We start from the raw sequence: 72,089 nt of genomic DNA, 5'->3' as shown, positions 1-72,089 counted from the left end.
AAATTTCATCGTCTCTGTAACTACAGGAAAGTCTTCCGAACAATCAAGCCTAGTTATAAGTGCATACTTCATTTTTGAAAATCTCAAAGGTCGTTGATTCACAATCATCCACAACTCATCACTAGTAGAAATACATGAATGTCTAGCCATTAAGAACCATATGATCTGACTGGATAAATTGTAATCTCTCGCATACTTGATTAAATTACCAAATTGAGTTCCATCAGCCATATTCATCATCTCCGCATCATTCAGACATTCAATGATCGTCTCTGATATATTTTTGAAATGAGAGTTTAAACTTAACTTGCATTCAAAGTGTTTTTTTCTCGATAACTGAGGCTTCGATTTTACCTATGCTCAAAATAAATAAAAAATATAAATGACATAAAAACATAATATTTTACAAATATAATGAAAAAATAAATTTTTGAACACGATTTCTCCACAAAACCACAAATAGTTTATTCATTTATTACTTACAGACATGTAAGCGAGTTTAGAAATAAAACAATTCCACAAAAATAAATTATAATTAAAATTAAAAAGTCTATAAAAATAATATAAAAATATAGACTTACAAACTTCTTCATCTGCCATTTTGTTATAAACTTTAAATGTATGGTTTGTCGTTCGATGTTTAAATGGTCCTTGATCAATGAACTAGACCATTGATTGATGGATAATTTCAATGGAACTAAGAGAATAACGGTCGGTCACCTAAAGAGGAGAAAAAATTATATTAGTTCAACATCACTCATAAAATATCCATAGTAAAGATAATCATATCTAAGAATTGAACTCACGCATAAACAATTTTATAAATGACTTGCAAAAGAGAACTAAATTAACATATTAATCAATGTTAATGTTGATTCTTGAACACCGAAGAAGAAGAAATCTCCAACAATTTGGGGCGAGGAATAGTCCCGGACTCCCTTTCTTCCTCTTTCGCAAGACTAGCAGACTACTTTTCCAAAGTAGAACATAAGGAAACCAAAAGGCAAAAATCAAGAATACCAACCTGGTGAATCCTTCACCGACTATGTAAAGTAAGAGAATAAACAACAAATAAATCCTATTCAAAATAGCTCGAAAAAAATACTGGAGAATGAGAAGAAAACATATTAATCATTGGTTTGCATCTACCAAGTTCCAACTAACACTCTCGAATAAAACGAACTGAAATACCAGTGATACAATTTACTAAACCAAGGCTACAATGTTCAAAACACCGAAATTGAGACAAAACTACCAAAAAAAAAAAGCAATCAACTCTGAGAGAAAGGGTGAAATAAACGAAATACCCCCTCAAGCTCGTTGAAACCGATGAAGCTGAGAGAAAATGAAACAAAACAAAACCTGGATCGAATTGCAGTCAATTTCAATAGCTAGCATGGTGGCCTGAAGCTGAGACATCAGCGGCCCTGTAGCTTTGATGCATAATTCCACAAACTGGGTCACTGGAGTAATTCGGAGGCTAGAGAACTTATGGCACTAGTGTGTAGTGAACTATGCCTTGTCTTTGCGGAAGTGGCATCAGGCTAGCAGAGATTTTGTAGTCGTTCCGAGTGGACTCGATCGGCTATGGTGAACTGATGGGTTTCGATGGAGTAATTATTCAGCATTCCCAGGAAGCGAATAACTCCACTAAAGTGAGTTCAAACGTTCCAATTTATGTCAGAATTCGGATCCCTTAGGCGTCTCTTCTTCGAGCTCTACTTGGCTTTCTTTCTATCGGGAGAGTCGGATGGATGATGCTCTTCTAATCTGTTTCAGAGACGTTAGATTGAATTGGAAAGACTTTGAAAGAAGTTAGGGTAAAAAGTAGAAAAAAGAAATTAAATAAAAAAGATTTAAAATGGGGATAAAAGGGACATTTCAAAACCGAGTGTTATTTTTTAAAAGAGTTATTTGCATCAAACACCCCTGTGAAATATTGAAAATACACACTTCTTTCATGTGAAATTTTAATAGGCATCTTCAACCCCGACCTTTTAAAAAATTAGCACACCCGCCCCTTCAGATGGGTGATTGTTGCGCACGCGCCCCTCATGCGACTGGGCAAAGATTTTGATATTTTTTTGGCACCAAATACCCCTTTGAAATATTAAAAATGCATATTTGACCCCTGTGAAAATAATCTTTAAATCTATTCAACTCATAATACACAATTGTTATTAAAATATAATTATAAAATATTTAGCAAACACTTTTCGTTTTATTAATTTTATTTTTAATTTTTAATTTATTATGATAATATAATTATTTTTTAAAAAATATTATTATTTTATCTTGTTATCATTACTTTATTAAACTTTCTTCTTGTTCCCAACTTTTCCATTAAAAATGCATTCATAAACAAGATTTAAATACCTAAAAGTACCAAAATATTAAATCAAAATGATAATTTCATGCATATTACTTTTCAATTTAGGATTATAGATTTTTGAACCAAAAATCTAAATTTTTTAAAATGCATTGCAGAATTTGCATTAAATAATAATACACAATATTTATTAAGATCTAATTATAAAATATTTTTCAAACATTTTTAATTATAATTTTATTTATTTTTATTTTTTATTTTTATTTATAATTTATAATTAATTTATTTTTTAAAAAAATTATTACTTTATATCGTTATCATGATTTTATCAAATCACTTTGTGTTTTCAACTTCTCCATTAAACATGATTCATAAAAAAAAATTTAAATATCTAAAAATACCAAAATATTGAACCAAATGATAAGTTCATGAATGTTACTTTTTCGATTTAGAATTATATAAGCATGCTATTTTTTTATTATTTATTACAAATTGTGCAATGCATATTCTCGAAAAATTTAAATTTTGATTCAATAATATATAGTCCTAAATCGAAAAAACAATATGTTTGAACTTATCGGTTTAGTTCAATATTTTGGTATTTGAAATTATTTAAATACTTGTTTATGAATGCATGTTTAATGGAAAATTTGGAAATACGAAGTGAGTTTAATAAAATAATGATAAATGATAAATTAATAATATTTTTAGAAAACAATTAATTAATGATAATACATTTAAAATAAAAAATAAAAAATTAATAAAACAAAAAATATTTTCTAAATATTTATAATTGGATTTTATTAAAAACTATATATTATGGGTTGAATAGATTTAAAAATTATTTTCACAGGGGTCAAAAATGTATTTTTAATATTTTATAGGTGTATTTGGTGCAAAAAAATATCAAAATCTTTGTCCAATCACATGAGGGCGCGTGCACAATAATCACTCATATGAAGGGACGAGTGTGCTAATTTTTTTAAAAATCAAAATTAAAGATGTGTATTAAAATTTTAAAGGAGATAATAACTCTTTTTTAAAATACAAATTTGCGATGTGCCTTTTCCCTAATTTCCCCGGTACAATTTTGTAGATTATACTTCCCATTCCCATGTACCGATCGGTATCTTGAGTCAAATCTGCGTCAACACCACCGAGGCCCTGCTCCGAGACACCACTCGGTTTCTTTATGTTTCAATTGCCGCCGCCGCTCCGCCGCCGTGTTTCCACCCAAACTAGTACCATCGCGAAACAACTTCTGCAAGCAATAATCCAAAACAAGCCCTTCAACACCGCTCTTCCTCACCAACACCTCATTTGGACCCCAGAAAGCGTTATTCAGGTCCTCAGGTTGATCCCATTACACCTGTTTCAATCCTTCAGATCCATCGGCCGGCAAAAGCCCTCCCGCCACCGCTCCACACTCAAACAAAGGAACCTCAAGCAAGAATCAGTTAAATACAAAAAGGGTTCTCTGATTCTTGGCCCTGCAGCTCATAGAGACCCCAAGAAAGTGAATCATGGACTGGAAAAGGCACTGGAGTTTTACTATTGGGTTGAAACCCATTTCAGGTTTCAACACAATGAGCAAACGTGCAAGGAGATGGCTCTTGTTCTAGTCAAAGGGAATAGATTGAATTTAATGTGGGATTTCTTGAAAAACATGTCGAGGAGGTCAGAAAAATGCAATCTTGTAACAACTGCAACCATGACGTGCTTGATCAAAGCTTTAGGGGATGAAGGTTTAGTGAATGAGGCTTTGTCAGCATTTTATAGGATGAAGCAATTTCATTGCAAGCCTGACGTGTATGCTTACAATACTGTAATTTACGCCCTCTGTCAAGTTGGTTTTTTCAAAAAAGCAAGATTCTTGCTGGAACAAATGGAGTTGCCTGGGTTTCGATGCCCCCCTGATGCCTTCACATACACAGTTTTGATTAGTTCTTATTGTAGGTATGCCATGGAAACTGGGTGTCGAAAAGCTACACGTAGACGTATGTGGGAAGCCAATCATTTGTTCCGATTAATGTTGTTTAAAGGGTTTGTTCCAGATGTCGTGACTTACAATTCTCTGATCAATGGTTGTTGTAAGACTAATAGGATTGGGAGGGCACTGGAATTGTTGGATGAAATGTCTAGAAGAGAATGTGTACCTAATACAATTACTTATAATTCCGTCATTAGATACTACAGCGTAGTGAATGAGATTGAAAAGGCTATTGAGATGTTGAGAATTATGCAAAAAAGGAATCATGGGGTACCAAATTCAAGTTCATATACACCTATAATTCATGCCTTATGTGAAGTGGGGAGGGTGGTCGAGGCAAGGGATTTCTTGGTTGAGCTTGTCGAGGGAGGTTCAATTCCTAGGGAGTATACGTATAAGTTAGTATGTGATGCCCTAGAGTCAAACGGGAAGATGGATTTGCTAGAAAAGGGCTTTTGTGTGCTTGTTGAAAGTGGTATCGAGAATCGTGTGAAAGAGATGATCAAGGTAAAACCATCCTTGAGCCAAGAAAGAGCCCCATATAAGACCTGCACATCGAGTATATAATATAGTTTCAAGCTACACTTATCGTCCTATCAAAAAAAAAAAAGGTTTCAAGCTACAAACTCAGTGTATCGCGGGAAAACTCTAGTGTCCAACAGTTCCATAGGCTCAGGACGTGAGATACATGTGACAGCCCAGGGGTTTCTGACTGCAGTTAGCCAAATAACATGAGGTCCGATTAAAGTTTTTCTTTTTAGTTTAATTGCTAGTGTATGATGCCCTAAAGTTGGATGGAGAATGAGTTTCTACAATAGCTTCTGCGGCCTCATTGAAAGTGGTTTGGAGAATCAGGTAAAAGATCTAATCAAGGTGAAACCATCCTTGAGCCAAGAAAGGGCTATTAATGAGATCCCATTCATTGAGGACAAAGAAGATGATGACAACCCTGATCTGGACCCAGCCCACTAGAAACTGAATGTGATCCTCGCAGTCGGAGGTCATATAGGACTGCTCAGATACCACACAAGAGATTCAATATTTGGATGACAATGGCTTGAAAATTTGTGATTTCTCAATTGGGATTAAAGAGTGTTTAATTGGCCAAATTCAGCGGTGCTTGGAATTGTGGAAGTAGAGAGGGTTGCACGGAATGGCGAGAGCAGACATACCCTGAAATAGTTCAGCTTTATCAGGGGTTCTGTTGGAGGATGCTGCAAGTGGCATGAGTAGATTTTGTTATTGACAAGGTAGCACTTATCACTTATCGCATTAAGCCTTTAGACATACTTCTATATGACATCTTCACTTAGCTTTTCCCATCATGGTGGAAGTTCTATGTTTGAGATATCTTAATTTTACTCCGGTCAACATGATATCAAAAATGGGTGTCTCACATATATCCAATTGTAGAGTGAGTGATCGGCTGGCATTTCTTCATCCTATAAGTTAGTTTATAATGTAATGTCTAAATTTAGATAAAAATCGCAAGCTACCATATCTCAAAAATTGTGTATTATGATGTATACGATGATTATATCTGTACACTTATTTCATAGTGATAAAAGTGGATAAATCAATACTTATAATGGTCAGTTCTTTTTATTTTTTAAAATTACGGAATTCTCACTTCAGGTCATTTTTATGTTTTCATTTCTTTTTATGTGGACCATTGAGGCATTTAGTTAACAATTTGTCACTACTGGTTTTCCTAAAATGAAGGCCAGTTTTATGATATATTACAGGGATGTGGATGGGAATTGTTGGAGTGAACAGGAAACCTTACTGCTGCTGGAGGGAATGCAGTTATACCAGTCATTCTGGTTCATCAAATATGTGGAGTATTGATGGTTGTGGAAAATCACTACCAAATTCAAATGGTATGTATTGTTATCCAATCGGTTTTCTTTTATCGACATTGAGGAGGTTTAGTAAACTACACTTGTCATTCCATCTATGGTATAGGATTCAACTTGCGGTTCTCTACACGGACAAAATGGCAATTTCATTTTTCATTTATCAAAATATATATTATTATGAATTATTGTTAAGTATTTATATAATTTAATTATTTTATAATCAACCATATAAATCTGTATGTATTTTTTTTTTTTTTCAAGAAAACGTCATCGTCTAATCCAAACGAGATAAACGTTTCAAATAAGACTGATAGTTTTTGTTAAACATTTACATATTTTGTGGTATGTGATGTGATCTGATCGTAAGATGTGGATGTATAACAGAGTGATAGAAAAATGATAGATATGGGTAATTTATGTAATGTGATTATATTGTGTTTGGTGTAGTGTGCGTTCAATGATAATCTTATCAACCACATCAAACAATACTTTATAGAATTTAATCATCATGTACATAACCTAATAAATTTATATATAGCTTTTAATTCAACATGATATGTTAAAGTTGGAGCTGGTATTCCACTTGGAATTTAGTGAGGATGGGAAGTAGCACTTCTAAACAGATATGTTTCATACTTGGAATATATTGTGTTGAATAGGACAATTCTATGTTCCATACTAGTTCTTAATAAAAACTAAACTAGATGATGGCAGATACAGTTTTTAGCTAAAGGGTCAAACACCAGCAAACTCCTGCCTATCCGACCTACAAATTTCTACAGTATTTATACATTAGGAAAATTTTGCGAAGGCAATCATGGATAGATGGAATAAAAAACAAATTCACAAATTAAGAGACGATGTTTTCCATTCCCAAGACTGCACTTGTCAATGACACCAATTCTTCCGCCTCTTTTGCGTGGATGAATTATGATGATTCTATTGCCAGTGGACTTTTCTTTCTACATGCAGTGGTGTTGGTAGGAGTAAGATTTCCTCCCACAGTAACAGCTGGTCTTGCACTTCTAAGAGGTGATGACAAGGCACTTCTAGGAGACAAGCATACCTCTTCTAGCACACGGAACTGGAGCTCTGAAGGATAATCCCTGACACATCCAATTCGCGGTCCAGCTCCTGTGGTCCATCTGCATGACAATTGATAAGCCAGCTGATAGGACTTCATCCCTTTGTGTGAGTTTATCCTCTTTATTATCTTTTCTTGTGGGACGTGTTTTTCATAGTCCTCTTCATCTGTATCTTGATCGAATAAGTTTTGCTTGGAGAATGAGAACTCTGAGTCTGAAAGGTATTCGTCTGCTGTCTCATATCCATCATCCAGTGGACTCTCCAGAGCATAAGGAGACCCTGGTTTTGGCGTCCTGAACAACTCTACCCCCTCCTCCCTCTTTGGGATTTGAAGGAGAGCGATTTTTGACTGTAGTTTCCTGGACCATCTTGATATTCGGGGTAGCATTTTTTCATCATCCTTTGTATGTTTTTGCTTTGAGTACTTCTCTATGTTTTCGTTTTTAATCTCGAGGTCTCCAGCAAACCTGAAATCTGGTGCTGATACGCCACTACGCAGGCCAACACAAACTTCAAGTTCATCACTCGGTGCTTTCTGCAACATACTCGAAATTAGTTTGTTTTTGTTTTTGTTTTTGTTTTTTCCCCACGTTTGATAAGAGAACCACCAAAGAGCATAATGGATCTTACTTGAACAACACTGAGATCAACATTGTTCTGCAAAAGAAAGGCCATGAATTCCTCAAAGTTTTCTTCTGTTGGAAGGTAATGTCCACTGTGTGGCCAAACTGCCTGTGTCCAAAACAACAGATCATACATTTCATGTCACCTAAACCTTTGCAATTAGTCAACATTACCAATTAAAGAAAAAAAAAGGGATTGGCTTGCGAGGCTTTGTTTTGGGAACACTGAACTGTTACTGAAATTAATTATTGGATGATTTTATTTGAAGGTTTAAATATCTATTTTTCAGTCAACTAAATGTAATGATTATATTGAATATGTAAGAAGGGAAAATGTGTTTTTGGGCTAAGAAAATTAAAATACACGAGAATGTGTGCGTCTATATTTATGGGAGATGAATACATTCACAGGAAAGAGGAAACAAAAGGAAAAAAAAAAAAGAGATGACGATGTGTTAACATTCTTTACCTTCAGAACACCGTCTTCTACAACTAGTCGTCCAGCAGATAATGTTGCACCTCCTGCTAAAAAACTGGAATGTTGAAAAGTGCCCTTATTCTTCTGTCCCACGTACAAGATTTTGGACACACTGAGCACAAAGATCCATTTCACATCTTCTGGCCCCTCCCTTGTGTCCAAAATTTTGCCACATTCTTTGTACATTAGCTTCCCAGTACTTATGATAACTTCATATGCACGTCTCTCCATCTGTAAAGTTGAAAAGGTAGTAATTTGCTCGATTCAATCTAGTCAAGAGAAAAGGCAATTCTATGCTATTTTACATTAGCCATGTTGAGGTTCCAGGGATGCGTCGAATCTAAGAGATTGTGCAACATGAATATATGTTCAGCAAAAATGCAAAATCAAAAACTTCTACACGAGGTTGTGCAGCTTACCGGGCCAAGGTACTTGATACACTGTTGTTGAAGTTTTGATCTATGGCATCTCTCTATATTTACTTCTTTACCGTCTCCAATGTCCAGCCTGAAGTTCAAAATAAACTGTCTGTCATAGATAGATGTAGATAGTGTTCGTAAGATCTTATTTTAAGTGCTTCGAAGTTCTTAGCTAATGAAATGTTTGGAAATTGCACTTCGAAGTTCTTACTTCTTAGCTAATGAAATGTTTGGAAATTGCACGTAGAAGTTCTTAGCTAATGAAATGTTTGGAAACTGCTCGTAGAAGTTGAGAATTTATAAACACTACCCTAGACAAATGAAACTTCACTTTGTAGTACGTGAAATTTACCAGTAGAAGAAGGGTTGCTGTCACAATGGAGCCAATTGATGTAGTAGAATTGTAGGTTGTGGCCATAGCGGTGTCTAGGATCAATCTAAAAGCACAAAATAGAAATACTATGATTTCATAAATGAACATCATCCATTGAAAATAACCCGAAACACAGACGCTTACCGCCTCAAGCCAATGCTGCAAAGCCAGTTTCCGGGCATTATCAGCTATTGACAAACCTTTCCCCACCTAACATGAATGGAGCAAGAGCCTTTAAGATATCTGAAAAACAACGAAGTGCAGAGAGTAAGCGTACACACAACACCTTGGCAGCTTTTGTTCTTGCTCTCGACCAACGTGAAATAGCCGTTTCAGGTCTCTCGATGTCGAAAAACGACACAGAACTACGTTTGAGCTCAGCAAAATCCAAAAGCTTCCACCTAAATGACAGACATTCCAAATGATCAGGAGCATACTAGAATGCCATGTTATATTAGCTAAAGCATAAAGGGCAGGTACCATCTTTGCTCCACCAGAACTGCACAATCTGCAAGTTGCCTTCGGGTCCGAAAACTCTTGTATGTTTTCTGCAGCCTCACAGCAGCCAGATGTCTGTCATTGTCGGAATACGGCAGTGGCTTCTTGAGTATGGGCAACTTGTAGCTGCTTGTCAAGCTGATCGACGCTCGCTCTTCCGGAGCCTGGACGGAGATTTTGGGCTCCAATCCCCTCCTCTTAAAGCTAAGTGATCCTTCAAGGATCATACTGCCAGAACCGAAAGCTTTCAATTTCGAATCTCCAACGTTAAAACCAACAGATGAAGCAATCCTCGTGTTGTTTCCTCCAAAACTGACTGATCTTACCAGCCGGCCATCCAGATCCTCCAATGAACAGGCGAATGCCATTCCCATTCCTCCCAAAACCAAAACCAGAACCAGAATGCTCTGGTAGATCGATCTCTTGCTGTATTCACAAATTTAATCAACAAATCAATGAAGCAAAAAAGGGCGAAAACTGGAATCCTGATTCTTAACATAAGCTAGAAAAGGCCCATATTCTCCACGGATAATCATGCAAGAAAAAGACTAACCTTTTTTTTATGCATGAACGTGAATGTATAGAATTTAATATTTTTCAAGTACAAACAACAACCCATAATTTGTACTTAAATATTACCTCAAATCTGTGATGAAATCCAATGAGAAAGATTGAGAGAAAATGAGGTGAAGAAAGCTGTGTTGGGACAGAGGGGTCCCCTTCAATGAGACGTACGTAAACACAAAGCTCTCCCTGTCCCTGTGTGCGTATCCAATGTTTGTTTGTGTGTTTTCTTGGAAAACAACTGTATTACTATATATAGGAAGGTCAGGGAGCGATGGATAAGAGGAGAGATACAACACACACAAGAGTAGATTGTTTTCAGCCAGGGTATTGAATTAGATTCATTGGTGGACATGTTAACAAACTTACTATTTTGGGACGTAGACCTGATTGGAATCGGGTCCGAGTTTTTTCTAGTTATTTTTCGAGTCACTCGTTGTGTAATACAATGAAAACTTTATAAACCCTTGTGATTTTGTTTTAGATTTCACCCAAAAGGTCGGATACCACCAACATGGCTCTGTTTCCTAAAAACGAAGCCATTTGTGACATAATGGAATTCAGATATCTTCACAATGATATGATATAATCTACTTTTGGGCACGTGGAGCTTCATACCAATCAATATATCATTTCATATATTGACCAATGATCTTGTGAAACTTTGGTTATATTCTTAACATGTGAAAATCAAAATTGATCATAAACGAAAATTATGATGTGACCGAAAATTGACGTGTTTTTGCACAAAATACTGTTTTGAATTCTGGATAATAAGGAGTGACTCACGTAGGTGACATGTCAAATGCGATGGCCTGAAATATAGGAACGATCAAGTGAGAGCCAGGATAGTTTTTTGTTTTCCGACAAGACCACTTGGACTCAAAACAGGGGACAATATGCTTACTTCTGTATATCAAAGGTTGATAATGATTTAAATTTATGGAAACCAATAACTTATCTTTTTTGTCTTTGGTATGGTAGTTTTTTCATGTTTAATCTTGGTACAATTACTTTTGAAAAACGGCTAATTCGGTCATCAATCATCGGAATATTCAACTTTCGACGAAGAAACTGATTAGAAGGTGGCTGAAATTGACGTGACTAAAATATCGATCTATTTGGAAATAACTTATAATCCGTTGCAAATCTTTTTTTAAAAAAATATGTCATATTATATTAAAAATATTTTTAATAACATAAAATTCAAGTCACAAAAGACATGAGAGATCTTTTTCATCTCACGTGACAAGAAAAAGGAAACCTCAGTTTAAGAAAAGTTGAAGTCATAGAACACTTCAAGCGACTGAGATGAGAAAAAAGATCTAGGGCTAATTGCATCCACATTCCATGTGAAAAGTTTAAAAGGCATAAAACACCATGTGTAAAATTAATAGCATGTTAGACCCTATGTTTTAAAAAAATTAGCATAAAAACTCCTATGAGAGGGTATGAATGTGCCCGAGTTTGTATAACATAGAGATGAAATGTGCTAAATTTTAAAAAACTGAAGGATGCATTAGCCTATTAATATTTTTTAGGAATTTTATGATTTTTAGACTTTTTACAGGGGAGATTAATGCAATTAGCCCAAAAGATCTACATAGTCGAACCTTTCATAAGGTCGAGGCCCAACAAATGCAGCCTCTTTATTGTGCATTTTATCACATAGGAGTTCAATTTTTAGGAATCGATTAAAACATGTCAATTTTTTAATGAATGAAATTCCATCTTGTTTCGGCCTCATTTGCATTTTCCCTGAGGCCAGTTAAAGGCGCAGAATTGACCGCATTCAGCACGGGAATGGACTTTTGTTTGAGATATGTTTTGCAAACATTTGTATTTTTTGGGTCTATTGAAGATTAGAGCAATAATCCAATCATTAGAGGATCTTGTTTCAGAAAGAGTGATTACAGCCCTTTGGATTCTTATACATCATGCATACAAAACGTTCACAAATGTTGTGGCTCATTTTTTAGCTCATTATGCTTTATCCGTGGTTTCGAGGCTAGAATTGGTTAACCGTCTTATGCCTTATTCGATTCTTAATGTTGTAAACAAAGACTTCTGTATTTAATCTATCTAGTGTTTTACCTTAAAAAAATCGGCATTTTGATAAGAAAACATAAAAAAATAAAAAATAAATTCCCCACATAAAATGTAGTAAAATTAGACCGTATAGAACATGCAATATGAAATGCTGAAAACTGGGGAAAAACAACAAGGGTTGTGAATATGAAATACCAATTAACTTGGGAGTCACTGAGATATGAATCCCTCGTTGTTGTAAAACTTTTGCGCATTTGCTAAGGGATAAGCACCGAAAAGAGAAAATGTTAGCAAAGAGAGTGGTTTTCTTCTTTTCATATTTGGAAAGAACTGGTAGGTAATCCGGTAGGTGGTTGGTTACCTATAGGTCAGCGTGAAACAGACGACTTTATAACATAAGTACGTAACACCGTTATTGTTTATTGGTTACTATAATAATCTTCGTCCTAAAGGAGACTAAAAGATTAATAGTATATGCATATTCCAGGAAGACATCTTGCTCATGTTTTATAACCTACTAGTACTCGGATGCACGCGTTACGTACTTGTATAATTTATTTTTTAATGAAAAATAAAAAAAATAAAAGGTTTATAAATAATATAAAAATAAAGTTTTCGTATATAAATATCCACCAAATGTTAAAAAAAAAAACAAATGTGACATATTAATAATTAAATAGCTATCAAAAGACAAAAAATACAGAAATATATCAATGTATCAAAGTCTCGTTAATGCACAATATGATACGTTAATGTTAAATTAAATTATGATAATTTTGATATTGCTATGATTTCGAATTTAATAATATAGTACATATATAATAGATATATCTAATACAAATTTATAAATTTGGAACGAGACATTACGAGGATCATATCATTGGTACATAGTACTACATAGTACATACTAGAAATTCCACCATGTTTAATTTTTTTTTTTTGGGACCTTTTATGGTTCCAGTCTCTTCAGTCAATGGACAGTTCCGGTTCCACGGCCCAAGCAACATCATCCCCCATTTCCCTCTCTCTCTGTAGTCACTTGGAATCTGCAAAAACCAATGATTTGATTCCGTAATTTCATTTTTCTCCCAATCAATCAAAATTCAAAACCCGAAACGAGAAGAAATGGCGGTTTCGGAACACGAATCTTCCTCTTCGTCTGCATCAGCGAGGCAAAACACCAACCGTAACTCGCGATCAGCCTTCGGAAACAACGCCGGCGCTTGTTATTTGGCGAAGACAGTCCTCAGAGGCAGCGTCGTTCTTCAAGCTGTCCGCGGCCACTTCCGCTCCCCCGCTTGCTACGACGTCGTCTTCGGCAAGGTTTTTCCTTTTTATGTTCCTGCACTAAATTTTATTTGCTTGGGGGGTGTTTTCTTGATTTGCCTGTCAGAAATTCGACGCAAGCATTTCAGCCGCAGTTACGTTTGTGTTCGTGTGCGTGACTAGGTTCAGTCCTTTCTTTTGCAATTTGTTATCCATTTTCACGAAATAAATTCTTTTCTGAACAAATTTGAGTGATGTTTTGAGCGGTTTTTCTTAGACAAACAATGTATATTGTATATTTAATCGGTGACTGGATTCTATTTCTTGCTGACTATAAAAGATGTGCGTGTCAAGCATCTACCAAATTCAGCTTGCCATGGCGGAATCACAAAATTGCCTTACGGGATGTTGAAATACGTCCCACGTCGGTACGTCGGTTGGACAGAGTTCGTGGGAGTTTCTTATATTGACAAGGACAATCCTCGCGACTTGAGTTAGCTTTTGGGATGTGTTAGGTCCAAGTCCAAATTTTAACGTGTCATGTGTTGGACTGCTCATAGTTGGCCACCCGTTAATATTTTCACGCTTCAGATGTACATTCCTGTGCGTGTGTGGATGTGTTTAAATATATCCCACGTCGGTTTGAATCGAGTTCCTGGGAGTTCCTTATTTAGACGAGGACAACCCACTCCCTTGAGCTAGTTTTTGGGGAGTCCAGATTTTAACAAAGGACTTCAAGTCGTTTATGAATATGAATTAATATAGCTTATATTGATTTGGACTAAGTCGTTCAGAGATGCAGTCATAAAAATCTCACTTTCTGCCAAATCTTGTTTCAGGAGACATCAATAGAGCTTGTTACAATCGGTGAAGACGGAGTTGTGCAATCTGTTACTGAACAACCTGTGTTTGGCACAGTAAAAGATATTGCAGTACTTCCTTGGAATGAGAGTTTCCGAGCACAGAGTTCAAAGGTTTTTTATGCTAATTCTTTTATTTTTTACTTACTTTTTCTTGGAAACTCTAAATTGTTGAGGATTAATTGCTTGATTGTTTGGTAGTTACCAGGGAAGGATATATTGCTTGTCATTTCTGATTCAGGGAAGCTGTCGTTTCTTTCCTTTTGCAATGAAATGCACAGGTTCTATTCGATGATATTTTATTGCTATCTTTTCTTGAAATAATTTTTTCTACTTTAATGCTTATGGCTTATTTCCCAAAATAGTCTTTTGAGAGTGGTTGCTTACTTATTTATTTATTTATTAATTATTAATAATAATTAAATAAATCTTGCAGGTTTTTCCCATTGACTCATTTACAACTTTCTGCTCCTGGAAACTCGAGACATGAAGTTGGAAGGATGTTGACTGTTGATTCCAGGTGATTTAGTTCCTGACTACTATTGCCCACACTCGAGTTTTTCCGACGATAAACAGCTGCATCAGTTTCCACTCAGATCTTTTAGAACTGCTATTCATGTAGGTTGTTTAATGCTTTGCCCTATACAGTGGTTGCTTTGTTGCTGCCAGTGCGTATGAGGACCAGTTGGTTATTTTCTCGCTTTCATTTTCCTCCAATGGTGAAATCATTGATAAGGTTGGGATTTAGCATATACTTTACCACCATTGATGTTGTATTGGTGCTGTCCTCTTAATATTCAGTTAAATGCTATAAAAATTTTCTAACCTTTTCTTTTCTCTGTTTTCACTGATTTTAGAGAATCTCTTGTCCTCCTGAAAAAGATGGACTTTTGCAAACTGATAGAGGTGCTACTAATATCTCTGGAACTATATGGAGCATGTGCTTCATCTCAAAGGAAAACTCTCAGCCTGGGAAGGAGTATAAGCCAGTTTTGGCTATTCTTTTAAATAGGTACGTTATACGTAATATGTCTTAGCTTTGAGATTGAGAACTACTTTCCTGCCATTTAGTTTTATCTTTGCACCAAATGACTTCTTTTTTAGTGCTTTGGTTGTATTGGAGAAATAATACATATTCATTTACCATTCGTAGAAGTTTTCTTCTTGTTCTACAGGAGAGGATCTTTTTATCGGAATGAACTTCTTTTGTTGGAATGGAACGTTGAGGAACAAGCAATTCACGTATTATATAAGTTTGCTGAAGCTGGACCCTTGGCGCATCATATTGTTGAAGTCCCTCATGTTCATGGATATGCCTTCCTGTTTAGGGCTGGTGATGTTGTCCTGATGGATTTTAGGAATGCTCATAACCCTACATGTGTTTATAGAACAAGTTTAAATTTCACTCCTTTTGAGGAAAAAAAATATGAACATGTTGTTAGAATACCAGATATTATGGATGAAGAAGGTATGTATAGTGTTGCTGCATCCGCGTTGTTGGAGCTTAGTGACATAAATAAAAATGATGATCCAATGAACATTGATGATTACAGCAACGTGAAACCTGGTTGCAACTATGTCTGCTCGTGGAGCTGGGAACCAGGTGACTCATATAATCCTAGGATAATTTTTAGTGCAGATTCTGGGGATATATATGCGATGGAAGTTATCTTCGAGTCTGATGGCATCAGAGTAAATCTATCTGCTTGTCTTTACAAAGGTCTACCATCTAAGGCTCTTTTATGGCTTGATGGTGGATTCGTGGCAACCATTGTTGACATGGCTGATGGAATGGTATTAAAATTTGAAGAGGGATTCTTGTGCCACAGAAGTCCGATTCAGAATATTGCTCCAATCTTGGATATGGCATTTGTTGATTATCCTGAAGAGAAATCTGATCAAATGTTTGCCTGCTCTGGGATGGCTCCTGAAGGATCTTTACGAATCATTCGAAGTGGTATCAGCGTGGACAAATTGTTAAAAACTGCTCCTATTTATCAGGGTATTACTGGTACTTGGACATTAAAAATGGAAGCGTCTGATACCTATCATTCTTTTCTTGTGCTGTCATTCGTTGAAGAAACCAGGGTGCTCTCTGTTGGGATTCGTTTTTCTGATGTGACTGATTCTGTTGGTTTTCAGCCTGATGTCTGTACTTTGGCTTGTGGCCTTGTGGCCGATGGGGTGTTGGTCCAGATCCACCAATATGGAGTCAGACTCTGTTTGCCTAGTGGAGCTGTGCATACAAAAGGTGTTCCTCTTGCATCCCCTATTTGCACTTCATGGTTCCCTGATAATATGTCCATAAGTCTTGGAGCTGTTGGAGATGGTATAATCATAGTAGCAACTTCCAGTCCTTGCTTCTTATTCATCCTTGGTATTAGATCTTCATTGACACATCATTACGAAGTATATCAGATGCAGTGTGTGAAATTGCAGAATGAAGTGTCTTGTTTTTCCGTACCTCAAAAGCACCTTGAGCAGAATAAAGCACCAGTAACATATGGAGATAACCGCCATATGGCGCCTCTCACAAATGTAAATAATGACTACATGTTTGTTATCGGTACTCATAAGCCTTCAGTAGAAGTTGTCTCCTTTACATGTGACAAGGGGATGCAAATTGTTGCCACGGGGGTTATTTCATTAATGAACACCATGGAAGCTACTGTTAGTGGTCGTGTTCCTCAAGATGTAAGGCTTGTCTTTGTTGATCGTCTGTATGTTCTTTCTGGATTAAGAAATGGAATGCTTCTTAGGTTTGAGTGGCCTGTTACTTCTACACTATCATCTGCTAGGTCTCCTTGTCAGCAGTCTACTGTTGGTTCTTGTATGGTGAATGCTCAGGCCACGTGGAAGTCTACATCCCCAAATCATAAACTACTACCAACATCCATTTCCAATACATCTGGGAAGGCTAAAGGAGAGATTCCAGTTAATCTTCAGCTGATTGCTGTGCGCCGTCTTGGTATCACACCTGTTTTCTTGGTTTCCTTGGGTGATTCCCTTAACGCTGATGTGATTGCTCTCAGTGATAGGCCTTGGTTAGTGCATACTGCAAGACATAGCCTCTCGTATACCTCCATCTCCTTTCAACCTTCCACTCATGTCACTCCTGTGTGTTCAGTGGAATGCCTTAGAGGAATTTTATTTGTTTCAGAGAACAGTCTTCATCTGGTAAAATAAGTATATACTTGATGTTGATTTATTCTCCCTCTGCTTCAACTCTTTCCTCTTTCGCAATACTTTTGCATTTCACTTTTATTTTCCAAGATTGGTACAAAAGCCGATAGGCCTCTTTGTGGGTGTATCTTTCTCTGTAAGAGCATCACATACATGATTAAATTAAGCAATTGAGATGGACATGAAATAGATTTTTGCCGTATAAATTTGGTCATTGCAATTCTTAACCATCCATTGATAGAATGGCCCATTCTCTGTACAACACCTCACGAGTCAAGAAATTACTTGATGGAAATTTGAGTTAGGATTTCTTTGGTTTTTGTGAAAATGGCAATTGAAGCCCGGAACTACCATAGGTATCCATCTTGAAGGGAAATGGTGGTGAGCTGGTTGCTGAATTGAGTCTCTTGATTTGGTACCAACTTTTTCACTGTTCTACTATCAAATCCTGTATTTTTGGCTCTATGTTGGATCTAGTACAGCATTTATTGTAATACGTGAGAATAATATCAAACATGAAAATTTAATGAATTAAATTGTGGCTTAGTATTAGTTTATGCCAAAAAAATGTTCTACAAGAATTCTGGGGATAGCAGTGAACTACAACTATCTTGTGTAATTGGTTATTGTAAATCCGTGCAGTTGGAGAAAAATTTGTAAAGCTCAAATCTTTTGTAGACACTACCTGGTGGCAAAATAATCATATTGTTACACAGATGGCTTGCAAATCCAATCAACATGTTTGCATGAAATGACTAAAGCACTATTTTCTGGATAAAGCCTGCATCTCGACCTATTTCCTATGTGATTTACAAAAAATTACGAAAATAAAATTATCCGTTGTAGATTTGTTGGTTCCTTTGGTATTGTCAGCAACGCTTTCCGCTTACCCCCTTAACCTTTGAAATAAACATCGAGGTTATTCACCCTGGGGAAGTTTCATGTTCATGCACCTTTTATTTTCAGAATACACATGTTTAGTGTTTACTGAAACAATATTTCATTATTAGAGAGAAATGAAGGGTATTATGTCAGCCTTTGCACCTTTCTATTCATAATGACTACTCTTGAATTTATTCCAATCGCTTTTGACATCAGGATACTGCCTAATTGTGTCATAGGTGGAAATGGTGCCAAGTAAGAGGCTTAATGTGCAGAAATTTCATCTTGGGGGGACGCCTAGAAAAGTGTTATATCACAATGAGAGCAAGTTATTGCTTGTCATGAGGGCAGATTTGGATAATGATTCATGTTCATCTGACATCTGTTGTGTGGATCCAGTGACAGGCCGCTTATTGTCTTCTTTCAAATTTGAACCTGGGGAGACAGGGAAATGCATGAATCTCATGAAAGTTGGAAATGAGCATGTGCTGGTGGTTGGGACGAGCCTATCTGCTGGTCCAGCCATAATGCCTAGTGGTGAAGCTGAAAGGTTCTATATCTACCTTTTGGGGGGCTTTAATGTATTTTCCAGGAAGTTTTCATACTTAGGGACTAGGGTGCATTGCTTTTGGTTTTAATTAGTAGATTTTATTGGAGTCCTTGTAATTTATATGCATGCTGAATGTGACTGTGGTGTGTTTTTTACAGTACAAAAGGTCGTTTGGTGGTTCTTTGCCTTGAAAGTTTGCAGCATTCTGACAGTGGTTCTGCAACACTATGTTCCAAGACTGGTTCATCGTCCCAACAAAATTTATCTTTCTGTGAGATTGGTGGTTGTGTGGTGGAACAGCTTGCAAGCAGTAGTCACTGCAGCAGCCTGGAAGATAATAGCTGTGATGGAATCAAACTTGAAGAAACTGAAGCATGGAACTTGCGATTAGCTTATCAAGCCATTTGGCCTGGGATGGTCCTTGCTGTGTGCACTTACCTTGATCGGTACTTCTTGGCTTCTGCCGGTAGTTCTGTAAGTCAGGGAAATTTTTTATTCTGCTACAGGAAACCTTGGTGAAGATTGTTGGGGCTTTTCTAAATATTGCAATTTTTGTTTTTCAGTTTTATATTTGCAGTTTTCCAAATGATAACTCTCAGAGAGTCAGGAGATTGGCTATTGGAAGAACGCGTTTTACAATCATGACTTTAACTGCGCATTTCACCAGGATTGCGGTTGGGGATTGTCGTGATGGTATTCTTTTCTATTTGTACCATGAGGTCAGCAGCTATAATGTTTGTTTTCTGTGTAGTAACCTGTTCATTTTCCCTGAGCTGCACATTTCACCAGAAGTATGTGTTGTTTCAAAATGGAAAGAAAAAACAATTAAATAGAAGAGATGGTATTATCGAAATATATTATTATGTATTTGGTTGAATTACTATAAACTACCATTTACTGTTTGAATCCAGGATTCCAGAAAACTTGAGCAAGTATACTGTGATCCTGTCCAACGGCTAGTTGGTGACTGCATGCTTATGGATGTAGATACTGCTGTTGTTTCAGATCGTAAGGGAAGTATTGCTGTCATGTCATGTGCAAACCATTTAGAAGGTAAATCGAAGAGTTATTATACTTCGTTATGTGTGTGCGTATCTTGAATTAGAATTCAAACAGCACGACTGTATATATGTGAAAACATCTCCTTCTAAATATGATAGGAAACCGTACTAAAATTACAATAAAAAGTCTATACCAAAGATGCATCTTATTTTTTAATAATATAATATCCAATGCAGAATATATTCTTTGATATCTAACAATTTTTCATGTTTCTAGTACATTTTGGTAGCATACTGGAAATCTTTGCTATCATGTCCAAGATCTTTTGGAATTGGTTAAAATTATGAGCATCTTATGCTGCTTCTTTAAAGCGTGTTACCCCCCTTCACTTGATTATCCAACTATAGGGCTTCAGAAGTGTTAAAAAATGTGGTATTAAAAAAGTTCTTCCTTGAGTTTGATGTTTGCTGCCTTTTACGTTAAAGTAATCAAATACTTGAGATACTTTTGAATGGCTAGTTATCATGGTGAACCTGCACATATTATAAATTGAAATAACTGCCCTGTTGTCAATCAGTTAGTGAGTAAATTTGTTTCTGGCTAGTCATATATATATAGCTTAGGATGAATTTTCAGTGCTCACACAATCACGCAGCTATATGTGTGCGTTAAAGATATTATGATTTCCATTTCTAACTATTGTGTAGCTCGTACCGAAACAAAAAATATATATTTTGATTAACTGAATGTGATTAAATTCCTGTTACAGATGATGCAAGTCCAGAGCGGAACTTGACAGTTTGTTGTTCTTACTATATGGGGGAGATTTCCATGAGTATAAGGAAGGTAATTTTTTATTAAGAGCCAATAGTTTCTGATAGCTTGGATGCGAACATGCTTATTAAATAACAGGGACTAGAGAATCATGTCTCTTTTCTTGTATTTTAAGAAATGCCATTTAAGTACGAAAATATGGTAGAAAGTGGTAGATGTGTTCAGCATGCGACTAAATTAAGGGTCGTACTGAAATAATGTTCTTGCTTTTTCTTTTTTTCTTTTTGAATTTGAAGTAATTGTACTGAGGCGAGCCATAGGTATTTTTGTTGGATGCTAGGAAGTCCAATGAGATATTGTACTTCTCGATTGGATGCTAGGAAGTCCAATGAGACACTGTACTTCTCGAAGATTTTGGTATCCTGCAATTTTTATTACTTTTTATGAGCTGATCCACATGGGAAAAATTTGGCCATTAAGTTGATGCAATTTATTCAGATGAGCCTTGTCTTACCAACTGTGTGAGTTTACCATTTTCAGGCCTTGTGATTCTTAATTGACTTAATGATTGTTTTAAATGATTCGTGACTGCAAGGGCATGAGACAAAATCTGGAGTTTGATCTTGTAAAACTGTTGTTTTCCTCGAACAATTGTAGTGAATTAAGAATACCAAAATAGATTAAGAACAATTTATACTGATTTATATAACATATATTGAATATAAAAAGATAGTAACCCAGATATTTCTCTCTTTAGAACCCTAAGCTTAAAGCTAGTAGAACCCACAAGAAATTAAGAAACTGAATCCCCAACTATCGCCGCACTCGATACATTTTATATCTTTCCCTCACATGGACCTCTCCTAATTCGGCCCACTTACCCCTTGAGGGCATAGGTTTTAAGAAAAGTTTCTTTTGAAAATTCAGGAGCTTTTCAAATTTTTAAGTGCAGATCTCAAGTGTCTTCATAGAAATTCAAGATTTGGAATTTCTTGCCAAATCCTGTTCTTGGGCCAACTCTCTGGTTTGTCCGATGAAAAGTTCTCAGATCTTTTAACGAACTTCATCGGTTTGAGTTCTTTTCATGGTCCCTAACTCTACTCTAACTAGTTTTTGTGATAGGACCTTGACTTGGTTTTTATTTTTCTAGCTTTAATGGGCATCAATTTTATGTACTTGGATGACTTAGCCTCAGTTCAATTTCAACAATCTAAAGGTCGGGGTCGTGCCAAATATACAGACCCCACCCAAACTTTGATACAGGTGCTTTTGTTTTAATAAGAACAATTTTGTTCACTAACATCAATAGGATCTAGAACATATCCTCTGCAGGGATCGTTTCTTATATGCATCAGTATTTCTTATATGTGATTTTTCATTTTTTTTTTAGAAGGAAGTGATTTTTCATTTTTATATCCTCTGCAGGGATCATTTTCGTACAAACTATCAGCAGATGACCCAATGAAGGACAGTGATGCTGTTTGTAATGTTGTTAACCTTTCACATAACTGTATCATGGCATCTACTCTGTTGGGCAGCATAATAATCTTCATTCCCTTGAGAAGGTATGTTATCTATCTGTTCATCTCTTCTTTTTCATTATTTTTTTTCTTAGTTCAAGCATCTTCATCACTTGTTTTCTTGTTATTTTCTTTACTGGGAACATGGATATAGCAGTCTGAAAATGGCTTATTAAATATCTAATTTTAAAAGAGCACCATATTTCGTTATAAAATATGGCTCTATGCCATGCCGTAATATAGTATGAAATAGGGAAAATTGGGAAAAATGAACCTAGTCAACCAATTTTTTTAATAAAATGTTTGACCAGGGTTAGATTAAAAAAAATATATCCCTATAAAATATGCCTCTATGCTGTGATATTTCGAGGCTATCATGTTAATTGGTTGGAACTATATGGGTTGTTAACCTGTTAACATGAATATATTCGTTTCAGGGAGGAATATGAGTTGCTGGAAGAACTTCAATCTAGGCTGGTGATTCACCCGCTTACTGCTCCTATTTTAGGAAATGACCACAGTGAGTATCGAAGCCGTGAAAATCTGGTGAGCCTCCGTGAACTTTTTTCATCTGTGCTGTCAACGTACTTCCAAGCACAAGTTCGTGTGTGTGAGAGGAACTGAAACCGACTTTTTTTTTTTTTTTTTGGGGTTGACGGATAGGTCGGGACTCCTACGATCCTTGATGGTGACCTTCTGAGTCAGTTCCTGGAGCTAACAAGCATGCAACAAGAAGCTGTGTTGGCATTGCCGCTTGCATCACCAAATACTGTAATGTTCAGTTTGAGAACATGTATGCCAGTTATGGTCAATGAAGTTGTCAGATTGCTTGAACGAGTACATTATGCCTTGAACTAAATGTATTTTGCCTTTTTTTGTTTTTGGTTCAAAATGTTTAGAAATATAAGATGTATGTTTTAGCATTAGGGACAATGCCTTGTGAGGAAAGCTCGCATGAATACCACCATGTATGAAAGATATCGGTGCTCGACTTGATAGGGACATTTTATATGGTTACGAACGAAAAATAATACTTCTCGGCTTAGGTTGATGGTTTTTGGTTGCAGGGGGTGACCCTTTCGTATAGGCATTGTGGTTGCTAGTGTACTGCAAAATTAGATGTAATGTAATATGTGGCTCGGGCTGAACATTGGGTTCCAACTGGATTTCTACAACAGAAGCGAGTGGGTTTATTTCAAACTAGCTGTCCTGAAGTTTCAACCCTTTCGAACTAAATCATCAAGGCCTCAAATTGTTGCCTCAGTTTATTATAAATATTCGTTTAATACAGCTAGACATCAGATTGATCATTCAAAATGCTTAATAAACCAAAGCGTGTTTAGGACGCCAATAATCTCACAAATTTTGATTTCTTAACCAAAATTTTCACCAAGAGGATTGTCGAATTTATGCAACTAATCTACAAAACTTAGCTCGGCGCCTCGGCCCACTCCAGTATATGCAGCAGGCACATGGTTATCTCAACAGACACTATCGGCTGCATATCAATAACTATTAGTCTTCAAAATAAGGGGCACACATTCCCCCTCTGTCAACTCATTCTGCCTTGTGAAGCCAAGAAAGATTGACCATCAAACAAGAGTACTCTCAGCATAATCCAGTGCCTTCTTCTTCACGGACTCGATTCTTTCTTCATCACCTATCGACTTCTCATACTCAAGATACTTCTTAAATAAGAACTGCAATATAGAAAAACCTTCAAAGTTGTATGTCGTACTGGGAGTGTAACAGTGAAGGTATAAGATTAAACCAAGAGCGAGCAATCACCTTCATCTTCTTGGGGGGAAGGCACAAACTTATTGCTCTCTCAAATAAAGCACGAACTATATCCCCATCACCAAGCCGGATCTCCTGTTACCATAAACGCAATTTATTTATTGGAAAAAAAGGAACAAAACTCATAAACGATGTTTTGGTTGGTTGGTTGAGAATAGATTTGTAATTTCAACTATTCTTCATTGATTGATTTATTTATTATCTTTTGACCGAGAATTAGGTGTACGATCTTTACTTGATCAAGATAAATGCTCCACAAATCTGTTCTCTTAGGATACTCCCTAAGCATTCCCTCAAACAGGGATCTCCCTCTATCTGGAACTCCACATTTAAACTCGAGAATTGCAGTCTGTGAAATAAATTTTATATGCTTGTGTCGAGGAAGGCACAGAAGAGCACGATTTACAACAGGCTGGATCCCATCAGAGTTTTGTTTCAAAAGAGATTGAATACGACTCAGCCAGACCTGAAAATTCCAAAAAATACATCATAAGCCAGAACAGCAGGAGGCCAAAATGCAGTGACACGGAAAAAAAATGGCGATGTCTGAACCTTGCATGAATGCTTGAACTTCCTAGACATTTTGTCAAGAAGTTCGTTAGCTAATTTGTATTGTTCGGTTCTGTGGTACATTCCCAGGAGTGCAAGATGCACCTTTTTCGGATCACAGTACTGCAATGCTCTTTGAAATATTTTCATAACAGCATCCTGGAAAGGAAAATCACATAAAGATTCTATAGACCAAAAAATTCAAATGACGGGGAATTTTGAATGATTCCTTCTTCTTTAAAGTAGTGTGAAGACTAGCCCAACAAATAAAAAAAGCGAATGTTATGCGAAGGAGATTCTTTTAGTACCTCAGGAGGATTTCCATACTCGTTTTCCAAGTTGAAATAAGCAACCCAGATATTCAATTTCTCGGATTCTTCTCGAATATTAATCGTTCTCAGAGCCCTAACATTATAAGGTAAAAGAATGGATTAACTTAAAGATGGTTTAGCACTACAAGTGAGGATGAGATTAGCAAGTTGAGAAGCTCGGGAAATTTTTTTTTATATAAGAAACAATATTATATTAATTACGGGAAAACTATTGAGTACAATAGGCGGACAAGTGATCTGCACTCGACAAAAATCTTGTCTTGATCCTACTCATATCAACAATAGACAAAAGCCCAATCTCTTAATAAATCTGAAATTGAGACATTCTGAAACTGTACATGAGACCCAATCCAAGTAGAAATTCGAATTTTGATATTTTCCCAGCACTCGTCAATCGATTCTTCCATTTTTTCAAAAATTCTTCTATTCCTCTCCAACCACACGGACCAACATATGCCATGAAAGAAGCTCGGGAAAATAAACAAAAGCTAATTAAGTACATAATTAATAATTATAGGTGATGGCTTGTAAAGCCAAAATTGAAAAGTAACTAGATGTTAATAAAGCACCAACGTCAGTTGCAGCATATATAATTATATAACTAGATGTCAATAAAGCACCAACGTCAGTAGTAACATCGATATATTAGCTTTTCACTACTGATCAACAATGACAAAAGTAAATTAATATAAGGGAGCTAAAATGCTTCTCATTCCAAAAACCCTATAAAATTCAAGTTCATTAGGATAAGATACAAATGCATACTGATTGCACCATTTACCTCTCAGCAATGGATCTTGCCTTCTCAACATCTGCCAAAGAGAGCATAAATGCCATGTATTTTATCCATATAAAGCTACTATTAGGCGAGCTTCGAAGAAGTTTCTCAAATTCATCGGTGCTCTTTGGGATTTCTTTTTCCAGCAATCTTTCTTCGGCAGCCCTTATTTCTAGTTCCCTGCTCAGATATATTTAAAAAATTCACTGAAAAGCTACAATGCAAACAACATTTAAAGTCAAGTCTGAGTAAAAATCATTAAAAAAAATTTTGTTGTCGACATAAAAATCCAATGAAAATTGTCTTCAGAGGTACATCAAAACAACAAAACTATCCACCAAAAATCATTGTACATCAACCATAAACATTCGGCCATATTTGATGGAGAGGTAAAGGAAACATTAGAGTTTTTTTACACCAAAACAAAAACATGCTTAAATTTCAGTGGACATAGGTGTGATTATGATTTTCTGAGAGGAACTTTACAAATTTAAAAATGCATTAGACGAGCCAAACACAATTTTCTTTTCTATGAAGCAATTTATTTATGCATTGTGCCCCTTACCTCTCCTCTCTAGCTTTCTTTTTTGCCCTCTTGTTTTTCTCTTCAATGATTTCTGCATTAGCAGCATTTGGTACATGATCAACATCAACTTCATCATCTGGAATTTCTATATCGTCAAGAGGAACCTCAAGTGGTGGAACAAGAGCCCTATTTTCAAAATCAGCACTTGAATGATATCCACTTTCGACTTCAAGATTAGATTTCTCAATTGAAGCAGAAGCGCTCTGTAGTAATGCTTTTGATACTACCATAGAACTATTTTTCTCAACATAATCATCAAGGCTTTGTCTGGATTGCAATGTTTCGTCATCTTTGAAGTGTGATTTCTTCATCCCAAGAGAAACTCGATGTCTCTCCTCATCAACCTGGAAAAGAGTCCCATGAATTGATATTAGATACAGTCTTAATTTCAGCAAAAATATAGGATTCAAGTGTTAAGGTCCATCATTTGGACATCCAATTTACAAGGAATTCAAGAGAAGAGTTGGACAACACATGCAACAAGGGAGAGTGGAAAGAGGATAAAAGGAAGGAAGATTTGATTGTGCAAGCATCAGAAAAAATGTAAATTTCAGTTATGCTAGCAGCGGGTAGGGTGAAAAAGAAAGTTCTCTCTTGTTAGTTTGTTTCTTTCCCAGCTTGATTGGTTTCTACAAGGGTTGTATCGAGTTGTTTACCTCTTTCTTTCAATAAATACTTCATACCATTAACATAATTATAATCTTTATGCTGAAGGCAGTGTTTATTTACAAGTGTTGTCGGATGTTTTATTCTAACAATATGATTCTGGCTTCAACCATTTGCTAAGTGGTGTGGGATATTTTATTCTAACAAAATGATTCTGGCTTCAATCATTTGCTGGTTACTACCATTCTGAACACTTACGATTCACTGAATAACTCTTTAATCAATCAACAATCAAAACTAAGAGTTTGAGTTTATGGATGTCCTAAAAATATAGAGAAACTTTATACAAGTTGGTTGCCATAAATAGATGAATGCGGCCAAACAAGCATCAAGAAGTGTCAGCATTGTTGGAAGGAACTTTTAAGAACTTCTTTTGACTCATCTTCTTCCACTCTCTTGTTTGCAATCTAGACATGTTATAGGTCAATTTGTTGGCCACGCTGTTCCTGATGAGCTTAGTAAATAATGGACTTACCTTCAAAACTTTTGCAGTCACCCTTTCCCCTACATTAAACTTTGTTTCTATATTGACCAAATGAATATCTGAAAGCTCCGAAACATGGCATAGCCCAACCTGTACAAGGTAAATACCATCAGTAAATGAGTACAGTTTAAACACAATCAGCTACAGGAATTCTCCAGAATTTTGTGTGATATATAAGTTACAGAACATGGGAACAACGACTATGGGGCCATGCTCTTTCATTGATGAGTAAATGCAAACCTTTGGTATGATGGGGAGCATAGAAGACCACCCTCTGCTCCCATCCCCCAAGGTAAAAACTAACTCGGTCATAATACAATGGGTGCTATAAGCACACAATGATTTATAACATCCATCAGCACGTGAGCGCGAATGTCACAAGTCATTGTAGTTGAACATCTCTCAATATAACTATTAAAATCAGGATTTGATGCTAAAATTAGAACACACAGGAAAAAAAGTTCACTAACCACATTTGTTTGATCGATAGATATAAACAATCCATAAGGTTCCACACGCTTGATTCTCCCAGAAATAATGTCTCCAACAATAATGCTATTTAAGGAATAAGCATCAGATTTTGGCCCACCGGTTGCAATTGGAGTCTTAAGAGTTAATTCAACACGGTTAGACAATGGCTCCACAGACAGCACCCTGCAGTAGGCATGTCAATGGTTGCATAGTGACATTAACATGGAGATGCAACAAACAAATACTTACCGGCCACTCACGAGTTTTCCAACGGGGAAATCTTTTTCTGGATTATCAACAAAATTGACTGACAAATTAGAAAGAAGAATTTTGGCATCTATCTTCCGTGACAGCATCACAAAACATCCTTTTGCGGAGATATTTTTAACATAACCCTGCAGCAAACAATGAGAAAGTTATCTAGAATTTGTGCCAAAGATTGATATGAGTAGGGTCATGATTAGACTTTTGTTGTTAGCGGAGTCCGCCTATTGTAATTAATAGCTTTCACGTAATTAATATAATATTGTTTCTTATAAAAAAAGAGAATTTGCTCCAAAGAAGAAAGAAAATAAATAACTTGAAACACGTTAGCGAGGACATTTACGAAATTTCAATGTAACATTGGGACATGAAAAATTACAAGAGGACTATGATAAAGTTAAGTTTCTAATCCAGTGTGTAGCACACCAGTGTTGAGGGGAAAAAATCAAAACTTCACCGGGTGACATGGACAACACAAATGAAGAGCAACGAACCCACAAAGTCAGTAATTACTAGACGAGAAGAAAAAAGCTACATATGGAAGTCCTAAACTTTTATTGCTACCTGAACAACCATATTCGGATGGAGGTCGGTTAATTTGTCCACGTGCTGAGTAGATGAGTGCCTGAAAACAATGAATAAGCGGAATTGTCATATCTGAAAACTGTAAAAGCAGTTCCGAAAAATAATATCTGATTAATACATGCTATGTGAGAAACAACCTACATCAATATTAAAAATAATAATGATAAATCCAGGTCGTAGGCCAGAATCCAAAAATGGAAACAAACCACAAATATACTGTGCCTCTACAGTTTCAATATAAAAGAAAATTAAACAAAATTAAACGTATAAGCAAACGGCAAATATTTTTGAGCTTTTACAATTGTTTCATGTTCGTGTCATTTGTCAAACTGACTGACGGATATCCACATACTTGGGTTTCAAGTGCATTAAGTGCACCACATCTTTTCAAAAGTATGTTACATGAATTATGTCTCAACAACAAAAAGACACGGCACGGATTCTTTTTTCTCATTATTCTGATTACAATATGAGAATTTTGGTTCAACTGCATAACATAAGTAGGAAATATATCTGTTGTGAGCATCTTTTCCATAGATTGTAATTCATAGCCTGAAAATGCAAAATGATCCTGCTTGCACCTTTTCTACAACCTTTTCGTTGTTCAGCAAAATAAGTGAAATAAGAGTGACTTCAATATTACATGGCAAGAAAAAAGGGAACCATAAGTTGCTGAGGAAAAGGAAGGAAATAATTTATCAAAAGTAAATGCAATATTTAATAAATTTTAGTTTTTTGTTCTTCTATCAATTATTGATAAGAACAATCTTTTCGTTATTATTATCTGATTATTATATAATATAATCTCGTTTCCTATTAAAAAAATAATTGATAAGAAAAATTATCAAAAAAACTTGAACTTCTCGCCTTTCCTTTCTCTTCCATCCTATTCAATTTATTTCCCAACACCAGAATGATTAATCCAGAAATTTCACGATGCCCTTTACTCATTAAAAAAAAACTAACTGCATTCCGAAGTAATGTCTGGCTCAACGACGCTAAATAGCATGCATGTGTAATCTATTTCTCAGTCTAAATAGGCGATGATAACTCCAAAGAAAAATCTAAACTTACATGCCACTGCTATGCTCAGTGAAACTCGGATCATGTCTATCATTGGAAGTTGATCGCAGAGACAAATCAATGTGGACTGTCCCACTGCCAGTACGATTTATTTCCAGAACTTTGCATTTCACAAACTGTCCTTCGTGATAACCAGAAAGGGGGTCAGAGACCCATGCATCTGTCAGTTCAGTAAAATGAACCTTACCGTAGAGGTGCGGATCAATTTGGACGACCAATCCACCAACACCAGGAATAATTTTAGAAATCCTGCCACCCACATATGTACCTTCAATTAGATGAGACTTTGGATGACCATAAGGATCATTCTCATTATGTTCCCTAGATCCAACAGCCAATGGGCTCAAAACCACACGTAGTAATTTCTTCTCTTCATTTATACTAATAATATAACCAGACACCGCTTTGCCCACAAAAAACCTCTTCTGGAAGTCTGCAAGTTCAGAAGGCTCACATGAACTGTCAAGAATATACAATTGAGCCTTCACCTTTCGAGATATAGTCAACCAGGCCCACTGATGGTCAATTTTACACACATAACCAGAAACATGTTGCCCATATGAATAGTTAAAATCTTCAGGAGGAATAAAAAAATCGATGTCACCGGATCCTGCATTTAAAATGCGATTTCAAAAATTATTCACTAACTTCTGTTCACATCTTAAAGTATCTCAATTTGAAAGTATACAGTAGCATGAGGTTCACTGATTTGAAAGATCATTGATGGGACAGCGAACATCAAATTTAACCCTCACAATAATAGTTAGGTGTATCATTCAAGAGGGAAAACTAACAAAAAGTCAAAAACAAAATAAGAGGCTTATTAAATCCACCAATGTAATAGGCATTAGGCAATCAGCAGCACAAAATCATAAAATGTAGATACCAGGGGTTGAACACAATCAGTAAAAAAGACTGTGTAACACTGTAGTAACTGGACGAAAGGGAAACGAATGCACATAAAAAGCATGTGTCAGTAACTAAATTAAGGGTTTTGCTTCATTTGTATTTGTATAAATGCATCCAGAGGTTCAACTCTTTTCGGTGAGAACCATATTCAGGATGCTCTTCAGGTCATTCAACATGTTTAATCATATATCTTAAATAAATATTATCAAGTTATAGGCTTCCAGCATCACTATAATGTTTCTCTAAATGGAAAAGTGCAGACCACATAATTGCTTCCAATAATACTCGCGGCTGTCATGAGTGACACCATAATTGGAGAACTGGCGATCATCACAGAGAATATTCAGGGTCCGAGCATACAAATCATGGTAAAATTGTTATGGATAACCTCATGTTCAAGACGATAAGGGAAGCAAATAGTCAGCAAAATAACGTTGTTCAATCTATAAATACGCTAGTAAACAAGAAGAATGCGAACATTAAAGAATAAAGAGTAATGTATAAAAAAAAAAAAGAGTAATGTATAACAGCAACAGGATCATAAGAATTTAGGTTTTACGCATATGCTTCTCAAAAGAACTCCTGATCAGCTGGTCATGATAAATTCCAAATTTCCAATTCAATAATTTGATACATGGAGTCATGAACAACACCATCTTTCACATGAAGCTGAGATATAAATGATGATGGTGCCTACCTTTTAGAATGGAAGGCTTTATGGATAACTCCCATGGATAACTTCCATTACTACTATATGGCATACTACCCTTTGAAACAATCCTCGCTGACAGTGTTTGGCCAATTCGATAGTCACTAAATGGGTTTTCACTAGAATTATCATCAGCTGCCTGTCAATGTACATTGAAAACATCACTAAATTCCATCTGTGTGTAGAAGGATGAAATAAACAGAAACCCTCTTCGATCAGACAATCACATATACATTCGATAAGATAAAGACACCCACCTCTGTCACATGTATTCTTCCATGAAATCCAGAACCAAATTTCAGTCTGAGCTCAAGAGGCTTTATTTCAGTAATCTGAACATTAACAAAAGATACACATTCAGACAAAATAAATAAAAATGAAGGCACAATAGCCCTTAACCATATTGGTCACTCTTCATTTGAAAGCTGGAAGTGTCATGAGACTTGACTAAGGAAGAATGATCCCCACCTCCACCTGTACCGGAGAACCAACATCATAGGCAGGCTTGTTCTTCGCTCGCTTAGATCCAGAAGACTCCGTCACATCGCTTAAAGATTTAAGCAGCAACAACAATCTCCCACATGATGTAGGATTTGGAAGAGCCACTACAGTAGCAGAGACACTGCATCAACAAGTTCAACCAACCGATACATGAAAAATAACAAGTAAAACAGTTCCTCAAAAGTATAGCAACACAAAAAATTTACATCTCTTCAGAATTTTCACAGGTTGATATGATAAATGGCAAACCAAAAGGAAATTAAATTAAATAATGCATTTTCACAATCCTTTTCAAATTGATTACAATATTCAAATACTCCTCAGCAGGCCTCACGAAATTCAAGATTGCATTTGAATACCGTTTCCTACAGAAACGGCAGACGGAGGAGTTAGGTTTCTCCACTATGCTGAAAAGCAAGCACTACATGTGAAACTAGAACTGCAGGTTCAAGCAAAAGACCACCTTATATATCTTCAGCTTAATCGTTAAATAGTACAACTCACATTCTTCCATGTTTTCGCTCCCAAAAAATTATTATATACAGCATCTTATCCGTATGCGGATATCTTATCCGCCTTTTGTAATTATCACATGATCCTTTTAATAGATATATAATATGATATGATCTCGTTTCTTATCCAAAAAAAGATAGTTGATAAATCAACATTGTTTTGACCCACACTGGGAAAATAAATAATAGCGTACAAAACATGTGATTAATTTTCAAAAAAAAAATTTGATGCTAGATGGGCATCATTACCCAGAATTATGCTGAATCACTTATTACCTTAGAACAAGATTATGTCACTAGCGGGATTACTTATTTTTATACCATGATGCACTAATCACAAACCTGAGAGCTACACCGAAAAGGTCAACCACAAAGTTACCAGGCAGACCTTGGGAACACAATAGTTACCTTTGTCCATTGGTATAATGTTTAGGAGGCAATTTCTGATTGTTATAATCAGTTATTGATGCATAGCCAATGGCAAAATTATGAGATGGAATTGAGAGAACCTGAATCAAGGGGAAAAATGTTTAGATTTCATATAAGCTTATCAAATAATAAGTGAAACATATATTAATAGCCAAGAAACTAACCAAGTAAGTTTCCTTCACAACTTCAACCAAAGCATTTACAACTTGATTCAATTCCAACTTTTTATATTCTCTGGTTTTGCGTTTCTGCAATTAAGAAAAGTTAACATCAAAAAATGAAAGGGAAAGATATGTGGATCTGTCACCTAACTCACCATATAAAAACAGAAATGTTTAGACCTACAAGCCTTGGAAAAAAATGAACGATGAAGTCTATATAAACTACCGATGGATGATTATCACATCAAAGCAAGCTTGAGTGCAAGAGGAAAAAGATCGTAACCATCCTGACTTGGTACTTGTAAAAATAGAAGGCTAACCTTTACAGTTTTCGAGATGGAGCTCTCTTCTTTTGGTCTATTAAGAAACTCTGGCTTTAAAGTTAGATCCACAAGGCGTTCTATCTTAGAAACATCAATAACCAAAGCTCGAATAGTAGAGTTGTTTTCCACAGTGGTTCCAGCCACTGAAACATTTTATGCTGAATGTCATTTAAACCAGGAAAATACTCATTGATAACATGATAATTATCACCGCGACTTACACTGATAATGTGAAATGAAACCATAGACATCATTGTATTTCTCAAAGCTGATTATAACACCAAAATCCTTAGTCTCATGAACCTTTCCTTCAATAATGCTGCCAATATCAAATGCAGAAATCCAGCTCAACCCATGGCCTTCAGAATCCAATAGTTGAAGCCTTGCAATCTGGACAAGGTAGTAAAAGAATTTCAAAACTGAATACAAGGCAAGTATTACAAATAACTTCGAGCAGCAGCTAGTTGAGGATAAGACTGAATAATGGCGGGTAAAAAGAAAGAATGGCACGAATACATCGTGGATACTAGACAGATATGGTGGTAAAGCTAGCATGTATGAGTCTCCTACCTCACGTTGATTCCAAACCCCATGATTAGTGGGATCCGATCCTAAAAAGAAGGATTTTTAGTTATTTGATTTTATCTTTATAATAATATCCTAATTTAGTTCGGTAGAACACGTTTTGTTTGTTTCAAAACCTTTTATATATAAAGGTGCTCTAAATGCAAGTGTTGCGGCAATTTTCATCCATAAAATCATGTTTCGATTCTGTTTTCCTGGTATCAAGAGCCAGGTATCCTGTCGGTATCAAAACTTGTTCAAGTAAATACTAAATACCCAATTTGTTTATCATCAAGGATCCAGATTCCAGCATAATTTCAAAGCAAATCTATGTGTCTAGCAAAACAATCTAAAAACATAATCCTAACCATATTCATAAAAATCGGCATCTTATTCACAGTTGCGAGAGTTATGATTGGGATGTACGGGCAAAGCCGAGGGGATCGCATGTTGTTCACTAAACTAACTCCGTTTTGGAAGTCACATTGCTCTTAATATCTATTGATGGCACAACAGTGACCAACTGATGATGAGAAGAGACGGTCTCTAAGTCTGTGCTTGACTAACGAGTTTGAGATGGAAAGGTTAGCAAAGCATTTTATCCCCCAACAGGAGATTCATTACGAAGCTTCGTAAAGAAACAGGCAAGACATTGTACAAACCTAAGTGCTCCAGTGGACCCAATTCTTAGACTTGGAAATGCAGAGAAAATGAGAAAAAAATAGCCCTAGAAAGGAAGACGTATAAGCGCTTAGCTTTCATAAAAAACCAATCATAGTATACACAGTGAGTGTGATTAACTAAGTCACGCATATCCCCAAGGAATTTCATTTGCAAGCAACTTACTGAGTGTAATGGTATCTCACAGGAATACTAGGAAAAGGTGTCTATTCCAGCGGAACACAGGTTTAATACTTGAGGCATACATGGCAGCCGATTATGCGGGATCAATAGTTGATAGAAGGTCAACCTCTGTATATCGAACCTTTCTAGGTGATAATCTAGTGGTGCGAAAGAGTAAGAAACAAAAAATAGTGGCATGGTCCAGCACAAATGTAGAATCATGAGCAATGGCTCAAGGCATGAATGAACTACTTTGGTTGAAGATTATCGACAAGCTCGATAACTCTACTGAAATAATAAATTTAGAATTAATGCAGCTCACAACCTGGTTCTGTGTGATCAAATGAAACACATCGAAATGACAGAGAATTCATCAAGGAGAAATTGGAGAGTGGGTTGATTTGAATGCAGTATGTGTTTACACATGGCCAATTTGCAGTTGTATAAGCAGTTAAGTAGTTCAATTTCACATGGAAGGCAAGTGTAGGAAAACACGATTAATGGCTTATACTTTGCACATGCATCCTCAGTGTTTAAGCTTATTCGTTTAGTTTCTTATTTTATCAGAATATCCAATAAATCATGGGATCAGGTAATAGCCTAATTAGTTCCGTTTTCTTCTCATGGTAGGATTACTATATGCTAACCCGGTGTGGATTATATGTAACAGTGAAGAACATTTTCCCACAAGATCGCTCACTTTATATCAATATTGGAACCTTTTGCTTTACTAATCTTTTCAACTGGAAGTCATTACTTGTAAAACCTGTATTAAAATACTCTTCTCACAGAATACCGAATAGATCCTTAGGGGTTACATGATTAGAGATTGTTAGGTGCTACCTCATCTTCCAAAAGAAAGTGTTCCTGTATAAAAGATGAATCTGTTGAACAGCACAACGACTGCTTCAGTGATAGGGTTATTCTACCCGTCTCACTACCAACCTGGAAAAGAGAGCAGAGACATTAAAGCTAAATATAATTTAGCATACTGAAAACAAATCCCAATTTCTACTTACATCAACTATGTTGCTACGAACAGACTGGCCTACAAAAAAGACCTCTGAAAGATCTGTTCTCCACTGATCGGTAGCCTTCACGAGATCCCAAGACCTCAAAGTTAATTTAAACCACGAACTGCTCACTTATTATGAACAAATTTCAAGAAATAAGAGATTGAGCTGAACATACCTTTCTTTTGGGAGCAAAACCAGTTAGACGTCCTATATATCGAACGAAGCAACCACTTTCAATTATATTACACACATAACCCTGGTCAAAAATTGTTCATGAGCTCTTAAAGAAGCAAACAAAAAAAGTAAATGAGGATGATAACATTACAAGTGAAAAACTTGTGCTCCTAAAAGATGAAAGTTATTGTTCTTCCACGTAAACTATAAGTTTGCTAGCAACTGAAAGGCGGTAAAACACTCGTGCTCCTAAAAGATGAAATTTTCTGATTGTTCTTCTACATAAACTATAAGTTAGCTAGCAACTGAAAGGCAGCAAAACACTTGTGCTCGTTAAAAAAAATTCTGATTTTCTTCCAAATAAACTAAAAGTTCACTAGCAACTGATCCTATCAAAAAAAAAAGTTCACTAGCAACTGAAAGACATCGGATAGAGGAAAAATGATTGATAGGGCACCGTTGTCAATTATATGCTCAGAGAACATGGTCAAATGCGACGAAAACCAACATGCTTACAGGCACCGTAGAATGACAACGAATTTGGGAAACATCAACAGGAAGCTCTTGAGCTGAGTTAATTAATGAATACTTGGCAGTGAGTACGAGAGTGTTTCCTTCAATATCTGCATAAATGTCATTTAGTAAAATGATAAGTCAAAAGTCCTACTCAACTCTCCAACTATTCTTAACACACAAAAATAAGTTGTAATACAATTATATGAAATTTATAAGCATAGGTGTAGTTGATTATAATAAAGATTATGCTATGTTGATAACTAACAACACACATACAAGTCCATATTCGCTTTGTTTCTTGCATGTAACAAATCTTAGGGGAGAGTTCATGAAATCCCATAGATTCCCCGTAACCAATCAATATAGGATATCAAACTCAGCTTGGAAATGTAAAAATTGTGTATAAACTAGTGATAACAAATTAAGAGAACAAGATTTTTTGCCATCCCTTAAAACAACAGTCCAGTGAACAATATACTTCTTTTGTCACGGTAGTCTCTTAAATAAAATGTATTCCCAATAATTGCAAAAATATTTGAATTGCAATAATCCAAGCTTGATATCCATGATATTTAAGCTTTCCTTTCTACTTGTAGCATCAAAATACCATATTCAGGCAAACTCAAATGGATTACGTTACGTGGATACATAGTGTAATGCTTAGCAGTCCTTAATGAAAGGTTGGATACATATCCAATTATATTTGTTTCATGATTTAGACAAGACCAAAATGCTCTTTATGACCCTATATTTGTATGCATTCTACTGCATGAAAATGACCAACACAAAATAAGATTTTACAAGTTTGCCAGATAAAAAAGGTGATGGGAAAAAAGATTAGGATGATTACCGAGAACCAATAGTTTGTCAAACTGATAACCTGGCTTCAAGGCAGACAGCATCAAAGTCGCAAGGCCTGTTGCATTTTGGAACCAGAATCAAACACAAGCAACATACTGAGGGGAAATCGGTGAAACAATTAATGAGCAAAATTAAAGAATTTGCTGTTTCATACTTATAAGTTGAATCACAAGACGAATTTGAATGTCAAAATGAGAAACTCTCACTAAAAGGACAGTCAATTTACCATGCTGATCTGCCAAATGCTCGAGAGATATTGTGCCTTTCATGTGACTTGAGGCATTGACGTTTACTACAATCTCATGCGGTGATACCAGTTCAACAACTCCAGCAACTAGGCTTCCTGGCTTCACACTTTCAACCCCTACTGCCCTATAACACGTTTAAAAGAAAGGAACCAAACTATCAATCATTTACAGGTGGATGAATATGTTATCTCTACAAATAAAAGACAGTCATGAATGATAGGCAAATCATTCACAACTCATTTCGAGTGGAAAAATCTTAAAACCCTATCAAACAGGTGGATAATATTCTTTATTTAAAATGTACTAATTCATGAAATTTGTGTTGCTAAAACGATAATATATTTTGCCACAAAATTGCAGCTTCTGTTAAATCATGTAACTCAAATCCCCTGTAGTGTGAAGTAAAAGGCACATTTAATCATGCATTCACATTTACATAACAAGGAATGATCACATAGAGAACTGAACCTTGTATTATTCAAATTTCAAAAAATTCATATCAGCAAAAACCCGGGGAAATTTTTCTCCACAAACCTTTTCCATATAATTTTGTTCCCAAAAAACCAACCAGATCAAAATAACACATTTTTTTACTAATTAACCTTGGTGTCATGTCGTAAAGGAGTCATTGAATTACAAACCTAATGCTCAATAGAAAATTTTATTCATAAAAAAATTTAAAATGATTAACTATTTAAATATAATATGGTTTAAGTTTGTTATTTAGGAAGAGATTTTAGGACGGTTATGGCATATATAAGTATATCATGCGTAATATATAACTAAATTTTAAATGTTTATGGTATTAGATTCTATAATATAAAAACATCAAAATTATATAAAGAAAATAATTTAACAAATATATTGTAATAATAAAATTATATTTATTTGATTTAATATTTACCCTAATAATATAAATTTAACAAATTAAAATATTATACCTCAATTGATAGATTAACTTGATTAAAGCATAAATAAAAGTTAAATTGATTCCATTGGAATAACTAAATTAGTATATTTCTTTCATCTTTCGGTTTGAAATTAGTAGAATGAACTTTTATAATAAAAATTTCATCGCATGAGGTTTTGGGACATGAATCAACATTTGATGGGTTTTTTGGTCATTTGCTTCAAAGTTTCATGCCCAAAAAAAAGGCAAAAAAGAAAAGAAAGGGAAAGAAAGAAAGCCAGACAGAGACGAAAAATCAGAAAAAACAAGAGCATATTGAAAAATATAAAAATAATAGAAACCTTTTGCATTTATGTATTATTCATGTTATCATCAAAAAATTCCTGACAAATAATTGGAATTTGGAATGGTGAATAACTCAAAGAAATATAACAGAATCGAAAGAAACTAACCTTGTAAGTGGCATGTTAAAACTAAGGTGTATTCTGCGCGATGCAGGGATACATCTTACAACTCTGCATTTGACAACTTGCTCAACATGATACATGGAACCTATATCACTACTCCCTGGATCCAAACAAAGTTCATATCTGCAACAAGATCAACATACAGATCAACATACACTTCAACTTGGCTGGAGATTGCAAAAATATTAAAAAAAATATCTAATATACAGAGAGTCAGTCACTCTCGAGCATCCTGTAACTAACCTTGGGGCAAATCCTTGAACCCCGTTGTAAAACCGAATAAAGCATCCATGATCCTCAATCTTCGTAATCCACCCATGTGAGACTAATCCATCAGTTGCATCAGCATAAGAACTAAGAATTTCTAGCTTTGACTTCAGCTGTCATGAACCCAATGAACTTTATGTTAAGGAAAGAATGACAACTACGTTGAAGAAATGGCAACAATTAATGTTATGAGAACTTGTCAAAACTAATAGACCAATCCCTGTCTCTACCATACCATGCCAATGAGAATGTCTACTGAAAATCTTACCAAACTTATGTCAAACTTATAGTTTTCAGATTACAAAAATATCAACAGAATACCTGAGAAGAATGTAAGGTACTTCAATAACTGACAACCTGTTTCCACTCTCAGTCACACACATAAACAATGAGATGAACTTACAGACTAGTTTGACCTCAAAAAAGGTATGAATCAATAGAACCACTAAGTTCAAAATCTAAAACCCGCCCAGGTCCTCTTCATTATTTATACTGAAACAAACTTGACCTTACATTTTTCTTTATAAATCTCAAAGGTTTTCCAACATGCTCAACTGCAGTGTATTCAAACCACCCGAGGTTTAAAACCATGGGCTGGCTTGATCACAATTCACAGATTCCACACACAGCTTTTAATGCCCAGATTAAAGACATTGGCAAAAGTTATGGACGAGCTATAAATGAGAGGTTAACTCAAACTGGAGTGACACTGGAAAATAACCTACACACACACACATAATAAACGCACAGAAGAAACAAGTAGAAAATTCAAGTAATTTGACAAAATTAAAAGCCCAAGAGAAAACATACTAGAGTTTTCTTGTGTGTGACAGTTATCCGCTTGGACTTGCAACCAAGAACACGAAAAACTAACTCAGCTCCAACCTGCAAAATTTCAGAAAAGGGATTATTTTAACTGAAACAAATGAAGAAGTGCAAGATCACTCAGAAAAACATGCATGGCAACCTGAAACTTTTTCCTAGGCTTCAGTATTTCGAGCTCTGACATATGTCGTAGAGGACATAGGGCTTTCACGCCACTGGAAAATTGCACAATAGCACCAAAACTGTGAACTGCGATAACTTTAGCTTTTACCACCATTCCAGGCTTTACATCAGAGTGAGTGAAAACTGAACCTTCAAATGCACTAGTCTGATCAGCAGAAAAGACTAAATCATATCAGTGTTAATTATCAAGCAAACATAAGCAGTTTGGTTTAATATGCAAAGGAGTATATTGATGCATATGATACGAAGAAAACTCACAAAAATTTCCAAATAGGAATTAAAGAGAATATATTTCCATCGGTAGAGCACCATATTTTGCTCCAGGTAACAATTCAAATGCCTGCTCCCCTCCTAAGTCCTAACTCACTATGTGACCGACTATCTTCAATATTTATTAAGGGAAAAAAGACAAAACAAAACAGAGTAATACAAAATGTTCCTGAGGCCCCAATGCTCCTGACCATAACTTCAGATTTCTAAACTTGCAGGATCTACATGAGCTCAAAATTCCTTGTCATGGACATCAATGAGAATCATCTATCCCCACTCCCAAATCAAGCTTTAATTCAATAATTGGTGGATGGAAAGTTATTCGGGCGGATTACTTGTTCGAAACATTTTCTGCAAGTCTATTATACTTATTCAGAGTAGGAAACTTGCTGTAATTTTGAGGTATTTCATAAGACCCATCGAGTAGCATATGTTTGATGAGAGCAATTCCCTATAAGCATGAATTTGACCAGTGAAGCACAGAGAATGACAAACATAGATTGACAGAGTGAAAACAACCTTCAAACTACCAGTCGCAACTCCTTCCAAGCGCCTAAATCCAAGTACCCTGACACGAACAAGGCGTCCTTCTTTAAAACTCTTCTCCAACTTTTGAACTTCTTTGTCTGTGACATCAGTTACCTTGAATAGTTGCAATGATATTTTCAGTCAATGCCCAGTGCATGGATAAAATTTACATGAGGATGCATAAAATAACTCATATACTTACATTCACATATATTGGGGTAGGAACTGGTAACGTAGGAGTTTCCAGAAGAAGTCCTGACCCCTTATCAACCCTGATTACTTTAGATTGATCGAAGATATCGCCGATTTTAACGAGCTGCTTGATGGATAAAATCATATCAAGGAGAAAGAACGGTTCATGTCTCTTTTAATATTTTGTCCCTCCATTTAAAAAGTGCAATGAAGGGGTCATTGTGAACCAGGTATTTATGAATATGGAATAAAAGCAGCACCGTCAAACAGTTAAAGCAAGACCGACAGAAACTTAAATTTACTAAGACTTAAATCTGCAAGAACTGAATGTTAATGCCGACCTGAAAGATGGCACCAAAAATGCTACAAGTTCATGAGGAAAAACGAACTTACAGATGGTGGAGCTTTGTTGCAGACTAAGTAAGGATTAAGTGTTAAACCAACAGCCCTAGTTGAAGGATCAATAAATAATATCCGAGCATTGATCTATACCATTGACAAACAAGAGTGAAATTACCTAACTGAACCCGCACCAGAATAAGAAAATATATCTTATAAAAAAAAGTGATAAGACTACTTCAGGCTCATGACACATGCAGGGGTTGACAAATAAGAAAAACTATTAAATCAATCTAATTAGAACGGACAAAAGGCTTACCCTCATATTTTTAGAATAGCCATCCTTCCATTTTGGAGAAGGAAAAGTTTTATCCAAATTGAACACATCAACCTGCCATAAAAAGACAGATCATGTTAACCACAAAAATGGAACACATTGCTCAACAATAGCTGTAAGCAATTTAATCATACAACGCAATACATACAGTTCCTGTAAAATAGGTAAGGAAAGATAACAAGATTCCATTTTCAAGGGTTGACTGCACACGAGCATTAACCATCATGCCCGGGATGAGAAGATCTAATGAAACACCCTTAAGCTCCTTGGTCTACATGGATAAGAGCGGATGAGAAACAGCATAATTTTTTCAGAAAAAGAAAAGTCGGCACTTCAAATACCAGGAACATACCACACATTTTGAAATGACGTCAGGGTCAGAATCCATATGGACTACTTTACGAGCTTTATCTACACTTCTAACAACACCTTGTAAAATCTGGCCCACTCTTGCTTCACCGCTTCCTTTTTCTACGAAAAATGGGTACAAGGAACAAACATTCTATTTAAGATCTTAGTTAATGAGGGATAAAAATGTTGGCTTTGGCACTATCACAAGGACAATTTTCATTTGGTAGAATTATATTGATCTGGTCATTTATAGAAGAAAGATGTGGGAAAAATCACATATTAAGGCTTTAGTACATGCAAAGTACTTTGAGCATAATTGTCCAGGCTCAGGTGGAAAAAAGAACCATTGACCCATTGTGAACTACCAATTGAAGGAAAGAAATTCCTAACACAATCAGAATGATGCATAACCCACAACAGACTGCTAATCAAGTAGGTGCTTGCCAACACACTGCTAATATCCAAATACATTTCAAAACTTTCAATCTTCCAAAGAATGACTTCAACCGGTTACTCGTTTTGTATGCAATAAGGTTGATAGGATGTAAAGTCCTATGATTGTAAGAAGCAAGATGGAGAAATGATCACCAGATTTGCTGTGTTTTGACATAAATCCTGCAAAATAAGGACATCCAAAATGGAGTATAAACCCATGATCTTCGATGCTTTTCACATACGCACTCAGCACCTAATAAAACAAAAGCACGTTATTACTTGTATTTACACAACCAATAATGATAAATATGAGAGCATCAAAGAAGAAAGACACGGGGCACAACTAGGGGTGTAAACGAGCCGAGCTACTCGTGAGCAACTCGCGAGTAGCTCGGTCAAAGCTCGACTCGAGCTCGATTTGACCGAGCTCGAGCATACAATCGAGCTCGAGTCGAGCTTTGAAACTGTGATCGAGTAGCTCGCGAGCTACTCGATAAGCCACACATATATATATATATTAAAAAATAACATAAATATAATATAATATTATATTTATATATTAATTTATTTAAATATTTATTTATAATATTTAATTTATTTTATTTTATTTATTATATTTATATATATATTTATTTTATAATATATATAATATAATATTTTATTTATTTATTTATATATTTTTAATTTTTATATATATATAATATAAAAGCTCGAGCTCGAGTACTCGAACTACAACCGAGCTGCTACTCGAGTTCGCCTCGGCTCGATAACACCCCTAGGCACAACAATCGCAACCACCTCTGTGAAAGCAATTATTATTAAAAGCAAGTGCAAGCAAACCATAAAGAATAACGGCGGAGGCGGATGCTTCCACAGAATAACAAATAACAAATATGTGATTATGGCAACTACCCAACTCTGATAATCGGGACAGTTACACAGTTTAACATAATCTTTTGTCTCCCGTTAAAGATACCAACAAAATTAATAATTTCTAGTAGATGGCTTGACTGAATGCTCATGTCTAATTAACTCTAGGAGCTTTCTAGCACACACATGATCCATTGATAGAAGTTCTTTGGACTAAAAACAAAATTCTAAAGATGCAATAGCAAAACAGAAATACGAACTCTTTTCTAAAGCAAAAGCAAATCTTCCAAGGGCTACACACAGACATACCATTCCTTCTTGGATGATATCCAAAGTTAAGCCTTTGTGCAACAAAGATAGATGAAGAGAAAGCCAGATCTTTCGATTTGTAATCTCCTTTTTATCATCGTCTACTTGTAGGACAATGCAAGATACAAGCTGTCCAACATATATGCCAGAAAGGAAATTCTTTTCTGCATCCTGTCACAAGCAATTAGAATAGGGGCCAGCACAATGTAGTCCTAATAATATACTGACATGATCTCTCCCCTAGACACAGGGCGAAAAGAAAAGCCCACATTCCTATGAATTTATCGATGAAAAAAATAGAACAGAGAACCAAAACGAAAATACCTGTTCCACTTCACCACCCAATATTGGGTCAAAGGCCTCACAGGAACGAACTAGCCCCCGTAAACCCCCTGGGAGACTAATTACAATATCTTTCTCGTTCACTTCAGCAATCACACCCCACAATTTCATTCCCGGAGAGACATTCTGAAATATAAAGGAAAGAAGAAAGCTGAACCTTTTTACAACATTCAGAAGACAATTACGGAGCAAAAAAATTATAAATTTCAATAATATCATGAACCACCATACATGTGATTAGAGTCTACAAGCTATAGCTACAATATGTTTCAGGTCCTCATTTATACATGACTAAACATTAACGATAATCAAGCTTCTATTCTAATTAGAGATAAAAGAGAAATTCTGGCCATTAATGGCATTCACTAAGACACACATGCGCACTGGAGCATGGACCCAAGGCACTATTACAATATCTAGTTGTAAGGAATTATTATTTATGAGCTCTAATTTATAATTTACAATTGATTAAAAAAACAATAAAACAAATATTCTTCAATATACATGCAAAAATGAATGATCGATACGTTGTATATCACATTCACGGCCTCGAACTTTTTAAGTTTCACCGACCTAGTTCATGGTCAAAGCATGCGCTTTACTAAATGGCGACACTTTGCCTCGAATGGCCTATATGTGTCATGTAATCTTTTAATAACTGAGTAGAAATGCACACATGATCTACAACTGAATAGACCTCAATAAAGCTCAGAGTGTTTCAATGATGAGTGAGATATTCAAATATGTTAAAAACATAAATTTGCAGATAAATATAATCGCATGCATGTCCACATGCATAGCATTCTCATATTCAGAAGGGAGAAATATGCCAATGAATGAACTAAACTAGCAGGAAACAACAAAGCAATTTGAAATTAGATCTATTGAAAAAAAAAATAGGTAATACCTCATTATTCATGATTTTTTAGTAGGTAGATCATTTGGTATCAAACAAGATGTAGTACCAATAAAGATAAAATTACACTTGATATTTAAAATTGTAAGCATAAAGTGCCCATATTCATACTCTGAAAGAACTTTATAGGCCTAGTTGGAGTATGTGGCACATCAAAAACTTAAAACTCTTCCATATGTACACACTACACCATAAAGATAACGCTTGATGCATGATGCATATAACTGCATCTGTGTGTACTCCCCATATGTACTCTCCATGAGCTCAGTGGGCCATGCTGCAATTGAAGACTGGAGATATTCCAAAATCTAAACATCCTTAACATCTAAGTCTCCAGGTGCACTCCAACCTTTATTTACAATACGCATGCAGGAATTGATAATATTCAAGATTTACTGATCACGGCATCGTGCACATGTAAAAACTAAGAGGCTAAGAAATTATGATATGCTAAACCACATGATCTTTATAATTTTAAGGAATAATTTTAAGGGCCGTCACAAGCTTGAAGTTTTTGTACACCAAATTGCCTGAATCAACAAAAGTCGTGTCCTATTAGGCTATTATGAATTCCAATTCATATCTAGCTATTCCCAAGTTATTTCTTATTAAAACAATCATCTTTATCAACTCCTTGCAGCGTTAATTGAATTGTTCCATGAAAATACATTATTAAAAAGTTCCCCAGAGGATTTACCAAACAGAATTAAGTAGAATAAGTAACAAATAACAGGGAAAAATCATACCTTTAAAGTGATCTTATTGGAAAATCTAGGCAATTTACCCATAAGTCCATCTCCAAATAGTGAACCTAAGTCATCTTCCCCGGAATGATTCCTTTTTTGCACCTTCTTTCCCTTCTTTTTTTTCTCCAATGATATACGGTTGGCCTCAATCTCATTATCCAAAATTGATCCAATCTCGTCTTTTTCTTCTTTTCTGAAAGATCTTCCCCCACCTAAACCGTCAGTGAAAAGAAACCATTTATGAAATTGAAAGAAGAATTCCGACAAGGATCTATAATGTGTTATAAACGAGCAAGGCCTAATCATTTTGAACTCGTGGAACAACTGGTATCTACTGGCAAAGTTAAGGCCGATGTAGTCGCTTTAACAAGACCATTTCCTTTAATTTTCACAGATTATTGATAAGCATTCTGTCAAAAGCAAGAGAAACTAGAATTGTCGAGTTTGTCCCTTTTCTGTTTCTCTTTCTCGGTGAAACAAATCCTAAATATCTTCAGATTAATGTTAATCATAACACAATAGACAAACTTATGTCTTCCATCCAGGCGAGATGACCTTTTTTGTTAATTCACCATGCTTAGCCACAAAACGCATAATTAATGGGAGAATTCTGCAAGCAGAGGAGTACAAAACCTCGCGGGAAATCGGGGACATCGTCTTCGAGCTGGAGAGGTAACTTTTGCGACGAAACAGTGCGGCTGCGGCGGTTTCCTTTGGATATCGCAGCTTTGCTGGATGGATTCCGGAGGTTTTTCGATTGAGACTTTCTCGGAGGAGGTGCCATTTCTACTGGGAAGCCAATGAATGAAGGTTTGGGTGATCTCCACAGCGATTCGCAGCGGAAAGGGCAGAACTTTACAAGTCTGAAACAGGAACACTGGCGTGGAGGAAGACGAGAGTCGCAGGGTTTAGCTTTTAGGGTTTAAGTAAAATTTTGTTGAGTGTAAAAAAAAACCTTTTTATTGTTTTATTTAGTTTTAGGAATAGAATGTCCGAAAATTCAAACTTTTTATTTCACTTATTGTATGATTTTTTTTTTAAATTCAAAATTTAATATTCTGCATATTTAGTGTGTTTTATTTATTTTCTTTAAGTTTGATTAATTTTAAAACTAACTTATAAAATCATAAAAAATCATTTTATTTTTTTATTTTTAAAATTTTGATTTCTAATTTGTTTGAACACATATAATAAAAATAAAATAAAATATACACTCACCATACGTGTTCACTATAAATCAAGTGTGTGTATAGTGTGTACATAATATAATACATACAGAAAAACACTGATATAATTAATACATAGTGTCTTTGTACCAGAATTGTAGACGATCAACCCATTGTAGGGCCAAGGCGAGCCGGCATCCCGACGAACTGAAAATCCCTAACCAACTCGATGTGAGTTGCAAGTTACGCAGATCAGACCACGACAAAATAAAAATAAAATCATTGTAATTAATTAAAAATTTCATTTCATAAATAAATATTTCAAAAAAATATCAATAAAATTCTTAATTATTTCTTTTCACACTTGTACATTTTATACAAATTAATCAATATAAAAAAATGTAGTCACTCATATCATGTTTTAAGTTAATTAAATGATAAACATGATCAAGGGGTTACTAAACACATGATCAAGGGATTAAATGGGATAAAAACATGAATGCTGGACTAGTGGACTTGGGAAATCATGATGAGTTCGGAAAGGTTCGAACTGAGTTCGGAAGCAATGACGGACTTCGAAAACAAGGTAGATCGGAACGTTCGATCATAGGAACGGAGCTTCCGATCGTGATCGGAAGGTCCGAAAACGGGATCAGAGCTTTCGATGATGTGTACCGATGACTAATCCATGAAGATTGACATGTGTATGTAGAGCCGTAAATTTGGGTTAGGCTCATCGGGTCGGCCCGCCCCGCAGCATGATTTAAGAGGGTTGTGTTGAAATTTTTTCAACCCGACTAAAGGTGGGCCTAGGTGGGTGATAAGTGCATTTTGTATGCATTAATTCGTGATATTTTTATGTTTATTTTGTGTGCATTCATATTGTTTGGTGTGTTTTTATTTGTTTTATTGCATTCATGTGTCTTTCATTCTCCGGGTTTTATTTGTAGGAAAAATGAAAATTAAAAGAGTTTTGAAGGCAAGAGAAAAGAAAAGAGAAGAAAAAAAAAATTGAAGCGCTAAAGAGAAAGTTTGCACTAAACGTTATCACTACATTTAGTGTTATTGCTCTAAACGTTTCCACTACATTGAGTAAAAATGTTCTAAAACTCAAGAAGAAGCGCAAACACGCAAGGTAAGGGAGAATAGCGCATGGTGATGCGCTAACGCGCAAAGGAGAGGAGCAATCGAGCAAGAAAATTCCAGCAGCAATGTTTTGAGGATGCGCGAGCGAGAGAAGGTCCAGGAAGCTGTTTTGAAGGCTTGCGCACGCGCGAGAATTGTTTCAGGCGTGGGCACGAGTTCGGGATTTTGAGTGTCCGAAAAATCCTTGTGGCGTAGGAAAATCTATTATTTATGGATCCGGGCATATAAATAGAAGAGATATCATATTTTGAAGGGTTCCAAATTGTTTCAGAACGCAAACAACACAAGGGAGGCGGCTACAAGGCTTGAGAGAGAATATTTCTCTTTTCTTTTCTTCTTATTTTTATTTTTGAATTATTGTTTTCAAGTATTGAGTAGTTTTTTTTTAACCAAGACGGCGTGATTGGGCCGGACAAATTTATGTAGAAAACTTGGATGTTTGTTTGGGATTTTTCAGACTTGATTTCATTTTATTGATTGTTAGCTTCATATTTGTCTTGTGAATAACATTATTAACTGTTTGCTTGCATGTTAGTCGATTCCAAGTCGACAGAGGAGAAATTTATTTCGATCACTCTAATAATTAACGCATGGTAAAATCGACTAGAAATAGAATTCGATTTCAGTGTGCGGTTTAGGTGAAAACTGAATTTTCACAAATATTTAATGCATTCAAATTTGATTAGAATTACGAAAGATTAATCCGTCAATATTTGAATAGGTTTGATTGTTCTAGAAATAGACCTTTGAACAAGATAGAAGAATTCCCGTAATTTAAGATTAAATCTGAGTCCTGAATCGACTACATATTACATGATTTGTTCGGTATCTGCGTGTGTCTTGGTTGTCTTGTTTTAATTAAATTTTCTTTTCAACTATTTTAATTCTTATTTCTGAAGCAGTTTTTATTTTAAATTCTTGTTTTATTTAAATCAAATTGCTCTTTATGATTTTGCCTAGATTCGGTAAAATAATTAAATCTTGAGCATTGACAACAGTCCCTGTGGGATCGATACTTGGACTCTCTGTCCATTTTACTATTACTTGACCTAGTGCATTTGCTAGTAAATACCGAAATAAGCAGTCAAGTTTTTGGCGCAGTTTTCGGGGACTGTTTAGTTAATATTATGATAGATTATTTGATTGAGGCTAGACATTTTTTTCCTTGTCTTTGTTTAATGACAGCTCTATGTGTATGTCATGCATGCAGAGATCGGAACGTCCGAACTCCGATTGGAGCTTCTGATCTCCGGCATCCGTTGATGTGTCAGGCATGCAGAGATCGGAGCTTTCAATCTCAGCCGAGATTGGGGTTATAAAGAAGGGTCCTCGGGTGATAATTTAGATCACAAATTCCGAGTTTCCTTCTTTGATCAGTAGTATATTGAGGGCCTGACTGTATAAGTGAGATACTAGACTAATAACATCCAGTTGAGAGTATAAACTAGGGTTTCGACATCAGCGGGCTAACGACGGATGAAAGTATGATCCAAGAATCCTATTTAATTTATAGGAGTATATGTTAGCTTAGTTAATGCTTGTAGAGCATGATTAGTGATACGATATACATTTGACTGTAGGCTTGGAACCTAGACTCAGATAGACTTGATCTACTACTAGAGGTACGTAAGTACTAACTGAGATATCCAGCGAGTACACATGCTTATATGTTGCATTTACGTGACATGATATATGTTTTACTGCTTTTATATTCATATGTCATGTGCACACACACATTGAGCATGTTTCCTTGGAGATATCCATGATAGTAGAGTCGCTCAACTCTACACTTGTATATATTGTCTGACACCGGGAGTTACCGCGTGTGCGGAGTTTGATACTACGGTGATCTAGACGAGTGTGGATGTAACCCGTGGTTTGACTCCCGGCTAGGTAATACACTGAGGGTGCCTAGTCTGAGCATGACTTGTTAGATGATCAGTTACCCAGTCATCACACTTGCATGCATCATATATGTATGTTTACTCATATTTACGTACTGAGCATTAGTCACTCACGTCCTGGTTATATTTTTGGACACCCCATTCCACGAGGCAGGTCTGAAGCTGGACGAGGCGAGTTGATCGAGGCAGGGCTAGATGCAAGTAGCATTTGATTTGGTTTTACCGGTTGTATCCTGTCGATTTTCTTGTAATTATGAGATTTTAGTTTTCGCACAATAAACTCTGTTTAAGTTTGAATTATTCTTGTTATTTTATATTAAGCTATTTGCATGCTTAGACTGCTAGTTTGTAGGTGATCCGTGCGGGTCACTACAAAAAAAATCATAATTTTCACTAAAAATACTTATATTACCGTAAATCCATAATGTACAAAAAAAAAAATTGATCTTCCTTCCAAGATAGCGAGCCAACTGAAGCATACCTTGGACTGCCCCAACTTGCGACCCGCGTGGGCTTACTCATTTAAGTCCGTCTTTAAATAGGTTGTGAAAATCTCAACTAACACACTTAAATTGTGTAGCGAAACGGACGATCCGATGAGCTCAACCCAAATTGACGGCGCTTATTTGGAAAAAAGCCACTTATAAAAATAGGAGTTGTTTGCGGCTTTGTCTATGCTAGCACATGAGCAGTGTCCATGTACTGCATCTAAGGACCCATGTTTTTTAGAATTTAATATAATCTCATTTGAAATGAGATCATATCAAATCCCAAAAAACATGGGCCGTTGGATCCCATTCGAGCACTACTTGAATGGGGGTAGCATAGACAAAACCGTTGTTTGCACTGAACCCTCTAATATTTTATATTTTTGACACTCATCTTCCTTATTAAATATAAAAATTATAATATATAAGAAAGATGAATATCAGATAGAAAAAATGTAAGGGAGACAACGTTATAATTCCAATTATTATTAAATAATATAGTACAATAATAATAATTATAAAATAATCATGTTTATCAATTTAGAAAATTCTAACAAACTATTACATTGGTTATCAAATAAATTTTCACGACCACATTATAATTATCAATTATTAAATATGAAAAATAGAATAAATTATTATTATAAGTAGTAAATAATGAATAATAATAAATAAAATAAAATAATAATAAAGACATAAATTCTTTCCCTTCCGCGTACCGGTTAAGTCGATGTCACCCACAAGGTGTGGCGAATTTTGATTGATTTAAATCAATGAAACCTACATGGACTCCATTAATTTTAACCAATCATGGTTACACGTCGGCGTACCTACCCTACCCTGCGTACCACATTACGTCAAGTTTTGGCTGACGAATTGCGTGACATCACCCACCCAAGTATAAAAATACATGACATCGCGTTAAACTTTTCAACAAGCACCTAGACGGCACGATTGGCCATGGCAACAAACGCCGCCGCCGATGTTCCGCCACTCAACGGCCGAGTAGCAATAGTAACCGGCGCTTCACGAGGAATCGGACGCGCAATCGTGACGCACCTCCGATCCCTTGGGGCTAAGGTCGTCATCAACTACGTTACCAGCTCAACCCAGGCGGATCTCTTAGCCGCAGAGTTCAACTCCAAATCTCCTTCGTCGACAGTCGCCGTCGCAGTCAAAGCCGACGTATCCATCGAAGCGGACGTCCACCACCTCTTCGATCGAGCAGAGAAAGAATTCGGCACACCGACTCACATCATGGTGAACTGCGCCGGAACCTTAGATTCAACATTCCCAACCATAGCCAATACGACCGTCGAAGTCTGGGAAACGACATTCAACGTCAACACCAAAGGTTCGTTCCTCTGTTGCCGCGAGGCGTCGAAGCGGCTGGCCCGCGGCGGCGGGGGGAGGATAGTGTTGATCACGAGTTCGCTCGTGGGCTCACTGCTACCAGGGTACGCGGCGTACGCCGCCTCAAAAGCCGCCGTGGAGACGATGACGAAGATTGCGGCGAAGGAATTGAAGGGGACTGGGATCACGGTGAACTGCGTGGCTCCTGGGCCGGTTGCTTCGGATCTTTTCTTTGCTGGTAAGAGCGAAGAACTGGTCCAGAGGTTGGTGGACGCTTGTCCCATGGGTCGATTGGGCGAGCCGACGGACGTGGCGCCGTTGGTCGGGTTTCTGGTGAGTGACGGTGGCGCGTGGGTTAACGGGCAAATCATTCGAATCAACGGCGGATCTGTAGTTTGAACGAGTCCGGATTTGGAAGGCCATTATTGTCGTTCACTCAAAATATATGGTTTTTATTTATGCTTTTATGTTTGTAAGAGTAAGATTTTGATTGATTTTGTGCACGAATGGAAAATTCTTAGCCCACTCACTGGTTTACCTTTACTCGCATGGATTTTGATTTTATTTTATTATTATAATATATATTATAATATTATCAAATTTGAGACTCTTTTTGTGTTATGGTAATGGAGGATTTTATTTAGCCTTAAATTTATCCTGATATTTAACATTTGATATCAAAAAATCTATTATCGTAAATTTATCAGCACATTATTGTTATAAAAAAATCTTATGAAAAAGAAGAGTGTTATTTACACTTCAAAAAATGGTAATAACACTCTACTTTATTTATATAATTCTCTAATAGACAAGATTACCCTAATTAATTATTTCCTCACATAATAAAATCTCTATTTACCTTAAAAAAATTCAAATTCAATCATTTTATTTATTAACTAGTAAGATTTTGATATATACAAAATATGTCATTGTTTTCCTCGTATGCAAATAAATTACAAAATAAAAAAAGATATTTCTTAATCTTAAATATCAATTTATTCATATTATATGTCAATATTTTGTAGTATATATATACAAAATGTTATTCAATTTTTTTTAATATAAAATACATAAAACTGGTGTGTTACAAAATTTTTATTTACCAAGATTATGTTAAAGTGTTTGGGATAAAATGTAAATTTACATATATTAAAAATTAAGATTAAAAATAGGAAGATATTTTATTATTTTAGAATAATTTTTTAAAACGCATAATACTATCTGTAAAGATATTGTTGAGCTCTAGTCATTTCATATAAATTAACACTAAATTTTAAGAGCATAGTACTGTAAAATTTTATTTTTGTTTAGGATAATGTTTCTTATACAAATATATTAACAATTCAAAATTTCATAAGATATTGTGATTAAATTAAAGTTTGAATTTTAAAATTACAATATAAATTATTATGAAATAAAGTATGAAAAATATAAGAATAAAATATTATTGTTTTCGAAAATTATAAATATAACATAACAATGAACTGTTGTTTTAATCAATAAGTTTTTAAAAATTTGTGCATGAGTCAATGTACTTTTGATTTATGTGAAATTGGGTCCCTTTCGGAGTCAAACCCTTTTAAAAGTTTTTAAAAATTTGTTTGCATTCCGTATTTAAAAATATTGACATATATATAACTACAAATTAAAATATATTGAGTTGTTAAAGCTTACAAAACTCATTTTAGGAATTAATGAGACTATTAAAGAATTTACTAAAATTGATTAAAGGGTAATATAATCAACCATGTAGTAAAAAGTAATAAATGGAGTGTGATTAACAAAAAGTGGAGTGTAAATAACACTCCCCTATGAAAAATATCTACATAATTTTTTATTTTAACTGATTTTGAAATTTTATATATTTTTTTACCTATACACACAGTCACACAAATTACGTGCTTATTCACAAAGAGTATTTTTCTAATATTCTAAAACTATGACAACTTATGTAACATATAAGATTTACTAACATCTATTAAATCATGAAAACGAAATAATTCAAGTTTGAACACGACTCAAAAGTCAAAACTAGTGTTATAGACTTAGAGGCCTTTTGGTTAGAGAAGTTGGAGGTTAAAAACATTTTTTTAAAAATAAAATCAATTTTCTTAAAAGTGTTGCGTTTGGTTACAAAAACTATTTTAAAAAAGCACTTAAAAAAGTCATACAAAACTACATCAATTAACCAAGATGCACAGATGATAAGAACTTTCTACCCGAGACAAAAGTTGATTCAAAGCAACACGCTCAAGATCATGCTCAACTTTAGAGTTAAGGCATGGCTGGCCACGGTGAGGCCCATTTAAGGCATGTATAACAGCCTATTAACAGGTCAAGCAACGGTGCGGCCCATTCAAGGCATGGCTGGCCAGGCCCATAACCTTGTAGTGAGACCCAACCCACCAAACTTTGATCTAATGACACTAACATGTAGGCAGTGGGCTGGTCTAGGTTAGGCCCTTTTTCTCTTGTTTGCTAACAATTTTTTTTTTTTTTTTAATGTAAAAGTAATGTTAAGACTTTTTAATCGGTTAGCATTTGGATGAGGCACCATCACTCATATGACATATCACACTCATGTATCTTTCCTATTTAAGTTTATTTACCTGCATCAAGTGAGCGAGTTAACGCTTTTTTTGACATTTCTATCATGTATGTATTGAATTTTTATTACTCTTATTGTCGTTGTTTTATACTTTTATTACATATGGGCATAGTTTGTTGCCTTTATTTTTATTTTAAAAAAATTCCATAATAAGAAACTTGAACTTTAAAAACACTATATTTCATCAGCTATTTAAAATCCTACTCTCTCGTTTAAAAAAAATTCATGATCAGTATGGACTTTTATCACAAACTCATATACGATCGTCTCACGCAATGGCGGAGCTATGTATATTAAAGCCCGGGTGGCACAAATTTTTTTTGAAATTTTTTATATATGAATTTTGAATAAATTTGGATTGATGTGTTATTAACCCGGGTAGCTTAATTCAAAAAATTAAAGCATTGAAGGGCTTAAAATTATAGCCCAGATAGATTGATAATTCTAGCTCTGCCATTGGTCTCACGTATCAATTTTGTGAGATGGGTATCCGAAATGAAGCAACCCGTGAATTAATATTATTTTTTATGTCAACAATATTACTTTTCACTGTAAATATAGATTAAGTCAATTCGTCTCACTAACATAAATCTGTGAGATCGTCTCACATGATACCTACTCAGATTTTATTACTCTTTTACGAGTAAACAATCTAATTTTTGAAGAGGATGAAAAAAGAATTACACAGAACATGATTTTTTTTAAACATCATTATATTAATCAATCAGTATTCAATATTGCTACTTATGCAGCACAACAGACCATTCACTCCATGAAAAAAAAGTTTTTCAAAAAGTACCGGGAAAATAGTGCAAATGTTTTATGTTTTGTCTACAAGTATTAAAATTTGGAATTTTGTTGTATAAGTTATGTTTTGTTATAGCTTTTGGATCTTTTTTTCAGTATATATTAACTTAATTTATATGTCATTCATCGTCTTTATCTACGAATCAAACAATATACTATAATTTATAAGAAAACCAATATGGGTGCCCGGCCGAGCTATATATGTAATCTTGGGTTTTTTTATTTTTACCGTAAATTAAATAATAAATGTCAAAAATAATGTAAAATTAAAATTTTTTTACAAATACCGTAAAACTCCAAATCTGACAGCGGATACTCAGTACACGTGGGCAGAGTCCGCTAACATTTGGAGCGGATGCTGCGTCGTGGCGTGGGGGTGTGCGACGCCAGCAGCATCCGCTGCCACTAGGAGCGGATGCTGCCAATGTGGCAGCATCTGCTCCTAGTGGCAGCGAATGCTGCTGGCGTCGCACACCCCCACGCCACGACGCTGGCAGCATCTGCTCCTAGTGGCAGCGAATGCTGCTGGCGTCGCACACCCCCACGCCACGACGCAGCATCCGCTCCATTATTGATAATGGACCGACTGCCCCCATCCACATTATCAGTTTTTTTTTTTTCTGAAATCCTCCATTGTCTACGGCACTTCTTCTCTCCTTATCAATTTTTGTTTCTTTAACATTAGATTTCTCCATCATCGTTCCACCAATTACAAATCCGAGAGTAGTTTCGGAATCCTTACAACGAGAGGTTTTTTTTTACACCAATTTTTTGAGTTTTCTTCGCCGTATCGAAAACATCGTCCAACCACAGGTGGAGCATTTTCACATCTTCCATCACCGCCGATCGTTGTTCAAACTAGCAAGAAGATATTTTGGTTGGTTGGAGCTCTATTTCAAAATTAAGGTAAATTCGAGATTAGGGTTTTTTAATTTGGGTGTTTTGGTTTAATTGAGTTACTATAATTGAAATATGTTTAATTGTTGGTCGCAGGTACTAAAAAAAGCCATTTGAAGGTATGAATTATTTTTCAGAATTTTTTTAAGCATTATTTTGATTTTTTTAGTTTATTTTAATAATATGTTTTAGTATATATTTCAAATTTCTTCTTTTTTATAATTAACTATATTATATTAATATAATAAAAATTAAATGTATTAATAATAAAAATAGTTATGTTACGTTAAGTGTTGTTATTATTATTATTTTAATCTTATAATATATATAAATATAGAATTATATATATATATATATTAAAATACTAAAAAATATATATATAAACTTTATTTTTGTTATTGTTATTATATTAGATATATACGCATGTGATATTACCTTATTATTGATATACTATATAATATAGATTATTAGATTGAAATATACGTATATATATATATAAAATTTATTGTTATCGTTATTATATTAAAAATGTGCAATATATAGACATATATTGTTATATGCATAGATTAAAATTTATTATATTATATTTTATTTTATTTTTATGTTTTGTTATTTTGTAATTTTATAATATGTGTTTATTGGTTTGCATTATATAATTGTTAGTATATTTGTCAGGATGACAACAAATCGAGAGCCAATAGATTCCAGTGTGCTATATTTACAAGCCACACATATGTCGTCAGAAGTTTCCACAATAACAATTGATGACATAGTTCGAGTCAAACGATCCGATAATTTGATTTGGCAGTTATTTAATGAGCATGGTCTGCACAGTTGTGTGATTGCATATTTAAATAATATGGGGTTTTATGGTGTTTTGTTGTGTGGATCTCGGCAATATGATAATCATTTAATTACTGCTTTGGTTGAACGATGGCGACGTGAAACACATACCTTTCATTTTAGATGTGGTGAAGCAACCATCACTTTACAGGATATTTCCATTATTTGGGGTCTATCTATTGATGGTGAGCCTGTAATTGGTATAGATGTTTCACGCAAAGTTGAAGAGTTGCAGCATATATGTTTGGATTTATTGGGATTTACGCCACTGACGTCGCATTTCAAAGGTGGCCACTTATCGATGACCGCTTTATATGAGCATTGCATGGCTGCACATATCGATGATAATAGTCCAAAAATAGATGTCGTAAAATATACTCGTTGTGTAGCATTAATGATTATTGGAGGAATCATGGTTCCAGATTATCAAGGAGGATCTGTTAAATTGATTTTTTTGCAACTACTTCGGGATATTGAACGCATCAGATCTTATAGTTGGGGAAGTGCAGTTCTAGCATTCCTATATCGTGAGTTATGCAATGTAACACGGATAAGAAAAGCTATAATATCCAGGCCTCTATTTATCCTACAGGTATAAATTTTTAAGTTCATCTAATATCACATTATAATAATTTATAATTTAATTTATTACTGATGGCAGGTATGGGCATGGAGCAGGATTACATTTGTTAATCCTGATATAAATGGATTATCTCTGACTGTGCCTCAAAATGAATTCGAGAAAGATATTTCATATGCTCCTTATGGTGCACGGTAATATTTGAAAAATATTAGCTTTTTATAAATTACAAATTCATTTTGTAATAATTTTAATAATCTTTTTTTATTGTAGGTGGTCAAATGTGTTTAGTTACACTCATTCACCAACGCACGCTGTTAGAATTATAAGGGATTGCTTCGATCGTATGACTAATGTCGAGGTGTGTTATTGGATTATTGAAATTTTACAACAATTATATTAATTTATATTTATTAATTAAAAATGATTTTATTATTATTATTATGCAGTTTAATTGGATAGTTTACAACAAGAAAGATGTTGATGTTAAAGCGATCATTAGTACATACGATAATAGAATCTGGAGATGTGTTTGTCCTCTGATTTGTTTTGATATTGTGGAGATGCATCGTCCTGATCGGGTCTTGAGGCAGTTCAAAATGCGACAATCTATTCCTAGGCCTGCACTTGACAACGATAACCTACACAATGTTAATAGAACAGGTCATCGCAACACAGATTGGAGAGAGTATCATAAAGATGCAATTATTCTTTGGAATGGAAAATTGAGTAATGTTGCCCGAGGAGAACGCTACAGAAGATCTAGGGAAGTCGATGATGATTACTTTCCATGGTATGATCGCATTACTGTACGATTTATATCGCCTGCAGTAACTGGGCTTGGTTTTAGGCCATATCAACCGAATTTAGATATTGGCAGACACAGTAATATTCCACAAAATTTTAATGTGTCATCCTCTGATTCGCATCAGTCATCATCAGGGTTTGTTCCTCCTCGTCCATCTGGTGAGTTCTACAACGCGGGTCCATCTGGTGGGTTCTACAACGCGGGTCCATATGGTGGGTTCGACAACGCAGGGCCATCTAGTGGGTTGTACAATACCGGACCATTCGGTGGATTTTACGGTGCAGGACCATCTGGTTCATATGTTGATGCCGGTTATCATACTCCATTTTGTGAAAATATCCAAAGTTTTACAGATCTGCTTAATACTGGTCAACGCAATATTCTGGCTCCTGAAAAAAACGTTCCGTCACCTGTAATATTCCCTAGTTATTCAGATGAGCAACAAGAGAGGAGTGAAAAAATTGTTGATGCTCCTGTTGTGCGTAGAGGACAACGTAGACGTAGACCACCTGCTTGTGGTACCGGTGGTCATTTGTATAACTGCAATTGTCATGAACAATAATGATATTTTTTTTTGTGTTATAGTAATTGATAATTAGTTATGCATGTGATTTTTTTTTTCTTTCCGTATGAGTTTTTTTTTTATTATACCACAATTATTTTAAATACTTTATTAAGTTGATTCAAACAAATATGAAGAAAAATGCTAGTAGTGTAATAGATCAATGCATTTAACCAATATCAAATACATATCTTATTCAATGCATACATTATATGACACAATTGTAAAAACGCATATGCTACCAACAAACATTTATTTGTTATACATTTTTCGTCAAGCAATCAATTGTCCACGTTCATCTGATGCTCCTGAAAAAAAAAAATAGACATATACAAATTAAAATATATTACAAGACATATTTTTAGGAACAAATTAAATTTTCAAAGTTTATACCTGTTAGTTCTTCGTTGTTGTCTCTCTCTCGCTACCGGCATGTCCATCTCGTTTCTTAGTCGAGTCGTTGTATCCCTACCTGCTCTTCTTCTTTCACGTCTAACTGGGTTGTGTTGCAACTCAAAGGTAGGACGATCCCAATATCTTTCATCTACAAGAGGTTCAAATCTTCCTTCATACGTTGCGAGGTACTCCGATATATTGTACCATGGCTGCACAAGTGTCGTGGGATCTAACGAGTGCCATTTAGCGGTGCAAATAGCATGAGAACACGAGATGCCGAAAATTGTCCATTTACCACATGAACAATCTGTTGTTGATATTCTCACCACTTGCATGTGTTGGCCGCGACTTGGCCTTCCTCCGGTCGCAACCTGAGCAGTTTGTGATCGTACATCATATTTAACAACACGATGTTCACTAGATTTCTTTGCCCATTCCTCATACTTTCGCCGTGCATAATCCGACCACAATTGATTTTCTTGAACCATACGTTGACCTTTTGTCACACGTTCAATGAAGTATTGGACACATCTCAGAAGGGTCAAGTGTACTATTGCAGATATAGGCAGTCTACGAGCTCCCTTTAACACACTGTTTAAGCACTCGGACATGTTGGTCGTCATCACTCCACGACGCCAACCTCCGTCATGGGCCATACTCCATTTTTCCTTTGATATTCCATCCAAATATCTGTGTGCCAAAATATTTTTGTTCTTAATTGCCTCCATTGTTGCATCAAATTTACAAATTTGATGTTGACTACCTGCTTCCCAGCACAAATCTTTCAAATGCACATCTTTGAACCTGGAATTAAAATTTGAGCACACGTGCCGCAAACAAAAACGATGCACACCTTGTGGAGGTTTGAAATAGGGTAGATCTTCAACGGCTCGCACGATTCCCTTGTGCCTATCAGATATTAGACACACACCATTTTCGCCACATACAACATGCCGTCCAACATTTTCCAAAAACCACTTCCAGGAATCAGACGTTTCTTCATCGACAATTGCAAAAGCCAATGGTAGAACTTGATTGTTAGCATCGAGAGTGACAGCGATCAACATTTTGTGTTTGTACTTTGTGTACAAATGTGTACCGTCGACACTAATGATTTTTCGACAGTGTCGAAATCCTATAGTACACGGCTTGAACGCCCAAAAACAATAGTTCAATGTTTTTATTTCTTCATTGTTTCTGAGATGCTTCCAGTCGACAATTGTTACAATATTGTATTTGCAAAGAGCACGCATATATTTTGGCAGTAATTGAACAGAGCTCTCCCAAGTTCCATAAACAATTTCCACTGCACGTTTCAGACTCCGCCACACCTTCGTATACGAGATTTGATATCCATATTTATCTTTCACACTCTCTATTATATATTTAATCTCGTACGAAGGATCACATCGTACAATGCCCAATAGTGTATGTGCAACCATATCACTATTCAAGTTGTGATGATCTATGCCGACGTTGGTTGATATACATGTATGAGGCCCACCATATCTGGTTATTTTCCAATAACCTGTTTTCTCCTTGAAAGATGCGCGAAGACCCCAACGACATCTGACGGTGGAAGAATCATTTTTGCATTGAATTTTCCACAAAATGCGTGTGCTCTCAACAATAAGATATTCACGCCTAGAAACTCTGACCGAATAATCCTTCACAGGTGCAATCAGATCTTTTTTATCCTTGAAAACCATGTTTACACATAGTTCTCCTCTCTCCTCATTATAGTATCTTGTCCGCATGTCATGAGGTACGCCAATAGAATCAGGAATCTCTTCTCCAAAATATGTATTAAAGAAAGATGGCATATCAGAAGTGGTAGAAAAGAAAGGAACATCTTGCCTTTGTAATTTCTGACGAGGTGGTGGACGAGATGATGTTCCCTCATCAGTATTTGCATGGATATTCACATGTACATCATCATTCACATCTTCAACATCGTCATCATCTTCTTCCTCAGACTCCCCGTATGACATCTCTGGCTCTGTATCGCTTATCTGGACATCTTCGTTTTCACTCCTAGGATCATCAACACGTGGCACAAAGTTTTGAATTTCTGAATTCCAATTTGCTTCACCATAATTTTGTTCCCAAATACGTGTACTTTGCGGCCAACTTGCAGGATCAGGTTCTGATGTGCCGGCGATATATTGATCCCACGATCCACTTTCAGGATAAAGATACATGTTGTCCATTCCTTCGGTGACGTGTAAAATATCCGATTCTTGGTCGACATGACCAACGTGATGGTAAATTTGGTTTGCTTCCACGTACAAATGCAATATACGTATATTGGGAGATTGCATCATAAACTCTAAAGCGTTGTCATCGACAAGATTGACTTGAATTTCATGCCAAGATGAATTTTCCATTAAAGAATATTTCGTTGACAATTTGAGAGTAAAAGTAGTTGGATCAATCCTCAATATTTGATGCACAGCTTCAACCAACTCGGAAAAAGTAATGGTACGTAGAACTCGCATCGGTCTAGTATAAGGAATACTATACATCGATCCACTATCCACAATAATATGACCACCAAAATATAAAAATATATCAATGTTTTCCATTCTCGATATATTTTTTTGAAATAAAAATGAAAAACGGATAAAAGAAAAGAAAAATTTTAAAGAGTTTAATATTTGTATGAGTGATATCCGAATAACATTTGTGAACATATATATATATAGTAATACAATTACGCGTGAAATTAATTGTTTACGCGTTAAATTAATTCTTTACGCGTTATATAATATATTTAAAAATTTATTACGCGTTCAATATGCGTTTTTTTTAATTAAGTCAGTGTTAGATGATTTAAAATAAATTTAATTCTCCACCTAGGCATAGCGTCCGCGCTCCGTGGCGGAGGACGCTGCCAACTAGGCAGCGTCCTCCGCCACGGGGCGCGGACGCTGCCTATTTGGCAGCGTCCTCCGCCACGGAGCGTGGACGCTGCCTATTTGGCAGCATCCGCTCCTCGTGGCGGAGGACGATGCCTACGTGTAAATGAAAGTCCGCTGTCAGATTTGGAGTTTTACAGTATTTGTAAATTTTTTTTAATTTTACATTATTTTTGAAATTTATTATTTAATTTACGGTAAAAATAAAAAAAACCCATGTAATCTTACGAGTTCATTAAAATCAATATCTTGAAAATTTTAGCTATGAAATTTGCAAAAGCAATAAATACTTGCAACCAGAATTGGGTAGCCATAAATAGACATTACGACTTGCTTTTGATTATCCTCAAGCAATTAATTGCCTCTCTGACTAAACAAGACAATTCTTAAATTATCGACATGACACGAAATGGTCGACAATAAAATTATATGATCTTTATTATCTTTTGAGAAAAAAACATTATTGACATACTTTAGTGTTTATTATTAGTATTAAATATCATCATCATCATCGAAATAATGAGATCATTAATCCTTTTCAGTTCTCCCACTTTCCCTTAGGTTTTAGCTAATCCAATAAATCATTAATTTTTTTAACATTGATCGATAAGATCATCCTCAATTCCTCATCTATAATTTTTTCAACAAAATATTCGTTATAATAATAATAATAATAATAATAATAATAATAATAATAATAATAATAATAATAATAATAATAATAATAACGTGCAATAACAATGTCAATTAGAATAACGGGGTAATAGCATATTAGCAATGCTAATAATTGCGATTAAGGAAAAAATTATCATGATAGCCGATAAAGTAATAATGATAAATAAAAGAATAAATCTTTTTGTGAAATAATGCCACGGATTTTCTCAATTTATCATTCGGTTTTTCAAGTGTCTCAAGTTGCCTTCTCCGGGACAACTTAATTAACACTTAATTTTATGTCGTTTTCCCGATTTAGTATTAGGTTTTTTTTTTACTAAATTAAACATGTATTCACGTATGTAATTTAATATGTCTAATTAGCTACAATATAAACATGATTTTTTTTTAAAAAAATATGAATATAATCGCGGAGAGTTGAAGAACGAGAAAATCAAGTTTGTATATATAAAAAAAACTGAGAGACAGGAAAAAATTGGAGACTGAATCGAGAAAGTACGATAAAAATGAAAGACTGAATAGGGAATTTTCCGTTGCAACTCAGTCCATTTTAGTGCTCAAATTAACGGAGGATCAAATACAGAGGGAAATTTAAAGATGGAGAACTGAATCGAAAATATAACATAAAATAAAAGACTTAACAGGGAATTATCTCGAAAAATGCTAATATCTATACTATTAAGTTAAACTCCTTAGTAACATGTTGGTGAAAATATCCTTACTTCTCTCACATTTCACTCTCCTTAACTTTCTCTATATCTTACAGTTATCTCTTTATTTATTTAAACAACAATTGATATAATGAAAATTAATAATTTTTTAATATAATTACATTTATAATTTTACGTCATTTGTTTATTCAAAATAAATTAATTATAGGTAATTCAAAACTATAATAAAATTTTTCATTTTATATATATATATATATATATATATATATATATATATATATATATATATATATATATATATATCGTTCTCAAACAGAATGTATGCGTTGACAACTAGTTTTCATCATCTATACATATATATCTCTTCCTATTATATTAAACTTGAGAGAATGATAATAACTATATTTGGTATGTTGATGTGTCACATTTCAAATTTAAAAACTATCAATTTTTGTTTTCCACTTTGGATAACGTAAATATAATATTGTATCATGAATTTTGCTGTTATGCTTATAAGCATAACAAAATCTTATCATTTATTTTATGTACACGCATCGCGCGTGTCACCGCGACTAGTTAAGTAAGAAAGTCTTACAGAAACTACTTCGTCTCTTGGTATGGCCACAAAAAATTAATAATAATTTTTATTTATTTATCTATTTTTAAATTTCAAATTATTAAAAAAAACTAATGGAGCGGGAAATACCTAATAGAAGCAATGATATTTTAACTACTTCTTATGGCTACAATTCTTAACCCAAAAAAGTTTATTTTTTCTATTATAAATTTATTAAAATATTTATTGAAATTAAATATATAATAAAAAAACAACTTTTCTTCACACATCGTGTGTGTGCAAACATACTAGTTAATCTTATTAAAGAAATGGATCTCTCACCAAAAGTATGGCCCTGTATATATAATTGAAAAGAAAGTCCAACCACATTTAACGTACTTGGGGCGCGATTAATGTAGAATTTATGGAAATCATTAACTGGCCAGTTTTGTATACTTGTCAAATATAGTTACACATTTATACATTATATTATAGTAAAAATTACTCTAAAAAATTTTAATTTGATACACGAACTATCGGTTAAATGTCAAATTGATACACGAAATTTTGTTAATAACTTAATTGATACATATCCACCGGATTCCGGTCAATTTTCAATGATATTTATGTAAAATGTCCAATTTGTTCTTTATTACTAATAATACACATTTTATTTTTATTTTTAATTATATACATTTATATATTATATTTTAGACATAAAAATTGATTTTATTAAAATTTTATTTGTACATAATATTTATTATATTAGATAGATTAAATAGATTATATATTTCATCGAGAAAACATTAGATAAATTATATTAAGGCATACAATATCTAAATAATTGTAAATTAAATAAATAAATTGACACCATAGAAAATAAATAAATACTTTTTTTAGCTAAAATTCCATTTTTTTATACATACTTTTCTCATTAATATTTTGTAAAAATATTAAATAATAATGACTGTGATAAAATATTTTAAATATTTTAACCATGTAAAAATTTATTGAATATATTATTTTAATAAAAATATTACGTAAATTCTACTAAAAATTAATTCAAATTTCAAATTATATTTATAAGAAAACTCATCAAATCATCAATTAAACTCCGTCATAATGCGCCACATGTTTTTTAATCAAAAAATTAAAAATTGAAAGTTTATTTAAACACAATGATTTTATAAGAGAAATGACTAATAATAAATTGAAGTCGTTCTCGGTTTTTCTGGCGGACAAAAACGATGAAGTTGGTTTTGAAACAGAATAATTAATATTATTGCATTAATTATTTTGTATTATAAAAAGACTATTATACCATTTTTCTTCATCATGATTCGGTCAAAATCCGATGGATATGTACCAATTAAACTATTAACAAAATTTCGTGCACTAATTTAATATTTAGCTAATAATTGATGTATATGATTGGTTCAAGATTTAAGAAGGTACCCTTTCTTATATTATATATACTAGCAATAAATGCACACTCATGATGCGTGTGTAAAATATATGTTATTTTTATTAGGACTGACAAAATTGACAAAATTTCCGACCCTTTCCGATTAATCCCAACTCGTTCTCGTCCCGAATTTTTTCCGTCCTGAATTTTTCCCGACCCGATCAATTCCGAGAACGAGATCGGGATCAACAACCTTACCCGACGGGATTCCCGATCCGACCCGAATATATTAATAATGTTTTTTAATTAAAAAATAGAAATATTTTTTATAATTTTGTTTTAATATTAATATTTTATAATTATCTCTCAAATTACTATTTTTTATATTTATATATATATTTTTTAATATTTATGTTGAGTTATAAATTTTCATCTTGTTTTTTTTATTATTTCGAATAATTATATGTTTTTATTGTATTAACCAAGTAGTTGTTTTAGTTTATTTGTAATGTACTAAAAAGATGTTTTAGTTTTTAACGGTTATATACAAAGAAATTTTACTTTATTTGTAATGTACTAAGAAATTATTTGAGTTTCTTCATAAAATTTTTTTAAAAAATATTTTTCGGGAATTCCCTCTCTCTACTCGACGGGATCCCGAACATTCGGGTCTCGATACTTTTCGGATACGAGATCGGAATAGAAAAAAAATATCAATTCTTATTGGGACGAGAATCCGGTAATTGGGTTACGGGACGGGTCCCGACCCGATCCCACCCATAATTTTTATATGTATTTTTTTGTGAGTGAAGTTGACGGGAGATTTAATGGGATAATGGATAGGAAAGAGAGGAGAGAGTAAAATCGGAACAAAAGTTGGCGTCCTTTTGAGTGCAGCGTTTTAGAGCATCTCAACTATTATTAAACATTGGCGTCCATTAAAATCAATTATTCAAGAAGGCAGGGCCCCTTTTAAGATTGGTTCAAGATTTAATAAACATGAAACATGAAAATATTATTTATAGAATACAATTAATTCCATACATGCACATCCAACATATGCAACTTTTAGCTTCGAAAAATATATTTATCATTTTACGTTTTTAACTGTTCATTAATATAGATATTGTTAAATTATATTTTATGTTAATTTGTATATTTATTTATTTATTTATTGGCAATTTTACTAATTTTTTTTACATGACATTGATATGTGTAGTAGTGTCACATTAAAACTCTCGATAAAAATGATCTAAATTATTAAAAAAAAATGAGAAGATACAAAACTAAAACTGAAATTTTACTAAAATTGAAATCATAAAAAAAAATCAAACATTCATGACAAAAAATGTAATCTTTCTTTGCAACATTATCTTGGTTCATCAACAATATTCAATTACCGTCAACAGTACTGGATGGAGTTGTCAATAAATAGCTGCAGCTGATAGCATTTCTAGCTACATAAAACTTAATTATCGGTATTGCAAAAATAAGAAATACAAGGCGGCTATGGCGATTATCTTGCCCAATTCTGCCATGCAAGACCTTAAGGTCACATTCCAAGAATCCACACTTGTTTTCCCACCACAATTAGAACCAACCGAGAAAAAATCCATCTTCTTGTCCAACATAGATCAAATCCTCAACTACAGGATCCCCACAGCCAATTTCTTCTCCGCCAACCCGAAGTTCCCACCCGAATCCGTGGCCAAAAGGCTCAAAACTGCGCTGGAAAAAGTGCTCGTCTTGTTCGACTTCATGGCCGGAAGACTGAAGCTGAACCAGGAGTCCGGGCGGCTGGAGATAGAGTGCAACTCGGCGGGGGCCGGCTTTGTGGTGGCCTCTTCCGAGTATTCACTCCAAGAGATAGGCGACTTGGGCCGTCCCAATCTCGGATTCCAGCAACTTGCCGTCCACTCTCTCAAGAATCTGGTGCCATCTTCCCCTCATGATAATGATGATCAACCGCTCTGCATTTTTCAGGTAACCACGGAAACAATCACGTGGTCACACGTTACCTTTGAAATTATAATATTTGCATTAATTGAAAGATATGTTAATTGAGTTATTTTTGTGATGTCAAAACTATCGTGTAACTCAGTATGTAACAGAGCATGTACATATATAGTATTTTACTATTTTCAAGAATTTATGCATGAGAGAAACAAATAAAATAGTCTATATATTTGTATCTATATATAGAGAAGTTTTCAGCTGTCCAATCATTCCTGCCCAACTCGTTCTCGACGTACCGGGTTTTATTTGTTTTTTTTTTTTCGCATCACTAAAATACGGTATCGGGTTTTAATGGTCGGAGACGAGTTAAGGATCATTGATTGGAGAACTGAAAATTTCTATATATATAAAATAGAGGGATGAATAATATATATATTGAGGTTTAATGCAATTGCAGGTAACATCATTTAAGTGTGGAGGTTTTGCATTTGGAATGTCAGTGAACCATATATTGCACGATGGAATAAGTGCAAAAACCTTCAAAGACATTCTAGCTTCCCAAGCATTTGACGAAGACAAACCCTTCCCTTTCACGCCATGCCTCGACCGCCGCCTCCTCGCCGCCAGATCTCCGCCCACCGTCGAGTACTCTCATCCCGAGTTTTTCAAACCCCAACTCCCCGTCTCCGGCCCACCTGTTTTCGACTGCCAACCCGAAACACTGGACTACACGATCTTCAAATTCACACCAAACGATATCACCCATCTAAAACAAAAGGCAGCAGCAGCAGCGAAAGACACCACCAAGAAGATCTCGACTTTCGACGTGGTGGTGGCGCTCATCTGGCGGTGCAAAGCCCTGTCGCACACGGCGGCGCCGGAGCACGGCAAAGAAGAGCCAGATCACAGAGTGTCCACTTTGCTGAACGTGGTGGACTTAAGGTCGAGGCTGAAGGATCCACCTCTGCCACTGCCGTACTGCGGCAACGCGGTTCTTGTAGCATATTCGTCCGCGAAATGCGGGGACATAGAACGCGGGCCGTTCTCAAATATGGTGGAGATGGTGTCGGCGGCTCCGGCGAGAGTGACGAGTGAGTACGCGAGATCCGTGGTAGATTGGCTGGAGATACACAAAGGGCTTCCATGCGGGGAGTATATGGTGAGTTCATGGCTGAGATTAGGGTTTGATGAGGTGGCGTATCCATGGGGGAAGCCATTGTACAGCTGTCCGGTGGTGAGCCACCGGAAGGATATCTGCTGGGTTTTCCCCGACAGCCATGGAATCAATGCCTTGGTTTCATTGCCTTCTCCGGAGATGGATAAATTCAAATCCCTCTTCCAAAGCTTCTTTGTTTGAATATGCTACCAGAAATTATGTATCAATAATATATAATAGCTTTTATAAAAAAAAATAAAATATATAATAGTAGTGAAGAAAGTGTAATATAATATCCTTCGTGCGTGAGTAAAATATTACGTTGGAAGAAATTTACGAATTTAGTTTTACAATTTGGTATGATTTTGCTTTCAGTAATATAATTCTTCAAAATTTGGTATGATTAGACCAATTAGTTGATTTTTGTGTTTATTTTGCTGGGTTCATTTCAATCTATCTTTACAGACACTACACCGATCTAACGGTCCTCATTTAACAATACATGCGGGGTCCAATAAAAAATAATTAACCCTACATTTATTGATGAATGAGAACCGTTAGATGTATGTTAAGACAGTGCCTGTATAGGTTGGATCTAACTTACCATTTTGCTGCTGTGTAGATATAATATTAAACTTGTTAAAAATGTTAATTTTGTTATGTGTCAACGATATATTTATGTCGAATACTATGTCTGGTGCCACGTTATTTGGTGGCATTTTGATTTTTTCCCTCTTTCATTTTGAAGCAACACGATTTAAATGACATATTAATGTATACACGTAATGAAGTTTTATTTTCATCACAGGTATGTATCAAATAAACTCGAGGAGGTCATTTTCTTAAAAAAAAAATGGTTGATGCAATCTATTTTACAAATTTTTCCTATAATAATAATAATAATAATAATAATTATTATTATTATATTAAATTCGTTAAAAATGTTTTGCTCTATGTAAACGATATATATATTTTTGTCAAATAATATGTCTGGTGTGGCATTTTGATTTTTTTTTCTCCTTTCATTTGAAGCAACAAGATTTAAATGATATTTTAAAGTATACGTAATAAAGTTTTATTCCCATCACACGAGTTATATATAGGAGATCAATATGTATGTCAAAAAAATAATATTCAATCAATTTATTAGTTGTTTTTGAAAAAAATGACAATATAAAAAATTTTTAAGTTAATAAGCTCTCTTAATTACTAATTAAAATATATAATAAACAACTTATGAAACTAAAATTTAGGGATGTAAACGAATCGAACGGTTCGTGAGCTATTTGGAGCTCAGCTCGGTAGAAAGTTCGTTCGATAAGCTTATCAAACCGAGCTCGAGCTTGATTTTGAGCTCAACAATTTTCACGAGTCGAGTTTGAGCTTAAGGATGTTTGGCTCGTGAGCTCGCGAACATGTTTGTTAATAGACTCGTGATCCCGAGCTCGGGCTCGGCTCGTTTAGGAGGCTCACAAATATGTTCATTTTATTTATGTGGCTTTATCTAGTTTAAGTTTGAGTGGACAAATAAAAAATATTAATATTAATGCAAATGACACGATTAGAACATAATACTGTTGAAAGAAAGATGAATTTACAATACATAGGATGTAGCCATAATTTGTATTTTTTATTTTAACTTTAAAATCATTGTATTATTTTTTTTTTAAATCACAATAAATAAAATATTTATATATGCAATATTACTACTGAATGACAATTCAATCAATACATTTTTAAAGAACTTAAATAACAATATTATTTAAAATGCATGTCTTACGATAATTATAATTATATGTCATAGATGAATGATATTAAAAAATTTTAGTTAAAAAAAATTATGAAATTTTCTAAATTAAATTTGTTGAGTTAAAACTTGTTAAGTCAATATTATATGTATATAAGCACAACATTTTAATAAATTTATATAATATTATTAAACAAAATATTTCATATACGAACAGATCGTATCAAAAGTAATGCTTATATCTAATTATAAAAAATAATAGTGTGGTGGTTTCTTAAAAAAATTTAATATAAATATACATTTTTTTTAAATCTAAAAATATATTTTATAATAATTAAGCCACACAATAAATTTTTATATACTTGTGAAATAAGCATCGAAAGTGTTGATTTTCTTCAAGGGTAAGTGCTCGAAACTTGGGTTTAGCATTTTTAGTTTGGAGCTTCAGATTTTATTTTAAAGATATGAAGAATAACGAAGCTTGAATTTTGAGTTTATTAATTATTTGATCGTGTGATAAAATTTTTGAAATGATGAATACAATTGTGTATAGCTATACAACAGAGGATACTAAACATTGAACTTGTACAGATTGAAAACAGTAGAAGGATTGTGGTTGAAATTTGCATCTAGAATTTGATCTATAATAAATTCGGAGATTTCAAGATATATCATGACTTAAGCAGTTAGTAATGATGTAGTAAATTCATAAAGATCGAAAACTTTGATAAATGAAATTGGTGGATTTTTGGAATTAGACTGTGTTGGAGGTTGAAGTTTTAGATCATGGTAAGCTTATAAATCAAGTAATTATAATCAATTTGATCAAGAAATTATAATCGAAAAAAATCAAACTCGAGCTATGTTATATGTCTGACGAGCCAGAAAACGAACCTACTTAACGAGCCTGAAAGCGAGCTTGCTAATGAGCCTGTTTAACGGCTTGCTAATGAGCCTTGCTTAACGAGCCCTAAAACAAGCTTGAAAACGAGCCAAGATCGTTTAATATGATAAACGAGCCGAGCTCGAGCTTTTATATATACTAAACGAGCCCGAGTCCGAGCCTTATGATAAAAGCTCGGATCGAGCTCGAGCCCTTATTTCTGTCAAACGAGCCGAGCCCGAGCTTGATACTGTTCGGCTCGGCTCATTTACATCCCTACTAAAATTGTAATTTTTCTCACGTCATATAATAAAATTTACAATTTTCTCCACTATCTGAATAATTGAAAACAAACATAGAACGATATATATAGAATAAATTAAAGAATAAATCCATCTTTTTTAAAAAAAAATTTCAACAACATTTCATTAATCACAACAAGTCATGAATTACAACATATTTAAGAAATATAGGAATAGCGTCTTGGAAAAATATTTTATAGGAAAAACAAATGATGATGACGATGATGAGTGGAAGAAGATTGAAAAAATAGTCCTCTTCGTGTCTATTTTGTGCGTTGATTCTATAAATATTCAAATTTAATTTTAATT

At 34.8% G+C, this 72,089-nt stretch overlaps 5 protein-coding genes and 1 pseudogene across 7 annotated transcripts; 4 read left to right on the top strand and 2 right to left on the bottom strand.

Moving 5' to 3' along the window:
• The first annotated feature begins 3,477 nt into the window (after window positions 1–3,477).
• LOC140886894 (pentatricopeptide repeat-containing protein At1g77405-like) lies at window positions 3,478–4,933 on the top strand. The gene has a single exon (XM_073293801.1). The coding sequence runs from the start codon at window positions 3,522–3,524 to the stop codon at window positions 4,884–4,886; it is 1,365 nt and encodes a 454-aa protein (XP_073149902.1). The 5' UTR covers window positions 3,478–3,521; the 3' UTR covers window positions 4,887–4,933.
• Window positions 4,934–6,527: 1,594 nt separating this feature from the next.
• Window positions 6,528–10,401, bottom strand: LOC140886893 (IQ domain-containing protein IQM6-like; annotated as a pseudogene).
• Window positions 10,402–13,230: 2,829 nt separating this feature from the next.
• Window positions 13,231–23,348, top strand: LOC140887962 (uncharacterized). Of its 2 annotated transcripts, XM_073295609.1 has the most exons (15): window positions 13,231–13,591; window positions 14,374–14,508; window positions 14,596–14,675; window positions 14,831–14,914; window positions 15,043–15,130; window positions 15,252–15,406; window positions 15,570–17,571; window positions 18,699–19,009; window positions 19,168–19,483; window positions 19,573–19,728; window positions 19,921–20,062; window positions 20,781–20,857; window positions 22,211–22,350; window positions 22,743–22,851; window positions 22,969–23,348. In XM_073295609.1, exons 1-15 carry the CDS (start codon window positions 13,394–13,396, stop codon window positions 23,161–23,163), a joined length of 4,188 nt encoding a protein of 1,395 aa, XP_073151710.1. In that variant the 5' UTR covers window positions 13,231–13,393; the 3' UTR covers window positions 23,164–23,348. The 2 variants fall into 2 exon arrangements, with proteins under 2 accessions (XP_073151710.1, XP_073151711.1); XM_073295610.1 differs by lacking the exon at window positions 13,231–13,591 and having other exon boundaries at window positions 14,394–14,508; window positions 14,603–14,675.
• A 173-nt stretch (window positions 23,349–23,521) lies between these two features.
• LOC140886362 (rRNA biogenesis protein RRP5-like) lies at window positions 23,522–46,874 on the bottom strand. 2 transcript variants are annotated; one of them, XM_073292904.1, is made up of 40 exons: window positions 46,587–46,874; window positions 45,954–46,165; window positions 44,274–44,417; window positions 43,950–44,120; window positions 42,924–43,023; window positions 42,337–42,455; window positions 42,133–42,255; window positions 41,967–42,038; window positions 41,702–41,794; window positions 41,319–41,432; window positions 41,108–41,230; window positions 40,278–40,463; window positions 40,121–40,195; window positions 39,287–39,423; window positions 39,029–39,166; window positions 37,645–37,790; window positions 37,408–37,473; window positions 36,558–36,664; window positions 36,043–36,123; window positions 35,871–35,945; window positions 35,695–35,796; window positions 33,666–33,834; window positions 33,442–33,587; window positions 33,125–33,208; window positions 32,940–33,040; window positions 31,987–32,140; window positions 31,776–31,850; window positions 31,507–31,657; window positions 29,892–30,510; window positions 28,797–28,857; window positions 28,218–28,363; window positions 27,968–28,151; window positions 27,489–27,587; window positions 26,327–26,691; window positions 25,765–25,941; window positions 24,960–25,056; window positions 24,655–24,810; window positions 24,338–24,568; window positions 24,094–24,177; window positions 23,522–24,005 (listed from the first exon to the last, which is right to left on the bottom strand). In XM_073292904.1, the coding sequence occupies exons 1-40, from the start codon at window positions 46,735–46,737 to the stop codon at window positions 23,898–23,900; spliced, it is 5,742 nt and encodes a 1,913-aa protein (XP_073149005.1). In that variant the 5' UTR covers window positions 46,738–46,874; the 3' UTR covers window positions 23,522–23,897. The 2 variants fall into 2 exon arrangements, with proteins under 2 accessions (XP_073149005.1, XP_073149006.1); XM_073292905.1 differs by having other exon boundaries at window positions 42,337–42,449.
• A 4,701-nt stretch (window positions 46,875–51,575) lies between these two features.
• Window positions 51,576–52,535, top strand: LOC140892031 (NADPH-dependent aldehyde reductase-like protein, chloroplastic). The gene has a single exon (XM_073300761.1). It carries the CDS (start codon window positions 51,618–51,620, stop codon window positions 52,407–52,409), a length of 792 nt encoding a protein of 263 aa, XP_073156862.1. The 5' UTR covers window positions 51,576–51,617; the 3' UTR covers window positions 52,410–52,535.
• Window positions 52,536–67,226: 14,691 nt separating this feature from the next.
• LOC140892002 (acyltransferase GLAUCE-like) lies at window positions 67,227–69,133 on the top strand. Its single transcript, XM_073300726.1, has 2 exons — window positions 67,227–67,719; window positions 68,150–69,133. Exons 1-2 carry the CDS (start codon window positions 67,246–67,248, stop codon window positions 69,047–69,049), a joined length of 1,374 nt encoding a protein of 457 aa, XP_073156827.1. The 5' UTR covers window positions 67,227–67,245; the 3' UTR covers window positions 69,050–69,133.
• The last annotated feature ends 2,956 nt before the right edge of the window (window positions 69,134–72,089 follow it).

The sequence above is a fragment of the Henckelia pumila genome, chromosome 3 (assembly GCF_033568475.1).
Source record: "Henckelia pumila isolate YLH828 chromosome 3, ASM3356847v2, whole genome shotgun sequence".
In the NCBI taxonomy this organism is placed as follows: Eukaryota; Viridiplantae; Streptophyta; class Magnoliopsida; order Lamiales; family Gesneriaceae; genus Henckelia; species Henckelia pumila.
Note: the sequence above shows the minus strand (reverse complement) of the source record. Positions and strands in the feature narration are given on the sequence as shown.

Bases quoted from the DNA above. Each gene is read 5' to 3' on its own strand.
- LOC140887962 (XM_073295609.1), top strand. From the start codon at position 13,394: ATGGCGGTTTCGGAACACGAATCTTCCTCTTCGTCTGCATCAGCGAGG. The intron at 14,915-15,042 runs GTGATTTAGTTC...TGCCCTATACAG, and splicing joins ATGTTGACTGTTGATTCCAG to TGGTTGCTTTGTTGCTGCCA. The intron at 15,407-15,569 runs GTACGTTATACG...CTTGTTCTACAG, and splicing joins TTGGCTATTCTTTTAAATAG to GAGAGGATCTTTTTATCGGA.
- LOC140892002 (XM_073300726.1), top strand. From the start codon at position 67,246: ATGGCGATTATCTTGCCCAATTCTGCCATGCAAGACCTTAAGGTCACA. The intron at 67,720-68,149 runs GTAACCACGGAA...ATGCAATTGCAG, and splicing joins AACCGCTCTGCATTTTTCAG to GTAACATCATTTAAGTGTGG.
- LOC140886894 (XM_073293801.1), top strand. From the start codon at position 3,522: ATGTTTCAATTGCCGCCGCCGCTCCGCCGCCGTGTTTCCACCCAAACT.
- LOC140892031 (XM_073300761.1), top strand. From the start codon at position 51,618: ATGGCAACAAACGCCGCCGCCGATGTTCCGCCACTCAACGGCCGAGTA.
- LOC140886362 (XM_073292904.1), bottom strand. From the start codon at position 46,737: ATGGCACCTCCTCCGAGAAAGTCTCAATCGAAAAACCTCCGGAATCCA. The intron at 46,166-46,586 runs GTTTTGTACTCC...CTGACGGTTTAG, and splicing joins TGTCCCCGATTTCCCGCGAG to GTGGGGGAAGATCTTTCAGA. The intron at 25,942-26,326 runs GTAAGGGGCACA...ATATCTGAGCAG, and splicing joins AAGAAAGCTAGAGAGGAGAG to GGAACTAGAAATAAGGGCTG.